At 34.9% G+C, this 72,089-nt stretch overlaps 4 protein-coding genes and 1 long non-coding RNA gene across 6 annotated transcripts; 1 reads left to right on the top strand and 4 right to left on the bottom strand.

The window, feature by feature from the left end:
* Positions 1 to 2,553: 2,553 nt before the first annotated feature.
* On the bottom strand, positions 2,554 to 4,478 carry LOC140893268 (uncharacterized). 2 transcript variants are annotated; one of them, XR_012153080.1, is made up of 4 exons: positions 4,279 to 4,478; positions 3,953 to 4,188; positions 3,297 to 3,371; positions 2,554 to 2,858 (listed from the first exon to the last, which is right to left on the bottom strand). It is a non-coding gene; the product is annotated as an uncharacterized lncRNA (long non-coding RNA). The 2 variants fall into 2 exon arrangements; XR_012153079.1 differs by having other exon boundaries at positions 2,555 to 2,858; positions 3,302 to 3,371.
* Positions 4,479 to 22,252: 17,774 nt separating this feature from the next.
* Positions 22,253 to 22,822, bottom strand: LOC140889642 (uncharacterized). Its single transcript, XM_073297361.1, has one exon. It carries the CDS (start codon positions 22,820 to 22,822, stop codon positions 22,253 to 22,255), a length of 570 nt encoding a protein of 189 aa, XP_073153462.1.
* Positions 22,823 to 22,840: 18 nt separating this feature from the next.
* LOC140889641 (uncharacterized) lies at positions 22,841 to 30,934 on the bottom strand. The gene is made up of 2 exons (XM_073297360.1): positions 30,596 to 30,934; positions 22,841 to 23,224 (listed from the first exon to the last, which is right to left on the bottom strand). The coding sequence occupies exons 1-2, from the start codon at positions 30,932 to 30,934 to the stop codon at positions 22,841 to 22,843; spliced, it is 723 nt and encodes a 240-aa protein (XP_073153461.1).
* Positions 30,935 to 32,358: 1,424 nt separating this feature from the next.
* Positions 32,359 to 33,876, bottom strand: LOC140889640 (uncharacterized). The gene has a single exon (XM_073297359.1). The coding sequence runs from the start codon at positions 33,874 to 33,876 to the stop codon at positions 32,359 to 32,361; it is 1,518 nt and encodes a 505-aa protein (XP_073153460.1).
* A 15,779-nt stretch (positions 33,877 to 49,655) lies between these two features.
* On the top strand, positions 49,656 to 53,518 carry LOC140891228 (protein SMAX1-LIKE 4-like). The gene is made up of 3 exons (XM_073299610.1): positions 49,656 to 50,936; positions 51,613 to 51,847; positions 51,933 to 53,518. Exons 1-3 carry the CDS (start codon positions 49,660 to 49,662, stop codon positions 53,457 to 53,459), a joined length of 3,039 nt encoding a protein of 1,012 aa, XP_073155711.1. The 5' UTR covers positions 49,656 to 49,659; the 3' UTR covers positions 53,460 to 53,518.
* Positions 53,519 to 72,089: the final 18,571 nt, after the last annotated feature.

Below are 72,089 nucleotides of genomic sequence, written 5' to 3'. Positions count from 1 at the left end.
ATGTGTTGTAATTGAACAATATATAATTTGTGAATTAATAATTATGACAGTTTTACATAGAGTACGATATTTATTTATTATATTGTAATTTTAATCGCATAAAATAATCTTAAAAAATAAAACATGTATATAACTGAACTTAATAAACAAAATTAGACTCAAAAACAATTTAGATTAGGATTAAAAGTGATTTTTTAATTGGATCATGTACCAAAATATTTTTTAATTATTTTTTTAAATAATTTGTTGGATACTCATTATTGTTAATTAAGCATACTAAGTAGTATTCGAAATTGCTTCTAATAAACGTTTGTGAAGAAAAAAATTTAAAAGAGCTTCCTAAAAATAATTTTCAACACTACCTAAATCAAATTCATATTAAGTAATTATGTCATTTGGAAAATATAATTTTATAACTCGAAAAAAATAGTTTCTTTAGTGAATATGCAAAATATATGTGTGTGTGCGCGTAGGTATACCACACGATCTTGTAAGCATGAGATAAAATCGTAAATTTCATCTTATTAAATCTCACGTGACATTAACTCAATCCGTTGAAAAATTATAATTTAATGTTGATCGATTGTAAATTCCATTTTGGTGACGTCAATAATCAAATTATTATTCCCACTTCTTGATTACATAAGGTGGTGTCGTAATACATGATGACGTCAAAATGCAATCAAACGATTAATAGTTGAATTAATCACGTTTTAATTAATATTCGTATTTATATTTATCTATTATATATTACTATTATTATGAGGGTCTCTTAAGGGTCTCTTGCAATGCCAAAATATTAAAATATATTTAAAAAACACACACACACGCACTAATACTGCTTCTCTCCACTATTTTCATTTCATTTCATTTTTTTTCTATTTAATTATTTCTATTTAATATATAATACAATCATTTTATTTATCTATTTTCAAATTCCAAATTATTTGAAAAAAACTAATGAAATAGGAAATACATGATAGAAAAGATGGTGTTTTAACTACTTAGGATGAGTAACATTCTTAAAAAAATTTATTTTTATTGTTATAAATTTATTAAATTTTTTTATTGAAATTAAATATAAAAAAAAATTTCATTACACACACCGTGTGTGTAAATATGCTAGTATTTATATATGTATTTATTGCGGCTGGACTTCTAGTCCACCCGTTTACACATTAAATCGTTTGTTATGTGCTTTTTGACTAATTAAAGTAAATTGTTGCCCATCGACAAACCATAATGTTGGGATTGCTTTATAAATTGAAATTCACACGCTAGTTCTCTGAAAATTACAAACGAGAAGAAAAATTATTCTTTGACGTGCCATTTCACGCGTAGAATGAATAATATTGGACCCAAAAATGTCGTCACATTTAAACAAAATGAGTATTGAGTACATCATGTTTATTTATTTATAAACGAACTACAGCTGTGGCTCGTGAAACACATATCATCAATAAGAAAACAAGGTTTCAAAGATGGATCATCTTTCCCTTTTTACAGAAGTTATTCTTTGAAATGGGAAAAATTTCACCACAAAAATCCGTTTTTGAATGCTTCATCCGACCATCCCGTCCTTATTTTGAGACAAAAACGTCCCATTTATGATTTTGGAGACGTATTATAAATACTAGCAACCGTGGCACACGCGTTGCGTGTGTAACAAAAAAAATGTGAAAAACACGTTTGTGTATAACTTAACACATTTTTCCAAAATAAATTTAATTTAATACAGTAAAATAAGATAATTAAAATATTATCTAGCCAATTTGCGTGTGTAACTTAATATATTGATATCGTGTGTTGCAAACTTGCATATATATAATCTATTTTTATTTTTAAGTCTATATGTTTTTTTAAAAATATATATACAAAATGAATGAAAATTTAATTTAGTGATCTGGTTTATAAAAATTATGAAACACTTGTTCTATAAAGTACAATTTTTTCTATCGGAAAGAAAATATGAAATCACATGCAAGTATTTTATCATCACATCACTTGAAAAAGATAGCCGAAAATTTATGTAGAGAACATTACATTAATAATAACTAGCAACCGTGGCACACGCGTTGCGTGTGTAACAAAAAAATGTGAAAAACACGTTCGTGTATAACTTAACACATGTTTCCAAAATAAATTTAATTTAATACAGTAAAATAAGATAATTAAAATATTATCTAGCCAATTTGCGTGTGTAGTTATAATATATTGATATCGTGTGTTGCAAACTTGCATATGTATAATCTATTTTTATTTTTAAGTCTATATGTTTTTTTAAAAATATATATACAAAATGAATGAAAATTTAATTTAGTGATCTGGTTTATAAAAATTATGAAACACTTGTTCTATAAAGTACAATTTTTTCTATCGGGAAGAAAATATGAAATCACATGCAAGTATTTTATCATCACATCACTTGAAAAAGATAGCCGAAAATTTATGTAGAGAACATTACATTAATAATAATAATAATAAAATGTAATGACAATTCATTTACAGGTTTCTACAATTTGACTGGTGACTAAAAATTTAAAGACTAAATATGAAGAAATGGAACATTCCCATGAATCCATGAATAAGAAAACAAAAAAAAAAACAGTCAAATATCATACGAAAACTAAATTGATAAACTATGAACCTAGACTATGAGCAATGGAATATTGTTTTAAGAGATGTCATTTGAATAATTTATGCTTGATTACAATTTACGGTAACCTCTTACTCACACAAAATCTTAAATTAACAATAAAAACATAGCAATTGGAAATTGAATCAAGTAAGAGAGTAAAATAAAATAAGTAAACCTTGAGATTTGGTGAGGGTGGATTTGAGGTTCATCTTGTAATAATCTGCAAGAAATTATAAGAAAAATCAATACACATATTGCTTGCTATGCAGACCGAAGAGAGAAAACATATAAACGACCGAGGTAAAAATTGATTTACATATTCCAACATAAAAAAACACAATAGATTTGCATGCATATGAACCACATATTCATTTATTGCACGTGATTTATTAAATAACCCGATGATATATAATAATACGAATTATTTCAAAAAAATGGAAATACAAATTACCGTAGGGCTCTTTAATCTTTGTATTGAATCTATTAAGAAATAAGAAGGATAACCAAAACTAACCAATATGTATATGGATTTAAACTAAAAATTGAATACCAAAAAAATAAGCAAAGACCAAAGATAAACATATGTTTAATGTGCATTGGCCTATCCTAGGAATGGGAACACGTTTCATCCATGGAGTCTCGGAGCATGGGAGAATACCTGACCTCCAATCCTGTTCTCAGTCTCTCGGCCTCATTATTTTATGCAGTTCTATATCCTATCCTCTTTTGGTATCTACACACAAAAAAAAAAGAAAAAGAAAAAAAATCAAAATGAAGCCAATTAAACACATGGAAAATTGCATATAGATCGACTTAATTTATTTCTAGCAATAAGAAAATTCACTCGAATTCCAACACTCATAGACGAAAATTACTACAAAACAGAAAATATGTACTTCAAAATTTAGAAACACACCGAGAGAGTAAAAAAAATTGAACTTTTTGAAAATTGTCTCCACATACTCTTTTTTCTTTCTCTCCCCTTCCATGATTGCTTGTTTTTATCCTTCAGTTTTTCCCCTGCTGCACTTGTGAACAGAAAAGATATTTTGGTTCAAACAGAGTTTATTAAATAAGTTATCACCTCAGATTACCAATTGATACCCGAGCAAGTTTGGTCACGTGAAGTGGACGAAAGCTAGATATTATCCGACATGCTAACCAACCAAAAACTACGTTTGCAAAATGGTGTTAATTCTCTGTTTATACAGAACATTAACTAAGCTCCCAAACAAAGAAAAACCCATAAATAATCGACACAGATTGATTACTAAAAAGTGTGAGAAGTAAGCACGTCATATTAACAATTGATACCTGAGGAAGTTCGGTCACGTCGACGGGACGAAAGCTAGATGTTCTCCGACATGCTAACCAAACTAAAACGACGTTTGAGAGAATTTAAAATGTGGGGTATTGGCTCAAGTATTCAAGCAAAAGGGATAAGGGGCAGAAAGTGATACGAAATTTATCTCTGGCAATTCGTCGAGCAGGTAGCGTTCTTCATCCAAATAAACATTTGCTTGATGTGCAGAAACGGTTTAGAAAACCAACTGAAATAAAAAGCAGGGAGGTAAGGAAAATAGAAACTGAACACAAATCCTAGGATCAAACAACAAACATATTATCAGAGAAAACAATACATGAAGTTGACCACATGCGTAATGTTTTTTCGGAGCAGAAGAAGCAACAGCCACCATGCTTGCTTTGCGAGCTTTCTGTTTCAAAGAATATGATTCTGTTCGATTTTGCGGGCGTTCGATTTTAGAGAAACGATGTTTTGACGTGGGAAGATGAGAAGAAGAGAAGAACAACGTGGGATGAATTCAAAATTAAAATGGGTGTAGGGGTATTTTGGGATAATGATAAAACAGACCAAGACATCACGGTTTTTATAAGGGGCTTAGACTTAATAAATAGTAAAAGATATGCTTTTAATTTAATCAGGTGAAGCTGGTTTCAAATTCAAATTAATTATGTGTTTGATTTTGTTTCAAATCTGACATTATTCACTCTCAAATCACATGTCAAATAAAAATTGAGAAAATTGATTTAAATACCCAAACTCAAATTCAAATTTTTATTCAATATCCGTTAGGAAAAAAAAGCGTTTGTACTTCTTGATCCACAAAAAAATATTTGTTGAAGAATTTTGAAAATTTAGAAAGGATTTAATGATGAACTCCAAGACACGTTTTAAACGCTATCTTTTAAGAGATGTTTTTAAGATCTCTCTCAGGATACAATGGAGATAATAAACTAATTCAAGACTTTTGAATCTAATGATGCACCTCTATTTATAGAGAATGAAAAGACGTATCTGAACGGGTGTGACTCTTAGTCAAACAATGCATCCATTCATGAACCAAAACATCCACTCGCGAACAGTCGTGATGTTTTCGAAGAGCTTATCGACCTGACCAGGCAGGCCGATCCCTGTAATTTTCGCAGCGGAAATCTTTATTCGTCATCGGCAACAAAATTTCTGAAAATATTCTAACAATATTTATACACTCTCGGGACCCACATATTTTTTCACGAGTGAAAATCGGTACAAAATATTAAAAATATGATAATAATATATGATATTTGTGTACTAACTAGTTTATATCTGTTATAAAAGATAAAATTTTGGGTACAAAATCTGAACGATTTTATTTATATCAACACTTCCAGTACATTTTTATACTAATAATAATATATTAGTTCCAGATCTAAAATAAATAATACTCCAATACCATATATTAGTACCATGTTTCCAATGTTTTGGATCGTTGTTCATTCAAAAAAAAGACAAATATGTAACTAATACCAAAATTTGTGTGAATATTTGAGTACTCAAAAGTCATATATTGATACCAAATTTGAAAACATGTGGGCTCAGCAAGTACATAAACATTTTGATATGAATTAGAGAATTCAAAAATACATTTTTTGTGACATGAACTGAATGCAAAATCATGTTTGAGCTTGGAGATATAAAGCAAATTTTCCCATAAAAATGCTACTCCGTTCAAATTCCGTACCAAATTTTGTCTCAAATCATTCACCAATCGGTCTCAAATACATACCGAAATGTTATTTTACTCGATCGATTTACATATCCGTTTATAATTTGGTGTACAAAACCAGTGTTTTCAAAATCGGACCGAACCTAACCGACCGGTTCTATCGAGAACCGGTCACTGGTCCTGTAGTGACCCGCACTGTGATCACCTACTAATTAAAAACTTAAGCATGAAATAATTCCTAAACAAACATAATCAGATAAATAACAGCGAAAACTAAATTAAAGTTATACAGCCCAATAAAAAGATCTGAAATCTTAATACAACCACATCGAATACAATATTCCCAAAAACCAACACCTCTGAAAACAAACACGGTGATGGAAGACTCCTCACGGTCACAATAACCACCTCGGTATCTAGGATCTCCTAGAATCTCCTGCGTTATCCAACCTGAGGCATGCCCCGTCGGATATGGTGTCCAAATTAGGGGTGCAAACGAACCGAACCTGTTCGTGAGCTTTACGAGCCCGCTCGATAAATATTTGATTCGTATTCGAGCTTATCGAACTCGAGCCAAATTCGAACATGTTCGAACTTTTTTTCGAGCCGAGCTCGAGCCGAAATTACTCTGTTCGATAGTTCGCGAATAGTTCGCGAGCCTTAATATTTAATTAATATAATATAATTATATAATAATATATATACATTTCGAGCTTTCGAACCATAATATCCGAATAGTTCACGAATAGGTTCGAATATTTCGAACCGAACTCGAACTCGAACTTCATTTCGAGCCGAACTCGAGCCAAAATATTTGAAATTATCGAACTTCGAATCGAGCTCGAACTCGAATATACTCTTATCAAGCCGAATTCAAACCTTAAAATTTTACCATTATTCGGCTCGATTCGGTTCGTTTGCACCCCTAGTCCAAATAACACAGAAATAAAAGACGTGAGTGAACTACGTTCAATACGAGAGTATGAGTATACACACACTATTGAAAGAGTGGGTGCCCGGTTAGCCAACTTGTGGCTAAGGGCTTTTATGACTCTATGTAAAACAATCTTTTGTTTAATATAATTTACACTTTTATAATGGCATTGACTTTATCTTTCTTCATATTGTTATATTATGATATACTATTGTTGTTTTGATAAAGATCTTGAATATACTATAGTGTATGTAAGATGTGGTAGCACATGGGGATGACTATCATGAAACACATCTTATAGTCACTGTATATTCTAAACAGTTCCTAGTCAATTGAGTCGTCCGCAAATAAGGATAAGGATCGCTCGAGATTGAGACTAGCATTTGCGATGCCGAGTACCACGTTTCATTGGTATGGAACATAGAGATGTTCAAAGCATGCAAATGGATATTCATATGATGAATGATCGAACTACCCTATTCAGAATTTCCAAGTGGTTATCACTTATCGAGTGGATAAAGTCCGCGGTTTTGGTTGTACACCATTAGTCCTTATTACTTGAAACATCATTGAGACTCTATATGCTAGTACTGTACTTTGACTCGTTTACCGACTCTATTGGGGTCATCAGGTGTCGGGATTGGGTACAGTTACGACACATATAGGAGTCGATGCTTTGTTGTCAAGGATTCACCATATACTTGCGAGTGTGGATATCCTATGCGATCTGAGGAGATATTAGTGTGACGAATCTCTGGCCAGAGTACATGATGTGTTTTAGGTTAATGGGTTATCCTAGTAACACATGCGATGTCACTATTTGATCTCCAAGATGTTATGCATAGTTATCGAATCTCGAACGACTCTCGATGCACCAATAGTTGTTGATTCGATCGGGATATATGGTTGAAGGGACCATACTGTACGCTAACCAAAATCTACTGGTTCTTGCAGGCACTATCAGTAATACCTAGGGAATCATGGGGCGATGTTGCTAGGCGCTCTTACCATGATTCGATGGGTAAGTCGGAAATTGTTGTTCCGAGTCACAAGGAGTTGTGAGCCCACGGCTAGCTGTATTCCTGAACCATTGAGGGTTACACAAGTAATGGATTACTAAAACCCCGTAGAGATAGTTAAATTTAAAGAGTTAAATTTAATGAAAGAGAAGTTGGACTTCTTAACTAAAGGGAGTGGGATTTCCTAAAATGACATAGGGATGGGCATTTTTGGAAATCACTGAATTCGGATTCGGAAAAATTATCTTGACTTTAAAAGATGCAGAAATAGTTTCTGTGCACATTGATAAAATCAGTTTATCAATCGGAGTCACGATGAATTTTATATTAATTTTTAGAACAACGGGTTTGGCTTGTTGGGCTTAAGTTATGGATTATGGGCCCTAAGGAGTTAGAGTCCAAATATAATTATAACTTAATCCAGTCTAGAAATTATCTATAAATAGGACTGTAGTGTTCGAAAATCATATAGCATTCAGTCTTGAATTTTCGAAATTTCAGTCTATATTATTAAAGAGGATTTTCGAATTCTCTGTCCCTTTCGGAGAAAATTCGGTCTTGTGATTTTTGTGAAAAATTACAATCTGGATTAACAGATCATATCTGTTTATTCTCTACGCAAACTTCTGATTGATTTCTAGTGCAGTCAATCAGAGGGTTTTGTTTTCTATTCGTGAACCTGATTGAAGAAACGTTCGTTCATCAGTTCCGGGGATATACAACAAGAGCAGATTAAATTCTGTTGGTGTCCATAATCTCGCTTCGAGATTTTAAGGTAAAATATTTAATTGTGATTATTTATTTTACTTACACAAATTTAATCGTAAAAGTTTTGATACCCAGATATGGAATCGTTCCATATTAATAAAATAAAATTTTTAAACTTCCGCTGCACCGGGTATCAATTTTAATTGATCTGAACACCGTTTTTCAACAACTATATAAGCATGAATGCAAGTGTACGGGTTACCAAGACTCGAGGTCAAGAATATCTGATCAAGAACATACTAGGGCACTAGATATGTAACACTCTGCGTCGTTGCATCAGGAGGTGGCTCACATATTCGAAAGTGGATATATGTGACCTGATCACGAATCTACGTGTCCAACCATCCACTAACAGGATAGGGTAAGAACCCTACTATATGATATTACAAATTTACAATGGTAAAATCACAAAATGATCATGCATGAAGCATAATACGTGACATAATATATGCAGATAAAATCATGTCATCATATAAATAATACAACACATAATACATGCATATTCAGTCAAGGTATCTCGAACAGTACTTTCGTATCTTAATAATACTAGGCAAGTTACACCAGCTCTACTGTCCAAGCCTATAATCACAAGATTACTATATCACTAAATAACATCTAAAAGTCTTAACTAAGCTAATAGATACTCTCAAACTATTTATAGGATCTCGAGTATACCTCCGTCCGTCGTCAGCCCTTCGTTGTCGAATGCCCCAGAACTTTGGCACAACTTCGCTACGACTTTTGGACGCCTCGCCAAGGCCCCGCCCCTTGCCAAAGATGGATGGAAAGCCTTAGAATAACCCAAGAACCAAGAGAGAGAAGTGTGAATTAGCAAACAAAATGGGCTCGAGAATGCCCTATATATAGACAGAGTTCGGAAGCTCCGATCTCCTGCGTGTCTGAGCGAGTTGTCACGTCGATAATGTGCATGGCCTAACTGAGACCGGAATCTTCGATCGTACTTCGGAAGGTCCGAACACACCGTAGCTTCCGAACTCCTTCATTTCTTCCGAACTCTTCGGATCCTCCGATCTCTACAGGTCTTGGGTTTGGACCTTCCGAACCATCCGGATCAAAATAAGCCCATTTACCACTTTTGGTGGTTCCGATTTCTTGGTCCGTTTGACATAATTAGAATCCCTGAATTATGTTTTACTTGTTCCAAACATATTTAATCAAATTAATCTTGTAAAAGGGAACTAGGCTACTACAGGTCCGGTCTGGAACACTCCCAAAAATTGTTTTAACGGTTGAACTGCTCAGAAGCGATCAAGAACCAGTCATAACCGGGTCACCCGGTCAAGAATCGGTAAAAAACCGATCCCAAAAACCGGTTCAATCGGTATTCCGAATTTTTTTATTTTTATTTTTGAAAAATTAGTTTTTCTTAAAATATTAAAACCTTAATTTAATATTATGTTATATATATATATATATATATATATATCATTATTTGGAATTTGTATATCGTTAAAAATATTATTTTAGAACTATTAGTGTTTTTTAATTAATTAATTTATTTTTAAAAAATATATAACTATAATTAATATTTTGAATATATTCATATCGTTATTTATTTTTCAAACTATGATAAATATATTTTTTGTCTATTTATATACATCTTTTAGGTTTTTTAAAATTTAAAATATATTATTAATTATATTATATAAACGGTTTTTTGGTCCGACCGTCTGGTTAAAACGGTCTGATCGGTTGAACCGTTTTTTCAAAGTAGACCAGTTCGATCACTGATTCGGTTATGAAAATATTGTAAAAAACCTTATAAAATCCTGTCACGATTGCCAAGGAGCTTTCTTGTCCTTTGATAAACGTTTTATATTCTCTTGTTTTTCAACTCATAATCTGATGAGATAATTTTTGGGAGAATTTCTATGTGACATTTCTCAACTTTTTATTTACAAAATTTTGAAATTTTGGGAAAGAAAAATTAGAAGTGATTCATATATAGAATTTCTCCCAAACACGATCTGAGTCTTAGACTTCAGATTCTCTCGCTACTTCACTTGGGTATGATGAATTCTACGCGTCTCGTGAAGTTTTCTGACACGGTTAATATTATTATAAATAAATATTCACATCATTCAACTAAACTTAAATATTAATCAAGCCTGATCATAGCAATAAACTTTCAAATCTCACAAATAAAATACCGTCTTTTATATCATTTATCACAACGCTCACGAGTATCTAGCTGATCCTTTTTAAAACTAAAAATTCGTATATCTCACATCTTGAATCATCGTCATCTTTCATATTTTCTTTTATCCGCCTACGTTCCTAGATAAGCTTAAAATATATGTGATAAATTCCAACTTCTTTCGACTTCGATAATTTTACTCCGTCATTTTGTATCAATTTGTCCGCATGTCTTAAATCAATCTCTATCAACGGTTCTAATTTGTTTTTCTTGTTGGTGTCAGCTTAATTCCATTCTTCCAAAAATTTTCGATGGACGACCCACCACATAACCCTATAATTTGAGACCAATTAAATATTGTAGGAAGAGTAGATTGATTTATTATCATTTTGTTTCACTTTATATTTTTCTTATCCATATGTAACAATGGCTTTTATTTGTCCACTATGAATACAAACCAGCATAATGGGGTGTTTCTTCGGAATCTGTGAATACCATGTGTATATTATCTTCGGAATCAAATTCCAAAAAGTCGCACTTGACTCATGATTGGCTCCCCGCTCCTAGTGTGTATATTATCTTCACGTATTTACCACCATTACATCAAAGTTGATTCATGGACCATTATGATCTTAATTTTATCTTATATACGACTATACCCACTTCTCTTATTTTATGTTTACAAAGTATCATGCATCCTCACACGCATTGTGTGTAATAAAATATATATATGTATGTATATATGTATCTATGTATGTATGTGTGTGTACGTGTAAATTATTATCAAAAAATTTTTTCAAGATTTTAATTTTAATATAGTCTATAAAATTTTTACATAGAAATTATTTCAAATAGAAAATTTTAATATATATACACGCATGGTGTACATAGCTAGAGACGCTAGTATAAAAGAAAAATAAACCCTTAATTATTATTGAAAATCGGTTTTTAAGAAAAAAAAATACCTAATTAATATATTTTTAAAATTAGATTCTAGAAGTTCTTGAAATTATTAATATTTTTTTTTCAAAAAATTAAGAATCCTTCATTCTAATTCTTGTATACCGTAGGGCATTATTTCATAAAATCTTGGAATGCTTTAATTTTCTCAATACATGAAACCATTTTAAAATTTGTTATTATTAATTATCATGAAAATTATTAAAATTTGACTTTGATGTATAGTATTTGAGTAAGGTATGTTATGAAAGATAAGATGCATACAAGTAATTCATATGTTTTGTGATTATAATTCATGACTGCTTGAGAAATTAAGATGATTGATAGTATCATAATATTTATAAGTTTAGTATCATATTTCTCGAGTTTTCATCTTTTCAATATGATTAATTGATAGATTTTTATGTTATTTTATAGTTGGAGGGAATTTGTTGATCTTGGATTTGGGCTAAAAAGTTGATTTCTATCACATTTTAAGTTGCCAAGATGAAGTTTTGGAAGAAGAAGAAAACCAGAAGAGGTCTTGAAGCACGGCGTGGGCACGCCCAGTGACTACTTTGCTGCTGCTTTAGACTACATGGAGGAGCTCGAAAATTTGGAAATAAATATCATATTTTAGGAGTCCTAAATTACGGTATTTAATATATGTAAGACTTTTGGAGATTAGAAGTTTTTGGATAAAAAGATTATGTAGAGATTTTTTATTCTATAAAAAATCTCTAGTTTACTTTGTAGATAACGTTATAATTTTCTAGACTTTTTAGTTTTATACTTCCCCTAGTTTTACACGTTAATTTAGAGATTTCAGTTTTGTGAGATTTCTGAATCTTTCTGGACGCTCTAAACGGCTAGAGACAGAAGACGTTTTCTTTTCTAGGTTGGATCTTTTCTATTTTTTTGGAATTATGAAGCCAACTATGCGGCTAAGTTTTTATTTCTGATTCAAGGGATGTTTTCTTGTATTTTAATTTATTACTGTGAGTTTTTGAGATTTAATTGATGTTCTTGTTTGTTTTCAGTATTTGTTGATTTATGATTTATTCCATGAAAGTTGTAGGTCGATTAATCTGACAAATTAATTAATTTTACGTCTTTGAAATGCTATCCATGAATTCAGTGATCCAAATCAATGAAACTAGATTTAACAATTGCAGCTATTTCGATTGTTAGATTTTAGGATTAACTGTTTTCACAAATCGAAAAGTTATTTTTAATCAATATGGAGCGATATCATGTCCAGTTGGTTATTGATAAATTTTAACTGGATGCTGGGTTTGGTCAATTAAAGTAGGAAAACACAAAAATCTTAGGATCCCTATGATTTTAAGGTTAATTGCTAGAAATTACATGAATAAATTATTTGTTAGCCGATGACCAGTGATATAATTGAAATACAGAAACCCCTTGAATCAGAGTTTGTTAAATTATTGAATTTTATTTTTATTTAATTGTTCATCTCATTTATTTAATTCTCGCTATTTTTTATTTTTACTTTTACAGCAAACCAAAAACACATTTTTAACTGTTTTCATTTGAAAGAGATAAATCTCCGTTCCCTGTGGATTCGACCCTGCTCACCATTACACTCATTTTATTCGGGAGTAAAATTTAAATTTGGTGGCTCGACGACAGACCTATCAATAATTATTTGATAGCTTGAGATATGATAATGATGCTCAATTGATGATCACAAGCTACTTTTTCAGTTTTTTGTTTAAAAAAAGAAAAATAGCTCTCTCCTAGAAGATGAGAAGACTATTCCAAAAACAAAAAACACTGCGAGTCTATTTACAATAATTTTCTCGTAAAATATACTTGTAATAGATTTTGACATTTCGTAAAACGTTTTGTCTTACACCGAGATGTTCATCTTAATGTAATTGTATACAATATGATAAATCCCGATGTAGCATAGATAAAGCCTTTTGGGATCAATTACTCCAAATCATGAACAAAATGGACCGCAAGTAGCTAGCTATTCAATCTTGTAAAAAATCTCTCTTATTTGGGCTTTTGTTGGTTGAATAGGCTGCCGGCCCATTGTTTTGTACTGTTTGCAGGCCTTATCCGAACCTGGTAACCTCATATGGGCTGACCCAACAACAAATAGCCCAAATAGTACTAACTGCTCCCAAATGTATAATTTGATTTGGCCATCATTTGGTGTATGAATTCCATCAAGGTTTGTTTTTAAATTGTACTTAATTACTATTAAAAAAATACCCTGAAAAAAAAATTAAAACAAAATCACACAGAAGCCAAGAAAAATTCTTCATCCCTACCAAGAATTATTAAATATCATAAGCCAGAAACCTAATCCTACATGACTACACATATATCTATACATCTAATCCGCACCCAAATCTCCTGCAATGATGATACTTAAAGACAACATCGTGATTGTAGAGTATCATCTTTCAATTGAAACTTTAGATTGAGTTAAATTATGAATTGCCGATAGAAAATTAAGAAAGTATTTGCAACCTCTAATTAAGTGATTATGGATTATTTTTTCATTATATATATATATATATATATATATTTGTAAACATGACTTTACACAATTAATGGACTCATGATGCATGCATGGTAATATATATGTACTCACGTTCTGGAATCTTAGAGAGTGTTTACAACCTCTAAAAATATTACCATCACGAGTCTATTAATTGTATAAAGTCATGTTTACCAATATTTGCAAAAAAAATTAACGTCGAAAAAAAGTTTGTTACAATCGAATTTCAAACTCGAAATTATATTTTGCATTTGAGACTTTGATATCGGATAGGTTGGGTGTTGGAGTCCAAGGAAAGTTGTTTAATATAGAGAGAGGGCAGAATTTGGTACGTACGTAGAGTATGTTTTTTGAGAAGAGAGAAGGGTATTTGGATTGGGAGAAAAGAGAATCCATGTTTAATATGGTGCTTGAAAAGGCGAGCCATGTGAAGAATGGATGTCAGCATGCATGTAGGCATGCGTTATTCTTGAATCTTACATAGTAGATTTAGACCATATGGGGTATGTTTTTGTATATTATTTCATCAGAATTTCTCAGAATCCAAGAGATTTTTTTGGTAATTGGATTCTTTTACGTTTTGGCATTTTCCCATATTTCCATTGCTTTTTTTTTTTTTGGGGGAAAAAGTAATAATTGTCCTTTCTCTTTTCTTTTTTTCCCTATGATGTGTTATTTGTCCGATATATGGAGATAAAAAAAATGTGGTATTTTGATTTTTATATATATATATATATATATATATATATATATATAATTTAAAATATTTAAGTGGTTCTATTTTGGAAATGGACTCTCTAATCCAACTCCAACTGTACTACGGTAGCAAAGCTATTCTTCGAAAAATTAAGTAGTTCTGTTTTGGAAATGGACTCTCTAATCCAACTCCAACGGTACTACGGTAGCAAAGCTATTCTTCAAAAAAAATAATAATAATAATAATTATAGTTGTGACGCTCTTGATTTAAAAGAGGTTGGGAAGTGATCACTGGTATCAATAATTTGCATGAATAAGGAGCTACATTTGGCAAACTTCTAGTCGAAGGAGAATACGAATAAACCAATCAATATATCGGAATGTAAGAGATTTCAAAATTGTGTAGATCTCATTTTTGAGAAATTAAATGTGCTTGGTTTGGAACAATTCTGAGATTGGTGACATTTGGGAAGTTTCTCATGAAGCATGCCATTGAAGACATAAACACATTGAAAATACTTGTTAATATCTTGGATAGATTTGGAGAAAGTCGTCCAATTAATTTGGACCGTCACAATAGCAACTGTATCTTCTTTTTAAATTTGTTTTGTTTTATTTTAAAATAATCATTAATGAATGATACAAGTATGTCAATGATAAACTAGTTAATAACTTGATTTATAATGTATATATATATATATATATATATAGATGATAATACGTAATGGATTAAAAGATAATATCTTTATTAAATTAATTTAAATAAAACTTCTTCAATGGAGGTTTAAAGATGAAATATAATTATAAATAAAACAATAAAGAATATTCTCATAACACTCTATTCGAAGAAAATTCGAACTAAATAGTTGAAAATAGTGTTTTATCATTTTATGTTTGGTACATATATTACATTATTTTAAAGTGAGAGTTACTGTAAAACAGTTTAATATATTTGAGATTATATGAAGTCGCCTGTGCGCCACAACAAATATTGAACGGAGCTAAGATATGATTTTCTAAATCTCTGGGTTACATATATTTTTCAGATAATATTTAAATTGATGGCAAAGATATGATTTTCTAAAATGGAGCTACGAATTTTATTGAAAAATGTAAGTCAAATTTTTTTCTTTTATTTTTATTTAAAAAATAATGTGACTCGTTTAAAAGAAATGGAAAAAAAAAAAGGAAAATAGAGTAGAGAGAGTAAGCCTTCGGTGCTAAAATTTAAATAATTTAATTCTTTGAGTGTCAGATTTTTGTATTTGAGTAGTAGGCAAGAATAAACTCTCAAATCAAGAATAATATGGTATTGATATTCTTCTTTCTTACGTAGATTAGATTAGGTCGTGTTCTTTGGTACATAGGATGAGCCAGTAAATGAATAACATGTGAAAATAATAGTTGGAATGCAACTAAAGTTTTACGTAGAAAGATCAAAAGAAAGATCGTGGATTAATGACTTGAAATAAATATACATTGCTATAAGATTTTTTGGGCTAAGTTTAAAAAACAAATCATGAGGTTTTATGTTTAGAGTGAACAATATCATACATACAATTGTGAAATTTTTGAGTTTTATTGTATTATAAGTGGTATCAGAGTCATGATCTTGTTTGAACAAGCATAAATGCATGATATAATTATGAATAGGATTGATTAGGTATATATATTAAGTATTTTTCGAATTCCAATTTTTTAGACCAATCGAATTGGAAAAATATAATATTTAGACTCGACTTGTAGTTGAGACTCGAGCTCTTTTCTTTTTATTTGATTTTAGTTATTTAGTTATATTAAGTAGACTGAAGTACAAGAATGTAATATATATATATATATATATATATATATATAATGTTTATATTGAACTTCTTTGTTGTACACTTTAGGGACGTATATATAGAAACATTTAATGTCCCATATATTTTTGAGTGTAAATATAACATGCATATTCAAAAACTAAAAAAGACACAAAATATAAAATAAAAAATAAAGATGTAAAGTTGATAAGAACTTTTGACTGCAATAGTGGTTCTGTACACATTTTAAGGGACTTTTCACTCTTATTGGAATGTGCCTTCCAAAGCTTTTTGCATGCATCAAAGTTACTGCCTCCATTCTCAATGGACACGTCACTAATACAGTGGTTCTTTAATCCACAATTTTTAAATTATTATTTTCTACGAAAATTAAATGTATTTTTAATCGATCTTAATGCACATAAATGAAATTAATTAGTGAACCCCGTACGTAAAGAATACAATTAATTATATATATAGATCATGTTTTTAGTTGTGGAAACTAATTTTTCCTAGAGCATATTCGATAAATTAATGGGAACAAAAAAAAAATTAACAGGTTTCCGATCGGTCTTCTACGTTCATTTTAAGTTACGGATATTTATGAAATGCATATTATAATCTGTATGGTATAATATATTTGATCACGGATATTTATCTATTCTATCCTCATTTTGCGATTTTGGTTTTCTATGTTCATTTTAAGTTACGATCCGTATCTTTTTTTTTTTCTGGGTGCCAAAAATATGAGACTGAGATTGAACTTTGATTGATGGCAAGAATCAGAAAGAGATAAATATAAGAATTTTTTTTAAAAAAATGCAATTTTTCCTAAAATTTATATTTTAATTTTTTTTGGGTTTTAGAAAAACAGAAAATATTAAACCGTATAAATTCCTGGTATTCTAACATGCCTGTCTGAGCGCATAGACTGGATTCTTAAAATAGTGGAAGCAAAATGGAGTACTTTTTCAGTAGTATACAATTTTATATGATGTTCAATAAAATTGTTTGATTGAGCAAATCGACCAATGACAGAACTGCGAATGCTTTATTTTGTCCATATTGTTTTTGTTTTTTTGTTCAATTATTGTAATTATTTTGGATTCATCACAGACAATGCAGGAATTAGGACACACGTCTATTCCAATCCCAACACATCCATCCATTATATTCCTCCATTCAGACACTATTACACACGGAACACAGGTTACGTTATCATTATTTCAATTAAATTTTTCCTGAATTAATATATATTTTGTAATACTGCAAAAAGTGGATTTTAAATAGGGAAAAAAGTTCACAAAAGAAGTCATGTGTATATATGCATATACTGGTTTGACCAAAAGTCTTGATCCGAATAGTCCATATATATGTTTGAATTTAGGAACTTGTAATTGTCAAAATTTTCAACTTAGGAAACAGACACAACGTAAGACCAATTTATTATAAATTAACACACAAACTTTTAAAACAGATCAGTCTATTTAGTTAGGTTGTTGTTTGAGACAATTTATAGGAAATACTTTTCAGTTTTTTTTTTTCACAAACTTTTTAAATTTAGTGAAAATTTTACGAAAAAAAGTTGTTAAATGCTTTCTATAAGCTCTCTCAAACCCTATTGTAATATTAGTCGTAGACACTCAACCCACGATTGACCCTCATCAAGCTCGATCGTATTTTTCTCGCGATCGAGACTGTGTAAATTTAGAAAGTTAAAAAAATCAAAATAACTAACTCATAAAAGATAAAAACAGGTCTTTTAAATAATTAATATGTTGATCATGCTCGAACTAAAATAGTAAATGCCGTCATGTGTCCGATGTTACCCACATTTCCTCAAACTTTACTTAATGTAAAAATTTGTTCATAAACAATATTTTTTTTGTTACGTAACTTGCACATTTTTTTTCATTTATAATTTATAATTATATTATAGTTCAATCCATAGTTTTAATCAACTAATTTGTACCTCTTCTTCTCCCCTTCAATTTAGACTCTTTCACCGGAAATTTACAAGTGTGACATTGGGAACATAAACAATGTACACTATAAATATTTTTCAGTGTCACAAAAACAATTTAATAAGAAATGATTAAAATAAAAAAATGAAATTAATTAACGAAGAACTAATTAAAAACCAAAAATAACAAATGTACACGATAAATATCCCACCCACTTAAAATACTAGTTAGTCATAAATGGGAGAGTGAGACTTGACTGGATTGCATGGCATGCCACTTCTTCATTAATGCAAGGACATGCATGCATATATGTCCTCTTTTTTTCTTTTATATGTATATATATATGTCCTTTCCAATAATATAATATTTCAATAATATATATGTTGGAGATTTGGATTTATAATTCCCACAAAGTGAATGGGGTCCAAAAGATGGGAATTAAATTCAAAAAGCTGGCATGTATGGTGGTAGACTAGAGAGAATGAAATACAATAAAAGATTGGGGGAGAATGATTTCATGTATATTTATTGGGATCCGAGCCCTCCAAAAAACATAAAGATTAGGGGGCAGCAATGATGATGGGTGTCATCGATTTGCATGCAAAATTACATACCATACAATGTGAATCGGAGAAATAATAGCAATATATTTATAAAGTAATAAAAGAACATACTTTATTTCCCCCTTTTTCCTAATTATCTCTCACTTTCTTTGCTTTACGGGTCACCCCCCCGACCTTTAATCACTACCCTCTTAGATTTCAGTGGCAAAAAGAGCATCCCACATATCTTTTCTTTTTAATTTCTACCCTTTTTTAAAAAAACTTTTAATAATTACCCATTCATTAACCGCCGGTAGAATTAGAAAAATTTTGATCATGAGATCATTATATTACGTATATATATATTTTAAATTATATGTGAATACATGCTTGAGATTGTAATTAGGTCATATATATTAGTAGTGTTTGATATATAAGAACAATGTTAACCATATGCCAACGTGAAAAATCGCAATTATGTTTATGTGTGTTTGTTTCATAATTGGGATTTTAGTCCTTAGTGTTAAATTTCAGTTTTAAATTTTAATTAATTTTTTTTTCCATTTAGAGGGCCGATGTGACCTTGTTCACATTTACATTATGTCAAGCCGCATTAGGATTACGTGGAGAAAAAGACACCGGTCTAATTGCTCAGACATCGTGATATAACATTTTATTTTCGATAGTTAAATGGCGTGTAATGTATAAAAAATGTGTGATGTTTAAGTGATATTTGTAATTTCAGTTGCTGATTTCTATTATATATATATATATAGTCTATAGAGGGGGTCAGGCAACAAAAATTAAATGGAAAAAAGAAAAGAAATGGAAATGGAATAATATGGAGTCAAGGACTTTGAATGAATATGAATCCCGAAAGCCGAGAAATGAAGATAGGAATGTTTGAGAGTACGTAAATGATAAAGTGAGCGACGAAAAACAAAAGAAAGCAAAAGCAAAAGATGATTGCAGGGAAACAAACCCTTTCATTTTTATAAGATTTTTGGTTGCCCAAAGCACGCTTGTTTCTTATCCTCACCTATAAGTATATCGTCATTTTACGTTTTGGGATAAGATCAAATATAACATTTATATAATTTTCTACCTACCTACATATATATATATATAACATGTTAAAAATAATAGTGAAAAGTAAATTCTCGGATTAATTAAATAAAAGGTTAGAACGTTCTCACAATATATGATAATATTACAAATATCAAGTAGTCAAAAGATCAAAACTGAAATGCTATTTGAAGTGATGAGATACTCGACGTGTCAAAGACAATTCAAAGCACATCATCTGAAACAATCCGATTTGAGTTAAAATTAAAAAAAATGCAGCTTTGAGCAAAAACGGATGTTATCTAGATCAAACTGACGTCGCAACACCAAACTGAATTGCATCAGTCGAGCAAGAACACATCATCAGTTTACCTTGGACAGTTCTAGTATTTTGGTTATATCTTTTAGCTCGATTATCCAAATGGAACGATTCAGCATACGTTGAAAAGCTAACAAATGATATTCACAAGTCGAAATTTGAATCTTAGCATAAGAAGCTGCTACACTGCATTGAATTTACTAGTTTGGAACTGAAATTCTACATAACAGAATTTCTAGCATAGTCTAGTATTTCGAGCATATCTCCCTCATATAAACTCGAAATGGAGTGATTCTTGATTCCGTGGAAATCTAAGAGAAAGGAATATAACTTTCATGTTTATCACTTTACCCAAAAATCAACGAATCGAGCGATATAATACTCAACTTACCATATACACTCAACTGCTTTTGTGCTCAACTGTTTTTGAGCAGCTATGATATTTTGAGCATATTTCGCATATGAAATTCAAATTGAGTGATATTTTATGGCGTTGGAAAGCTAAGATCAAGGGCTACAACTTTTGTATTCATCACTTTGCCCGAATTGTCACGCCCCGAGATCGGAACGCAGCATCGGCGTTGTTAACAATTTTAAATCATAAAACAACAAGCCATGTAGTGTATAAATAGCCTTCAACCAGTCTTTTACAAATTCAGAAATGTCTTTACAATATCAAAACATGACAATAGCGGAAGAGAAACGTAAAAGATAATAAAACTAATAAGACTGCTAGCATTTCCATAATTTTAGACTTGATCACCAACCCCTGAATGCGTGTTGCTCATCGTCATCCAAATGCTCTTCGGTATCTGGGAAGGGAAGTAAGGGGGATGAGTGTTTTGGAAAACAATCAGCAAGAGGGGGCCAATCGTACATGCAAATGTTGAATATACAGATACATAGGAGTTCAAAGGGAGCATGTTCCAACACATGTCGCAACATAAATAAAGACAAGGCAAAACTTGAAACTGAGCATGAACATATATCATGAATGAAACATAAACTTAGACATAGCACTGTTATTCATCTTGTTAATCATGGCTACTGATCAATCCCTAATTGTTACTCCTCTAAGAGGACGAGGCCTTAAACGGTTATTATAACCCACCGCATCAGGGCCATATCATATCTTATCATATTTTTGGAATTCCTTATCCACTTCTTAAGTCGAATTCTAACAGTGCATAACAAGGAGTTTCATGGAATAAACATGTACGAAATTCAAAGAAATATGAACCAGACGATGTACGATTGAGTTTTCACAAACAAGATCATGAACGTTTTTTTAAAAACATACGTAAATATAAGCCCTCTTACCTTAAGTGATTTGTAAGAAAATCGTGCAGAAACTGATGTTGATGGTAAGCCTCAAACGTGAGCAAAAAACTTCTTCAACAATAGAACAGAGTGCTTGCTTTGAAACTGGGACAAAAACCTTGCTCAAACTTTGGATAGGAATCTGCTCGAACTGCTGCTATCAAACTGGTGCTGCTTCTGCTATGCTTCGAAAGTGGCAGAAGGTTGGAACTCAAAAATGTGCAGTGTTTCACTCAGTTTTTGTACTCGAAAATGGTGTGATTTCCCTTCTGAATCTGCCACTATTTATAGGTGTAATAAGCAGCTGAAGGGCCTCCCATTCATGGCCAATAACTAATATTAACAGCCATCATTTTCCATTATTGTGGCTGTTACATTTTTTACTATTACATGCAGCATGAATTTCGAAATTGACAGCATAATCCATCAGTTTCAACAGTCACTACTCTCCATCATTGTGACTGTTACCATTCCTTATGTTCAGTTGGTTCTTGCCCCTTTTTATTTTGAAATTCAATATCATTATACCATCAGTTACATTTTCTTTTATATGACTGATAGAGTTACAACTTTTGCCTTCAAGTACATGCATATAACCGTGGCTTCACATTCCTCCCACCTTGGGGAAGTTTCGTCCTTGAAACTTGGATTGGCTTGTTCTGCAAAGAGAAATGGATACAGGTTGCGCATCTTCTCTTCCAATTTCCAAGTGGCCTCCCTCTCCGTGTGATTAGACCATTGGACCTTTACATATGGAATGGTCATTCGCCTCAAAATTTGATCCTTGGTATCAACTATTCGAATTGGAAACTCTTCATACTTGAGCCCCTTATTCAGATTTCCTTCTATTATAAGAGGTTCAATTTCAAGGACATGACTGGGATCTGGGATGTACTTTCTTAATTGAGAAACATGAAAAACATTGTGAATCCTTGACATATCTGGTGGTAAGGACAGTCTATACGCCAAGGTTCCTACTTTGTCCAGAATCTCGAATGGTCCGACATATCTGGGATTCAATTTTCCAGTTTTGCCAAATCGAACTACTCCTTTCATGGGTGAGATTTTTACATATGCCTTTTCACCTACTTTGAATTCCAACGGTCGTCTCTTCATATCAGCCCAACTCTTTTGTCAATCTTGAGCAGATTTGAGTCTTTCCTTGATGATGGTTACTTTTTCTATCGTTTCTTGAACCAGTTCAGGTCCAGTGATGGCTTTCTCTCCTACTTCATCCCAGTATAAAGGTGAGCGACACTTTCTCCCATATAAGGCTTCGTATGGTGCCATTCCAATACTGCTGTGGTAACTATTGTTGTAAGCAAACTCGATTAAAGGCAAGTGTTCACTCCAGTTACCACTAAAGTCTAGAGCACAAGCCCTCAGCATGTCCTCCAATGTTTGGATCGTTCTCTCTGTTTGGCCATCAGTTGAGGGTGATAGGCTGTACTGAGAGTGACCTTGGTTCCCATGACATCCTGAAAGCTTTTCCAAAATCTGGACGCAAACCTCGGGTCCCTATCTGACAAAATACTAGCAGGTATGCCATGTAACCTTACGATATTGTCCATGTACAGGGTAGCTAGTTTATCCAGGTTGTAGTTCATGCGGACCGGTAGGAAATGCGTTGTCTTTGTAAGTGTAGAGACTCTACCCGGATCCGCTACCTAATCAGAGTTAAGAGCATAATTTAAACATGCATTAAATAAATTGCTGCGGAAGACTTAAATAAAAACAGACCGGCAGAATACAACCGGTTAAACCAATTCGATTTATACAACCAAATCGAATAAATAGCCTAAAGGCAAAACCTACAGCTAATCCTGTTGTCTTCACTGGTCACTGGCTACTCCAAGCTCCTGGTGCTCAATCCTGCACCTACACCTGCCCCGTCGAATGGGGTGTCCAGATACACAGAAAAACTGGACGTGAGCTCTAAGATCAATACGAAAGCACTGGGTAAAACATACAAATATGATGCATGCAAATGATAGAGTATCCATATCTGGGATAACTGTATACAACTGCTCAGTAATGGCGCCTAGGACATGAGTGGTACCACCCGGGGAGCAAACCCTGTGTACACTGCTCATTCCTATAGGACGTGGACCGTGTCCCCCAGATGCTAATCACCCATGACCCGTCAGTCACTGGGCACTAGACATCACCCATCCAGACAGGGCTGAGCGGCCCTACATGACTCATCTCAAAAGATGGACATACACAATATGATATGCACATGCTGCATAATAATATGACACACAAATCAACATATAAGCATGCAAAACCCGTTGGCTATCTCAGTCTGTACTTACGTACCTTACTACAGGCAGTCCTAGCAGTCCCACTCTAGGTTCCCAGCCTATCATCAACTCTACAATGCAAATATCCATGCATCATTATTTAAGCTCTAAAAGCCTTAACTAAGCTATTGCATACTCCTAAATAATTTAAGGAGGCCATAGCTATACCTACGTCCGTCGTCAGCCTGTTGATGACAATTGCCTCAAAACTTAGGCACATCTTCGCCTCGATGTCGGGATCGCTATGCCACTTTTGGATTCCCAATAGGATGCTTAGAACTCCCTAGATCTGAGTTAGAAGGCCTAGGAATTGAGAGAGGAAAAGGAGATGTGCGAGTTGAAAATGAAATTTCGGACCTCTATTTATAGGCGAAGTTAGGGCCGTCCGAACTCGACTTCGGATCCTCCGAACTGGTTCGGATCCCCCGTTCCTGACTTCGGAGCCTCCGTTCCTGTTCGGAGCCTTCGATCGTGACTTCGGATCCTCCGAAGTCCCATCAATGATGTCACCCATGACGCATTATCTTCGGAGCCTCCGATCCGAGCTCGGATCCTCCGAACCCCTTCGGATCCTCCGATCTTTGGTTCAGATCCTCCGATCCAGTTCGGAGCCTCCTAACCCGGTTCGGAGCCTCCAAACCATCCAAACCCTCGGAACCTTCCCGACCATTTTCGATTTTCCTGAATCCATTTCTGGACTCCGTTAACCCATTTGGAATTTCCTTAATCATGTTTTACTTAATCTAAACATGATTACACGATTAATTATTCATTAATCGTTAATTCTGGATACGGGTCACTACATTCTCCCCCCCTTAGAAGATTTCATCCTCGAAATCTAGGTTAAAACCTTGAGAACGTACAAGAAACCCTTGCTCGAGTGTCTGGTCGAAATATCCTCCGACACATTCAGACTCCCGTCGAATTCTCTGCAAGCTTCATTAATGCTGAACCGCATTAACATTTTCCCAGCTGAAAATTACTGCGCTACTGGTCGACAATCGAACTCCTCTAGCACTCGCATATCACAACATTGATACGTCTTCCAAACTGACCCCGATCTCTCTGGTCACGAAAGATACCAACACCCACTTGATCGAGCTTATCGTCTCAAAGGAAATCTTATACTGACGAAGACCAAGTCATAACCTAACTGGTTTTACTGCATTCGTCGAATTACTTATCGAATCTAACCATCTAATGGTTTCAAAATTTCTCGGTGTTCAACACCTCTAGTCAGGAAAACACTAATCCCAACATTGTGCTGACACATTCTAACATGAATCTCGCTTTAAGATAATCCAGTTGACTCAAGTCTATACTCCAACATAACTGCTCACAATGTTCCCTAGACTGGTTACCCTCCCCACTCTCCCTGAAGCACAACCGGCTTCCCAAGAAATACTGGGAACTTAAACCATCATGTCTAGTAAATTCTGCTGTCCACGTTTCTTAGTATAACCTCAACACTGTGCCCTGATGATAACTATCATCACTTGCAATTTATGACGCTACGTCATCTCCTAGCCATTGGCCTGCGAAATCACGCATACATTGCAATGGAAGTCATCACGCCTCTAATGATCTACACCATCTCGATCATAGGTTATTCACCTCATGAATCTGATCGATAAACATCCTCCTGATAGTTATACATAATCGCAACCACTATACACACATCAAGACTAAGGCAAGCTTCCACCAATATGCTCGACTGAGACATTCCACAGTGCACAGACATATGGAAATGCTTCCTATTCCGTCTCGAAACTCGACAGTCATTGCGCCTGGTATAACTCAACTCAGAGTCTCTGATAATACCATCAGCTCATACCAACCTCCCAAGGTTGAACATACTGATCCTGGAACTAAATCCCAACAAATTCTCAATAGTCAAATCGCTCCCTTGCCGAACGCATCAGTCTCAGCACTGAACGATCTAATTCGTCAATTCCCTAGTCAATCCTGGGAAATACTTGTGCTCGAAGTAACTTGCCACCCGACGCACATCCAAATATTGATCATTGCTAACGCGCAATATTCTTGACAAAACAATCCGCATAGATGTGACTCACTGACTCGAAAGAACAATTTCGATCCGTCACGATCTTGCGAAATCTTCGATCCCAAAGGAAAACCTTGTTGGCTACTAAGTCGACCTACGACTGCCTTGATTATTCCGATGATCTTAAGCACCACACGATGAAAATTTGTGACACACCCTGCCGGATCTCGAGAACTAGGTCTCAGCAAATGTCACACCTCACAATCAAACAACTGATGTCCATACAAGTACACATTCCTCGTTGGATCTCAACTAAACGGTATACTAAGACATCATCACAAAAGCACTATCCTGGGAGTTACCAATTCCTTCGCTTGTTCCTCCTGTCAAGTTAACATCTAACTCGACCATACAATTCAATCATAATCTTTCGGTAGATTAGTCCCTGGCAACTTAGAGACCCTAAATCATCCGAATTGTCAAATGCTCTGAGATGGTATCCAGTACTCATCCCATAAGCACTACTCGAAAAATACTACTCCAAGTATTTCTTAATTGCTACATCCTGATCAACCCTGATTGGCTCAACCAATTGAACTCGTTGATCTACTTAAGCTCGCACTTATTAGATCAGACCACCACTGATCATCCAACCTACATGGCTCGGTCAATAACCATGACTCAGCTGCCACAAAGAACCATTTCCAAACGCTTGGAATACCAAAATCTCTTTGGTTTCAACACACTCATGATTGATAACCAGTAAATAGCTATTAGTAGTCTATCGACACAATCTCGTGTCTCACTACTGACAGCTACCTCGTATGCTGAACTTAATCAACCTAACTCTGACAGAGTTAGCCAATTGACACTAGTAGTCATTAGCACAGATTCCGTGCCACATCAGCACTACTAATCGATGTCTTGTTCGCCCAAGGCAAACATCAAGATGAACTAAGAGCATTTCCATCCCATGAAAAATCCTACGCTCAATAACTGAAAATATCAGGCAGTACTTAGCGCAAACACTGCACTAACTATCCTTGCTTCGTTCATTCAGAATGAACACCACGGCTTGTCAAGTCCAAGAAGAATAACTAAAGAATCTCAGAGATTTCCACAATCTTCGGACACAATCTTGATTATATCCCTCGCTAAGATTGTTCAACAAATTAAGATCGAGGTAGCTTACCATGTTAACCCACCTGGACAACCACCAAGGCTTCACGGGTATAGGCCACACTTCCCTCATATCTCAGATAGCTCTTGTACAATCCCTAGCGTCTGACATAATCTATCACAGATGAAGTCAATCATCATGGTGTAGTCCTCGTATTCGAGTCAAAGTCTCGTAACAACATCACATCCAAGTTCTTGGATGACTCCTATCATAGGAAATCTCTAACCACAATTCTGATGACAACCCCTAGTCATCGCTGGTAGAAATCCGCCCGCCTACTAGATCCACACGTCTAGCAGTAACCCATAGGTCAAAACCTATCTGGTCAGAGTACACACTCGTCAAGGAATTCCCTCCAAGACTGGCACACCAGATGATATCAAACCATCGATATCAAACCTGATATCTAATCCAAGGTCATACATCTTCATGACTGTCACCAAATCCCTAGACTTAGTAGCCTTCCCACCGCCATCTCCTGAAGCACGAAGGCTCCTAGATAACCTTTGAAGTACAAGGACTCCCAGAGTAACACTGGCATAGGGTCGCGCCCCATCACGTCTAGTCATGGTCATAGTCCACAACTCTCGGCATATACTGAACCTGATATCCCTAAAGAAAAACCCATCATCACAAGTCTACACCTACCAAAGGTCAGGCAGCCTACTATTCTAAGGAGACAACTTAGAATAAAGCCCAATGTTCTAAACCGAACAATACCCTTAATGTCTCTAGATGAGTCCACTCATCGCTGGCACTAACATAGTCCACTGACTAACTAGGTCAATCCTAGGAAAACGCCTAGACTAACAACAAGTCAAACAGTCACAGTCGGCCCACTCAAATCCCATGAGCTGCAATAGTTGAACGCTAATAAACTAAACCCAATCCAAACTTTCGCACAATCATGCAATCAACCACGAATTGCTGGATAAATAAAACATGTATCACTTATTTCAAGTTATGTACAATTATCTTTATTACAATCTCATGTAATACATACAGCATTCAAAATACAATGAAATGTACAATCAAACTTGAAATGATACAACCAAAGTATGATGATTCATTACAACTGAAATACTGTTTACAACTACATCAATACAGTATTTAAATCATCGTACTAGTCTTCGTTTCTTGAGTATGAAGCTTTTAATCGGCACACGCATCGATACAAGCATACTCCCGACCAAGTCTCTCTACATGTCCTCCTACGAAGAACTCCGGAGATATGGCACGTGATAGCTAACTAGCTATGCTCTGCGTCAGTGCATGTCAGTCGACCCCTTCTGCTCACGATCTACCGTCAGCTTTCTTCTTGTAACCAATTCATGCTTTTGAACATGAAGTTTTCCGTGTGCCTACCGAACTCATCGGTACAAGCATACCGGCAAAACTATGTTCTTCATGAGTTTAATGACAATCTCTCCAACTACTAGTGGAGAATCTTCAGAGTAGTGTCATCATGGTACGGACGATACAGATGCAAACATCAAGTGCGTCCCGTCCAATGCTCTGCCACTGCCTCTGGCATCCGATACTCGATCCAAAGCTAGGATCAACATGAGTAAAAGTCTTGAAAACTCGGACACGATCTATCACTCATGTCCGCACTTGCTGGTATCCCATAAGCCAAATCTTCAGAAATCCTGCCGATGATGAAAGTCTCTGGGCAAACTAATCATCGCATCATCACCTCTTCCAAGGTCTAATCAATCCTATAAGGATAACCCAAAGTTTTATTACTATATCCCAAGTCTCTTTACATGCCGCTCTGATACCAAAAAATGTAGCGACCCTACCCGGATCCGCTACCTAATCAGAGTTAAGAGCATAATTTAAACATGCATTAAATAAATCGCTGCGGAAGACTTAAATAAAAACAGACCGGCAGAATACAACCGGTTAAACCAATTCGATTTATACAACCAAATCGAATAAATAGCCTAAAGGCAAAACCTACAGCTAATCCTGCTGTCTTCACTGGTCACTGGCTACTCCAAACTCCTGGTGCTCAATCCTGCACCTACACCTGCCCCGTCGAATGGGGTGCCCAGATACACAAGAAAGACTGGACGTGAGCTCTAAGCTCAATACGAAAGCACTGGGTAAAACATACAAATATGATGCATGCAAATGATAGGGTATCCATATCTAGGATAACTGTATACAACTGCTCAGTAATGGTGCCTAGGACATGAGTGGTACAACCCGGGGAGCAAACCCTGTGTAAACTGCTCATTCCTATAGGACATGGACCGTGTCCCCCAGATGCTAATCACCCATGACCCTTCAGTCACTGGGCACTAGACATCACCCGTCCAGACAGGGCTGAGCGGCCCTACATGACTCATCTCAAAAGATGGACAGACACAATATGATATGCACATGCTGCATAATAATATGACACACAAATGCAACATATAAACATGCAAAACCCGCTGGCTATCTCAGTCTATACTTACGTACCTTACTACAGGCAGTCCTAGCAGTCCCACTCTAGGTTCCCAGCCTATCATCAACTCTACAATGCGAATATCCATGCATCATTATTTAAGCTCTAAAAGCCTTAACTAAGCTATTGCATACTCCTAAATAATTTAAGGAGGCCATAGTTATACCTGCGTCCGTCGTCAGCCCGCTGATGACAATTGTCTCAAAACTTAGGCACATCTTCGCCTCGACGTCGGGATCGCTATGCCAATTCCGGATTCCCAATAGGATGCCTAGAACTCCCTAGATCTGAGTTAGAAAGCCTAGGAATTGAGAGAGGAAAAGGAGAGGTGCGAGTTGAAAATGAAATTTCGGACCTCTATTTATAGGCGAAGTTCGGGCCGTCCGAACTCGACTTCGGGTCCTCCGAACTGGTTCGGATCCCCCGTTCCTGACTTCGGAGCCTCCGTTCCTGTTCGGAGCCTTCGATCCTGACTTTGGATCCTTCAAAGTCCCATCAATGATGTCACCCATGATGCATTATCTTCGGAGCCTCCGAACCCGTTTGGATCCTCCGATCTTTGGTTCGGATCCTCCGATCCAGTTTGGAGCCTCCTAACCCGGTTCGGAGCCTCCGAACCATCCGAACCCTCGAAACCTTCCCGACCATTTTCGATTGTCCTGAATCCATTTCTGGACTCCGTTAACCCATTTGGAATTTCCTTAATCATGTTTTACTTAATCTAAACATGATTACACGATTAATTATTCATTAATCGTTAATTCTGGATACGGGTCACTACAGTAAGTCTATCTACAATTACCCATATTCCGTCATGATTCTGCCTTGACTTGGGTAAGCCGACAACAAAATCCATAGAAATGTGTTCCCACTTCCATTCTGGAATTTACAAAGGTTTAAGTAATCCTCCACGTCGTTGATGTTCAGCTATGACTTTCTGACAGACCTGACATCGAGACACAAACTCAGCAACATCCTTCTTCATCCCATTCCACCAAAAATTTCCTTTTAAATCTCGATACATCTTGGTGCTGCCGGGATGAATTGAAAATTTTGATTTGTGTGCTTCAGACATCACTTTATGACGAAGATTATCGATGTCGGGTACACATAATCGTCCTTTCATCCACAAAACTCCATTTTGATCTATTTGGAGATTAGGCGTCTTTCCTTCCTTGAATTGGTCCTTGAGTTTTATTAAAGAAGGATCTTGATTCTGTTTCAACTTGACTATTTTTCGAAGACATGGTTGTGCTGAGAGTGAAGCTTGAATTACTTTACCCATATTCTTCGACTTAACGCATCAGCGACCTTGTTTGCTTTTCCAGGGTGATAGCTTATCGTCAAGTCATAATATTTCAGTAGCTCAATCCACCTTCTCTGTCTCATATTCAACTCTTTTTGAGTAAACAAGTACTTGAGACTTTGGTGATCAGTAAATATTTCACACTTTGCACCGTAGAGATAGTGCCTCCAAATTTTTAGTGCAAAGACTACTGCTGCTAATTCAAGATCTTGTGTGGGGTAGTTTTGCTCATACGGCTTCAGTTGTCTTGATGCATAAGCAGTTACCCTTCCTTCTTGCATGAGTACGCATCCAAACCCTCCTTTTGACACATCACTGTATATGGTAAAATCTTTACCTTAAGTTGGTAGAATCAACACTGGAGTGGATGCCAACTTTTCTTTCAAGGTTTGGAAGCTCTTCTCACACAATTCATCCCAGTTGAATTTAGAGTTCTTTTGTGTGATTTTGGTGAGAGGTATAGCTATTGAGGAAAATCCTTCCACAAACTTTCGATAATAGCCAGCCAGGCCTAGAAAACTCTGAACTTCAGTTACCGTTTTTGGTCTAGGCCAATCCATGACGGCTTCCACTTTCTTGGAATCCACTGACACTCCGTCTTTGGAAATTGTATGACCTAGAAAAGTTACGCACTTTAGCCAGAATTCACACTTCTTAAATTTGGCGTAAAGTTTGTTTTCTCTCAATATCTGAAGTGTGAGCCGGAGATGGTCTTTATGGTCCTCGTCACTTGGTGAATATACGAGAATGTCGTCAATAAACACCACTACAAATTTGTCAAGGAACGGCTTGAATACTCTGTTCATGAGGTTCATGAATGCTGCCGGTGCATTGGTTAATCCGAAAGGCATCACCATGAACTCGTAATGTCCATACCTTGTTCGGAAAGCTGTTTTCGGAACATCTTCTGTCTTGACTTTCAATTGGTAATAGCCTGACCTTAGATCGAGCTTGGAAAAGACTGTTGCTCCTTTGAGTTGGTCAAACAAATCATCAATTCTTGGAAGAGGATACTTGTTCTTGATTGTGATTTTATTGAGTTCTCGGTAGTCAATACACAATCTCATACTCCCATACTTCTTCTTTACAAACAGGACCGGGGCTCCCCAAGGAGATGCACTTGGTCGTATCTGCTTTTTATCCAACAATTCTTGGAGTTGCTCTTTTAATTCTTTCAACTCTGCTGGAGCCATTCGGTATGGTGCTTTCGAGATAGGTGCAGCACCAAGTACCAGATTAATTTCAAATTCCACTTCGCAGTCGGGAATTACCCCAGGAAGTTCTTCAGGGAACACATCCGGAAATTCTTGAACTATCGGAATATCTTCTAATGAAAGTGTAACTTCTTCTTTTACCTCGCCTACCACTGCTAGGTATACTTCTTCTCCACTTTTCATAGCTTTTCAAGTTTGAGAAGCAGATAAAAGAGACTTCTGCTCCTTGACTTTGCCATGATAAATGACTTCGTCGAGATTTGCAGCTCTCAATTTGACATTCTTCATGCAACAATCTACTAAAGCATGGTCATTTGCTAGCCAATCCATTCCTAAAATGGCATCAAATTCTTCCATGTTTAGTTGAATGAGTTCAGCTTGAAATACGTGTTCACTGATGTTAATTACGCAATCTCGATGAAACCTATGGGTTTCAATTGTTTTGCTAGTGGGAGTTGCTACTCTAAAAGGTTCCACAAGTATCTCAGGAGTAAGTCCTAACTTCTTAGCAAACCTCTTAGATATAAACGAATGCGTACCACCACAATCAAAGAACACATAAGCAGAAGTTTTGTTGATTAGAATGGTACCTGCTACAACGTCATTTGCATTCTCGACCTCCTCTTGGGTTATGGCAAAAACTCGGGCATTCGGCTTGTTATCCTTTGGTTTATTCGGAGTAGAACTTCCTTTTGCCTCAGTTTCTTTGCCCTTGTTTTCTGGACAATCTGCAATGCGGTGCCCAGTCTTCTCACATCCAAAAAAGGTGCCACTTGCTCTGCGGCATTCTCCGAAGTGTTTAAATCCACAGGTACTACATGGTTTGATTTCTTGATTGCTTGGTTTTGAAGGAGCGCTCTTGTTTGTTCCAGTAATCTGATATGGTTTCTTGAATGGCTGTTTTCCTATTGAAGATTGCCCCACAAGAGGTATCTTGTTTGTGTTCTCGTCTTCCCTTCGTTTGATATCGGTTTCAGCTCGAATTGCAGCTCCCATTAAATCAGCGAAACTTGTGGCATGGTATACTGCTAAAGCTGTCTGAATACGACTGCTCAAACCTCTTTTGAAACGGTGCATCTTCAAGACATCATCAGCCATGATAGTAGGAGCATACGTTCCGAGTGAATTGAATTTTGAAGTGTATTCAACCACTGACATATCCTGAGTCTGAGTGAAACTTTTGAACTCACTTAATTTTTGCAATCTGACTTTCGCAGGATAATATTGCTTCAGGAACACATCCTTAAATTGTCGCCACATGATTGAACCGGCTGCAATCATAGGTGGTGAAACTGCCTCCCACCACTTGGATGTTTTTTCTTCCAAAAATGGTGTAACGACATCTACTTTAAACTCGTCAGGAATCTCGAGTAGGCGAAGTTGAGTCTCGATATTCTTGAGCCAATTTTGGCCAACCTCAGGATCTGGATCTCCTTTAAAGGTTTGGGCTCGATTCTTTCTCAGTGACCCATAATGATACTTCACCCCTTGCACCTGTTGTACTGCCTGTGGTGGTGGATTTCCATTGGCAGGCGGGTTTCCCAACCCTTGAATGATGGTAGCCACAATGGTTGCTATGGCCATCAAATCTGCTTGATTCAAGCCTAACCCTGGTGGTGGTGGTGGTGGAGGATTCCCTTCATTGTTGTTGTTGTTGCGGTTTCTATAGCGTGGGTTACGATTGTTGCGTACCGGCCTCTCGTTCATGCCCTACAATCGCGTAAAGTTTCTAAGATTTTGATAGATTTATGTATTAGAAGCATAACTGGACAAGTTGGACACATAGATAATCAAAAGATCATTCATTGAATCTCAAAATAACACTGAATCAAAATAACAACTGATAGTTTTTGTTGGAATTTAAAACAACAACAGAATTGGAAATAAGTGACAAAGAAACACAGCTGAATAGTGACTAAAGCATCCATATTAATTTAAGTCTATAACTTCTCTATCTCCCACGGCTTCGACAGGCTCTTCCTCAACCTCTATCTCTTCCGGATCCTCCTCCGGATCTTCCTCGGGTTCTTTTTCGGAATCCTCTTCTTGCAGCTGATTTACAGCCTGGAGTAGAATAGCATTATGATTATTCAAATTTGCCACTGTACCCTGCAATTGCTGGACTTGAGCTACCAGGTGCTGGATACGATCTCGCATCTGTTGACGATGCTGCCCATGTTCTGCGCAGGACTGCTGCCCCAACTGCTTCTCATGCTCCACTTGTTTAGTCAAGTGGCTAACAACACCACAGCTCTGCTATGGTGTCCTGTGCTGTCCCCAATCTGTCTTTCGTCTGCTTATGCTCTATCTCAGCTGCCTCCATTTTTCCTTTTGTTTTGTTATGCTCTTCTTCAGACTTAATCACTTGGTTGCGCAGAGCTTCTTCACGGAAGTGATTAAGGTCCATGTCATCACGGAGATATATGTTATCCCCCCCTCACTTGTTCTAACTCATAGAAGTACTTGTTGGTCCTCTTCTCCCATTCTCGCTGCTCACGCCTAGCAAGAACAACCTTAGCACAGAGTCGAGTAATCTTATGCTTCTGGTTATCAATAACCAGTTGCTTCATGCGAAAGATGGAATGGGCACAGGTACGAGGAAAACTTGGCGCCATTTCCTGAAAGAAAACAAATGGAAAGGCAAGGCTTAGAACAAAATATCAGAAATCAGCAATTACACAACACATGAACAGTTTGCAATAATTACAAACGAAACGGGACTCTTCGGAAAAATTTCCAAAAATGGAAAATTTTGAGATTTTTAATTGAGCTGACAATATGTGAGGATCGTGACACAATCGACGGAATTGGATTTCGAGTTTTTTTATAAAAAGTTATAAGCATTCTAAATCTTTTCTAAAACGGAAAAAACGCGATTTCGGAGGCCTAAACGAATGAATTCGGCCAAAATAAGAGTTTCCTCATGGAAAAATTACCCATGACTTTGATTTGTGAGATCGTTTCGGAGGGGACTATATTGGCCTTTTGGCCTAGTATGAGAAACTGCCAAAAATTTTCTAAAGAATTCCCACCCGGATTATGAACCTGGCAGTCTCTGATACCACAAAAATATCACGCCCCGAGATCGGAACGCAACATCGGCGTTGTTAACAATTTTAAATCGTAAAACAACAAGCCACGTAGTGTATAAATAACCTTCAACCAATCTTTTACAAATCCAGAAATATCTTTACAATATCAAAACATGACAATAGCGGAAGCGAAACGTAAAAGATAATAAAACTAATAAGACTGCTAGCATTTCCATAATTTTAGACTTGATCACCAACCCCAGAATGCGTGTTGCTCATCGTCATCCAACTGCTCTTCGGTATCTGGGAAGGGAAGTAAGGGGGATGAGTGTTTTGGAAAACACTCAGCAAGAGGTGGCCAATCGTACATGCAAATGTCGAATATACAGATACATAGGAGTTCAAAGGGAGCATGTTCCAACACATGTCGCAACATAAATCAAGAAAAGGCAAAACTAGAAACTGAGCATGAACACATATCATGAATTAAACATAAACTTAGACATAGCACTGTTATTCATCTCGTTAATCATGGCTACTGATCAGTCCCTAATTGTTACTCCTCTAAGGGGACGAGGCCTTAAACGATTATTATAACCCACCGCATCAGGGCCATATCATATCTTATCATATTTTCGGAATTCCTTATCCACTTCTTAAGTCGAATTCTAACAGTGCATAACAAGGAGTTTCATGGAATAAACATGTACGAAATTCAAAGAAATATGAACCAGACGATGTACGATTGAGTTTTAACAAACAAGATCATGAACGTTTTTTTAAAAACATACATAAATATAAGCCCTCTTACCTTAAGTGATTTGTAAGAAAATCGTGCAGAAACTGATGTTTATGGTAAGCCTCAAACGTGAGCAGAAAACTTCTTCAACAATAGAACAGAGTGCTTGCTTGGAAACTGGGACAGAAACCTTGCTCAAACTTTGGGCAGGAATCTGCTCGAACTGCTGCTATCAAACTGGTGCTGCTTCTGCTATGCTTCGAAAGTGGCAGAAGGTTGGAACTCGAAAATGTGCAGTGTTTTACTCAGTTTTTGTACTCGAAAATGGTGTGATTTCCCTTCTGAATCTGCCACTATTTATAGGTGTAATAAGCAGCTGAAGGGCCTCCCATTCATGGCCAATAACTCATTTTAACAGCCATCATTTTCCATTATTGTGGCTGTTACATTTCTGACTATTACATGCAGCATGAATTTCGAAATTGACAACATAATCCATCAGTTTCAGCAGCCACTACTCTCCATCATTGTGACTGTTACCATTTCTTATGTTCAGTTGGTTCTTGCCCCTTTGTATTTCGAAATTCAATATTATACCTTCAGTTACATTTGCGTTTACATGACTGATAGAGTTACAGCTTTTGCCTTCAAGTACATGCATATAACCGTGGCTTCACATGAATATCAACGGATCATGCAAAACGACATCCAGTTTAGCAATCCAGTTTACCTCGCTAAACTGCTATGAAACTAAAACTTGCCCAATTGCTACGAAACTGAGTTTGCTCAACTGTTACAACATCGAAACTGCTTCAAGCTCTGTTTCGCACCAACATTCAGTTTAGAAAGATCAGTTTCACTCCAAGATCAGTTTAGTGAAATTCAGTTTAGAAGTCTAGAAACAGTACAAAAATCTTTAACAACTCTATTTATGTGTCTAACAGCTATATCACTCTTGAAGCCTATAAATAAAATATAATATAAGCTTTTGAAGAGGATTCAAAGCATGGGCTGCCTACTTAAAGAAATTAGCTAGAATGGGAGCAAAAACCAAGGTGTGAAGAACAAGAAGAAAGATGAGCATTCACCGCCAAGTTCTTTACACCAAACCAAGTTTATATAACACCCTTCCTTGTCCAAAATCTTTGTATATCAATTGAAGAGAGCTCACTCACACACATATGAGAGATGTTCTTTGAAAGATTATTTGAGTGAAAGTCTTAACACAAAGACGTTAAAGATTGTGTTTGTATTCTTGGCATAAAAGACGTTAAACATTATGCGGATTATGAAGTTGCGGCCTACAATCGAGTGAGCTGGAAGTTGTAAGATAGACAGTGGGCAAGTCCTAGTCTTGGAGTACGGGTTTGTACAAATGAGTTGTATAAATCAAAGTTTTCTAGTGATATCCTTCCGAGGAGAAAGAAAGAGTGACGTAGGAGTCGTTGAAATCTCCGAACATGCATAAAAAAATATGTGTCTATATATCGCATTTACTTTACTCTCGCTACTGATTTTTAAGATGCATTATTGAAGCAATTTATGTGTTCTTCATATCATACAAAGTGTTTGATAAAATATTTCAGCCAAAATATTTTCATTATTTCAACTTGCATTGTTTTAAAATGGCTTACAAAATGTTTAATCGATTTCTATGAAGGATTATTTCAAGTGTCTTCCGATTGGTTTGAAAATCAAACTCGATTTAATTCATCGGTGCTCAATATTTCAAGAACCGAACTATTGTAGTTTAAAATATTTTTAAGTGTGTATTCACCCACTCTCTACACACCGTTTTCGATCTTATCAAATGTAATGCTTTGTTGTTTTTCTGAAAATTAGGGGATATTTTTAAACTGCATTTTCTATTGCTAATGATTAAGTTATCTGAAACTTATGATGATTTTGTACTAAAATATGTACGGACATAAGATAGCAATTTTCAAACTGGTAAATGATGATTGCCAGATTGGGCGATCGACCAGTGTATGATAGGATAGGATTAAATTCAAAGCATACTACCTAGACTATACAAAATTAATATTCCCCTCTAGGTTGCTCGTCTTTTGAACAATATGGATGAGTCTATGTTACATATATCAGAAGTATTTATCGAAATGCTAAGATTTGACCATATCACAGGACATAGATCGGAAGAAATACTTTGTGTATCATATAATAATTTTGTGAGCTCAAAATCAAGATCCATAATTAAATAATTTCGATTAATTGAGTTCTCGTATTAATTTTTTTTTTTCAAGTTGAACTCAAAACTCGACTAAGGTGTAATACATCCTAATTGTCTCTATATCTGTAAAAATGTTCAATTTTTCCTATGATCATTTATTACTATTAATATGACTGCTCCAGTTCCTGCTGGAAAGCATAGGTTGTCGTCTGATTTAAATGCTTAATTAAGCCCAGTTATTATTTTCGAAAATAACAGCTCTAATTATGTTATCTCAAAGAAACTACTGCCGCCTATCTAATTAAAAGCACTTGAAAGGTGAAATATTATTACACCAATGGAACCCGATTTTCATCAATTTCATAACCTCCTATTGTTTTGGAATCCTCTCTTTTTTTTAAAAAAAAAAGAAAAGAAAAGAAAACATTTACTAGTTTACCCATGTACAAAACATATACTTTCTAGGTATTTTATTTATATATAGAACTTAAAGGCACGATATTGCCAATACAACAACGATTGTTTTCTTGTTTGTTTTTTCGTTTTTGTTACTTTATCGGGATGGCCCAAAATGTTTCGTTTCTTCATGGTTTGTGAATTTTTACGAACGAAGCTTTGTTGAATATTTGTCAGGAAACATGCAAACCAAATCATTTGACTCCTACAAATTTTTTTTTAAAAAAATTCAATCAAAGGGGAAAAAAAAAGAAAAGAAAAGAAATCGAAAGAGGGTACTTTTCTTGTAATAAGCGCAACCAATTATTCGTTTTGTCATCTTTATATAAACTCTTTCTAACCGCAATAATATTTTTTTTATACAAAAAAATTATTTTTATATGGGTTGAGTGAAAAAAAGATCTGTTACACAAAGTTAACTAATAAGATGGTTTCACGAAAGTTTTTATTTGTGCCTAATTATTTTTTATGTAGTACGAGATGAAATATTAAGTACTTATAATGATTTGAAAATACCTGTTTCTCACTTATTGAATTATAATGATTATATTTCTTAAGGGGAAATCCGAATTACGAAGGGATCTTTGATTTTGTACCACTAATTAAAAATTAGTCATATATCACGCTTAACCCTTCTTGTGCTCTTTTGAAATCTTTGATTGTGTAATTCAAATGCTAATGATCGTTAAGAGACAATTTATCCAATCGTACAAACATTGGATGATATAATCTACATGCTATATTTGACTTTATAATATATATATATATATATATATATATATATATATATATAGAATTTCTTTCAAGTGTCCATCTACCATGCCCACCACCATGACCATCAATGATGTAACACTATTCTATTGGACTTACAATTTATCACATTTTCATCACATCCAATAGAATAGTGTCATATCATTGGTGGGCATGGTGGTGGGCATGGTAGGTGGACACTTGAAAGAAACTATATATATATTCAACTATACAGACATAAATGTGATTTTTTTTTTTGTGGAGATATAATAGTGAGATTTAAATATATAGTTGTACCAAAAGATTAATAAAAAAACTTATGAGACAAAATGTAGACAATCGATTATTAAAATGTGGAAATAACAACTAATAGGTTACATTGCATATTTCAGCATCAAGCCGTTTAAATTAGTGTACATTTTGGTTTATATTTTTTCTTTATTAATTACAAAATTTCATTGGTTAATAAAATATTTATTTCTTATCATGGGTAGTTTTGTATTTAATAATTTTTTTCTATTATATTAAACTTGAGAGTGTGATAATAATTGTATTTGGTATGTTGATGTGTTACATTTCAAATTTAAAAACGGTCAATTTCTGTTTCCCTCTTTGGAAAACGTGGATAATATTATATCATTAATTTTACTATTATGTTTATAAGTATAACAAAATAGTATTATTATGAAAAAAACGTATAATTTATTTATGTACACGCATCGCGTGTGCTACCACGACTAGTTAATAAGAAAATTAGTGTAAGCAATACGTACACTACAAAATGTAAATTTAGCATTTTTCTTAAAAAAAACTATCCAAACACTAATTATATTTTTTTCCCCTAAATAGACTCAATATTTACGTGCAACAACGATAACACCCACATACAAAATATTTTTCAAACCCTTCATTTCAAATTTGATGCTATCCATGCGTGATCTCGATTCCATTCATGCAAGATTTGATTGCTAATAAATTATCTCGAATCAATAAATAAAAGTTAATATATATAGTAAGCATTAATTTAACTAATTGGATGGTTAAAAAGGTAACTAATAAAGGAAATTAGTTTATGAGCGAGAGTGACAAAAGTTGGCATGCATTACTTCACTATTCCAGAGATCGTAGCTATCTTTTTCTTGATTTACCAAAAAGTGTCATATATATATATATGTATAAAAGATCTGTGAGACGGTATCCGAGTGAAAATCATTTTGACAAAAAAATAATATTTTCTCATTAATTATGTCATGTTGAGATTTGTCTCACAAAATCAACCTTTAAAACGATCTCATATGCATTTTTGTGTGTCTATACGTATACCATATATACACACACAAATATATATATATAAAACGTATGAAAGACAGAGAGTTGCTTTTTGGGTACTTGGGGGAATAATAAATTAAAACACCGATTAATAGCGTCAGACAATGCCATTATCTTTTTCTCTTCCAATAAAGAGACGAAAATTAATAGCTAAATAAATAATTAATGAAGATAGCTAAAATAGTTTGTTGTGCTTACATAGTTACATTGCTGCTCATTTTCAATTATTAACCAAAACAATCCTCCTACCTATTGAAATTGCAATATCTGTAGATCCACTGAGCCCTATTTACAAACTTATACCTTTTTTATATATAAAATAGTTTTTAAAAATTTAAAGATTAAATTAAATTTGAGAAAAGATTGTGTAACATAATTACTTAATTTTGTATGTGTGTATATATATATATATAGAGTAATTTTCAGCTGTCCAAGCATTCCTGTCCAACTCGTCCCCGACCACTAAAATTCGCTACCGGGTTTTAGTTGTTTTTTTTAAAATATTTCGTATTACTAAAACCTACTACCGGGTTTTAGTTGTCGGAATGAGTTGGACATCATTGGTTGGGCAGCTGAAAATTTATATATATATATATATATATATATATATATGTGTGTGTGTGTGTATATATATATATATATATATATATATGTGTGTGTGTGTGTGTGTGAAGAACTCATTAAATGGTGAGAACTGTTGTGAAAAAGTAAAAATTTACGGTAAAAAGTAAAAACTCAAAAACTCAAAATTTATCAAATTCTACACTTTATAAAATTTTTCTCTCTTCACAATTGTGTTTTTCTACACAAATGGAGAGACTTATTTATAGATCTCAATTGGAGATTAGTCAAAAATTAATACATCATTAATTACATCATTACACACTAATTTTCAATATTTTACAACTCAATTTTCAACTTTCAACCTTCAACATTCAACAATAAATAATAATATATATTTATATATATTTTCAACACTCCCCCTTGTGATGATGATCATGATAGAATGACTATCTCCATTACGTGTTGTATACTGCCTCGTTAAAAACCTTACTAGGAAAAACCCATTGGGACAAAAACCATAGTAAGGAAAAAAGAGTGCAGCCACGTAAACTCCCCCTGATGTCAACATGAATGATTCTTCACATATTTCGTAGATTGCGCATCCCAATATTATAAATGTGTTTTCTGAATATCGCCGTGGAAAGTGCCTTTGTGAAGAGATCGGATGAGTTCTCACTTGATTGAATGTAACAGATATCAATATCTTTATTCTTCTCCAGCTCTTGAGTGTATGCAAAGAATTTAGGAGGAATATGTTTAGTTCTGTCACTTTTGATGTATCCTTCTTTCATTTGGGCAACACATGCGGCATTATCTTCATACAGTGTGATTGGATTCTTGTCCACTGATAATCCGCAAGAAGTTTGGATATGCCGAGTCATTGATTTAAGCCAGACACATTCACGGCTTGCTTCATGTAGTGCAATAATCTCGGCATGATTTGATGAAGTTGTAACAAGTGTTTGTTTCTGTGATCGACAAGAGATTGCAGTGCCTCCACGAGTAAATACATATCCGGTTTGGGAACGTGCCTTATGTGGATCAGATAAGTATCCAGCATCAGCATAACCAATTATTCTCTGATTTGTATCTTTTGGATACAAAAGTCCCAAATCCGTCGTTCCTCGTAAATAACGGAATATATGTTTAATTCAGTTCCAGTGCCTCTTCGTTGGACATGAACTGAATCTTGCCAATAAATTTACTGCAAAAGATATGTCTGGTCTAGTGCAATTTGCAAGATACATAAGGGCACCAATGGCACTTAGATATGGTACTTCAGGACCAAGAACAACTTCATCATCTTCACATGGACGAAATGGATCCTTTTCTATATTCAATGATCTGACAACCATTGGAGTACTTAAAGGATTTGATTGATCCATATTGAAACGTTTAAGGACCTTCTCTGTATAATTAGACTGGTGAACAAAAATTCCACATTCTTTTTGTTCAATTTGTAAACCAAGACAATACTTGGTTTTTCCAAGGTCTTTCATTTCAAATTCTTCCTTCAAGTATAACATCACTTCTTGAATTTCTTTATTCGTTCCAATGATGTTTAAATCATCAACATATACAGCAATAATCACGCATCCCGATGTTGTTTTCTTGATGAAAACACAAGGGCATATTGGATCATTTACATATCCCTTTTTCATCAAGTGTTCACTTAGCCGATTATATCACATTCGGCCGGATTTCTTTAACCCATACAATGATCTTTGTAATTTCACAGAATAAAATTCTCTGGGTTCTGAACTTTGTGCTTCTAGCATCTTAAATCCTTCAGGGATTTTCATGTATATATCACTATCAAGTGATCCGTATAAATAAGCTGTAACAACATCCATTAGACGCATGTCCAAGTTTTCAGACACTGCTAAACTGATCAAATACCGAAACGTAATTGCATCCATAACAGGAGAATATGTTTCTTCATAATCAATTCCAGGTCTTTGAGAAAAACCTTGTGCAACAAGTCGAGCTTTATATCTCACTATTTCATTTTTCTCATTTCTCTTTCGAATAAAAACCCATTTGTACCCAACAGGTTTAACACCTTTAGGTGTAAGGACTATAGGTCCAAAAACACTACGTTTATTTAGCGAATTTAATTCAACCTGGATGACATCTTTCCATTTTGACCAATCCTTTCGAGTTTTGCATTCACCAAAAGATTTTGGTTCATTATCTTCATTTACGATGTCACATGCCACATTGTACGAAAATATCTCATCAATATCTTGTACATTCTTTCGGTTCCATATTTTTCCAGTATTAATATAATTGATAGAGATTTCATGATTCTCGTCAGTTTGTGGTTCTGACAGAATATTTTCATCATCGTGTGTTTCTTCTGGAACACCATTTTCTATTTTCTGATCATCATTTTTCTCTATGTATTTTCTTTTCCGAGGATTTTTATCCTTTGAACCGATTGGCCTTCCACGCTTCAGGCGTTTTATGACATCATGAATGTCTTCATTTTGTTTCTTTGGAATTTCAACTCGAGCAGGGGCATTTACAGCAGGTATATATGATTTTGTTACCCCTTTTGTGTCTACAAATGCATCTGGCATTTGATTTGCTATTCTTTGCAAATGCACAATTTGCTGTACATCTTTATCACATTGTTTAGTTCTAGGATCCAAATGTAATAATGATGGTACATACCATGTGATTTTTTTTCGATGTGTTTCTTTTCTCCCCCTAACATTGGGAAGTTATTTTCATCAAAATGACAATCAGCAAACCGTGCTGTAAACACATCGCCTGTCTGAGCCTCAAGATATCTAATGATTGATGGACTATCATAGCCGATATAAATACCATTCTTTCTTTGAGGTCCCATTTTTGTTCTTTGAGGTGGTGCAATAGGCACATACACCATACATCCAAAAATTCTCAAATGAGAAATATCTGGTTCTTTGCCAAATACAAGCTGCAATGGGGAGTGTTTATGATATGCACTTGGCCTGATGCGAATCAATGCAGCAGCATGTAAAATTGCATGTCCCCATATAGAAATAGGGAGTTTCGTTCTCATAATCATTGGTCTAGCAATCAACTGCAGACGTTTAATCAATGATTCAGCTAATCCATTTTGTGTATGAACATGAGCTACAGGATGTTCAACAGTAATTCCCATCGACATACAATAGTCGTTAAAAGTCTGGGAAGTAAATTCTCCAGCATTATCAAGTCTTATTTTCTTGATCGTATATTTGGGAAATTGATTCCGCAATTTTATTATTTGAGCCATCAATTTTGCAAATGCCACATTCCGAGTGGACAATAAACATACATGTGACCATCTGCTAGAGGCATCGATCAATACCATAAAGTATCGAAATGGTCCACATGGTGGATGAATTGGCCCACAAATATCACCTTGAATACGTTCAAGAAATATGGGTGATTCCTTTTGGATTTTAGCTGGTGATGGTCTTATAATAAGTTTTCCCAGAGAACATGCCTTACACTGAAACTTATTATTCTGAAAGATCTTCTGGTCTTTCAGTGGATGACCACTTGTATTTTCTATAATCCTTCGCATCATTATTGAACCAGGATGTCCCAATCGATCATGCCAATTTGTTAGTATTGAAGAATTTCCAATAACCATATTTGATTCGATTGGACTTATATGTGCATAATGCAATCCAGTAGGGAGCATTGATAATTTCTCAACTACATATTTCTTTCCTGATTTATATGTAGTAAGACACATATATTTCTCATTTCCTTCGGTTATTGTTTCCGTATCATAATCATGAGAATATATATCATTAAAACTCAACAAATTTCTTTGTGATCGTGGTGAATATAAAGCACTATTTATCAAAAATTTTGTACCATTAGGTAACAAAAATTGTGCTTTGCCACATCCTTCAATCAAGTCTACAGGACCTGATATTGTATTCACCATTGTTTTTGTTGGTTTTAATTCCAAGAAATATTTTTCATTTCTGAGGATAGTGTGCGTTGTACCACTATCTGGTATGCAAACTTCCAGTGCATTATTTCCATCTTTGATCATAGCATTTTCCATAATGATCTTCAAAAACAATATGCAATAAAATGAATTAAGAAAGATACATGCAAACAATACATGAAAAATATAATATGTTTTATAAAATAAAAATTACATTGTTACATTCTTTTCCCACCAGTATATTTAATCAATATCTTCGAAATCATTCAAAAAGTAGGCAGCATCTAAATTCATTGAACCACTTGCATGGTCAATGTTTTCAGTAAAATTGGTCTCTTTTTCTTTCCCCTTTATTGAATCTTTATAGAGCTTACACAGATGCTCAGGGGCTCGACAAGTTCTTGACCAATGTCCTGGAGTGCCACATCTATAACAAACACTCTCAGTTCTTTTTGGATGATTTTCATTTTCACCCGTATTATCATGCTGCCTCTTTTGTGGGTGGTTCGTGACGTTCCTTTGAGATGAGTTATTGAAATAACTATATCTTTTATTTTCAAATCCACGGCCTCGACCACGACCGCGATCATTTCTACGCCCACGTCCACGCCCACGTCCTCGTCCACGACCTCGACCAAAATCTTGTCTATATCTTTGATTTTGGTTTTCATTTTTACTTACGACATTTGCTTCAGGAAATGCCGTTGAACCAGTAGGTCTGGACTGATGATTTCTCATGAGCAATTCATTATTCTTTTCCGCCACGAGTAAACATGCGATGAGTTCTGAGTATCTTGAAAATCCACGCACTCTATATTGCTGTTGTAGAGTTATATTTGATGCGTGGAATGTGAAAAATGTCTTTTCAAGCATTTCCATCTCAGTAATATTATGCCCACAAAATTTCAGCTGTGAGACAATTCGATACATCGCAGAATTATAATCACTCACATTTTTAAAATCTTGGAATCTTAAAGTATTCCATTCATCTCGTGCGGTCGGAAGTATAACTTCCCGTATATGCTCAAAACGTTCTTTTAACCCTTTCCACAAAATCATTGGGTCTTTTTCGGTCAAATATTCACATTTCAACCCCTCATCAAGATGTCTGCGTAAAAATATCATCGCTTTTGCTTTATCTTGTGAGGATGATATGTTATTTTCTTTGATAGTTTCGTTAAGACCCAATGACTCGAGATGCATTTCTACATCGAGGGTCCATGGCATATAATTCTTTTCGGTTATATCAAGTGCAATGAATTCGAGTTTCGCCAAGTTCGACATGGTGATACTAGAAAATAACAATGCATTTTATTAGTTAATTTCCATAAATATGACAATACAAAATAATGGAAGAACGTAAATTACAAGTGCGTATACAAATAGAGAAAAAATATGTGTTGGAAAATCGCTGGTGAGTAAAAGACTCGTGAGCATGATGATCATAGTCGTTATGAAAAATATCCTTATAAATGTCATCATCTCCATCTTCGAAAAAACCGAGGATAAAATATTTTGAGAGAAAGAATGAATTTGGTGTGATTGAAAATGAGTTTGAGTGAACATATTTATAGGGCAAAAACTAGCCGTTTTGTTACCGTTTGTGACCGTTGGGGGTAAAGAAAAAATTGAGTATGTGTTGAATAAAAATTCGTGATAATCATGTAATGCATATAATGATAATCATAATTAAATAATTATGTATATCATATCACATTATTATAAGGTCAGTGTCGTAGACAGCTTTTTATATAATGTTGTGAAATTATACCAATATAGTTAGTATAAAGTCAGGTATAGTATATCATATCACATTATTATAAGATCGGTGTCGTAGACAACCTTTTATATAATAACATGAGATTATACAAATATGGTTAGTATATAAATACACAATAATATATATCATATCACGTTATTATAAGGTCAGTGTCATAGACAACCTTTTATATAATAACATGAAATTATATATTAATATAGTTAATATATATATACATAATAAATATATATCACGTTATTGTTTAAAAACCTTAGAGGCTTTTATACTTGTCGTATCCCTTACCGGGAGTGTGGGATGTCGTCTTAACATCCTCCCAGGATTTATAACAAGTTTTGAAAAAAACTTATTTTTTCATAACATGATATTATATATTAATATATACACAATAAAAATATATAAACAGTAAAATAAAAATTCTTACTTGTTGAATATTTTTTACTTCTTCTTGTATTTTGGAGCGTCGGAAAATATAGAGAACCTTCGAGCGATCGTGCTGATAACGTGTTGTGAAAAAGTAAAAATTTACGGTAAAAAGTAAAAACTCAAAAACTCAAAATTTATCAAATTCTACACTTTATAAAATTTTTCTCTCTTCACAATTGTGTTTTTCTACACAAATGGAGAGACCTATTTATAGATCTCAATTGGAGATTAGTCAAAAATTAATACATCATTAATTACATCATTACACACTAATTTTCAATATTTTACAACTCAATTTTCAACTTTCAACCTTCAACATTCAACAATAAATAATAATATATATTTATATATATTTTCAACAAGAACAAATTAAATGATTAAACATGAAAAGGCAGACATGTCGCTTTTTCTTCTTTTATCTCTTTTCACAAACTCTCTGCCTCCTTTCCACCTTTTTCTTTTTACCACTTTATTTGAATTTCTGTTGGTTCACTCTTTTATTCAAAGAGGTGATGTGGATAAATAAAAGTTTTAAAAAATAAAAAAATGCATAATTAATAATTAAAAGTGGGGTCAAATTGTATAAATTTTTAGGAGATGTAGTCCTCTTTTACTTTAAAGAATATTAATTTGCAAGAAATACCAAAAACACTAGTGAAGGAAGGTATTTAGGAAAAAAATTACTAAAGATAACCTAGTTATATGTTTGGTGAGCTGGTCTTTAGTGATTCGAGTCAATTTTATTTATATTTACAATAAAAAATATGTTTTTTTTTCATAAGATGATCCAAATATAAAATATATCTCACGAGAGTTTTTGTAATGTTGGGTTTTGTCTTAAAGAATAAAAGAACACAAAACTTTTGTCAAATTGACTCAGAATTAATTATATAAAACGGCTTCATGTCTCTAGTAGTATATTATTTTTACATAAAAAAAATACGTTAAAAATATTAATTAATAAATCAAGCATGAGCTATATTTATAGGTTAAACTCAACCCAAATTTGTCCGCAAATTTTTAATATCAATACAATACAACCAATTTTTTATCTTATCATAAATGGTTTATCGATCATTCATGCAAAACAAATTTTTGCAATACATATACAATGGTTAGTTTAGATATAAAAGTTTGTTTGCAATATATAAGCTATTTTTTGAAAAAATAATTAACTGAGTTGAGGTTTTCAAATTTTTACGAGAAACATAGGTTCAATATATTAATATTTTATATATATGAATCAAAAATAGTTTTTTTTTAAAAAATACAGAACCAGTAGTAAACAACATTTTTCAGCGTCCGGATTTTGATTTTCTGGTTACGTGAACTAAAAATAAAATTATTAATTAGTGCTTTATATAGTTTATTTAGAAACAAATAGATGCAATTTTATTTTCTAAAAAAAAAAAGATGCATTTTTATTTTTAAATATATAATAGTAAAAACGTTATGATTCTTATTTTCAAAATAAAGGGATTTTCAAGTCTCTAAACACTTTACATGTGTGGATAAATCAGTAAAAATTAGCACTTTATTTACAAGGAGAAGTTGCGAATTGCGACAGAAGTTCAAAAACCACATTTCTTGATTTTTTTCTAAAAAAAAAAAAATAAGAACCCTTTTTTATTTTCCTAAAACAAAAATAATTTTTTTCCCCAAAAATATTGTTTATTAAAAATTACTCTTGAAATAATAGCGCCTCTATATCCAAACATTTTTAGCAATATTTACAATATACAATGTTAAAAGAAGGGAGAACCCAACTCTTTTGAATTTGAATTCTCTCTCTTTTTCTCTCTCTCTCTCTCTCTCTCTATTTAAAAAAAGAAAAATTTGAATTTTTTCTCCCTTCTCGATTTGTTGATAAAAAGTACAACTATTATATGTCCAATAATAAAAATAAAAATAAAAAATCCCAAAATTAGTGTCTAAAACTCTGTGTCTCCATTACTGTAAAACCTCAAGCCTAATATATGACCTCCCCTTTTGTCAAATAGACCTATCTATCTATTAATAATATTCTCCCAACAACACATCACCTATTTATTCCCTTTGCACCAAATATCACTACACCATTAATTTCAAACACAACGTCCCATTTTTCTCATATCCCAATCCCACACAAGATCCCGCGCAGACACACAGACACACAAAGTGTTTGTGGGGGGGAAGGGATCATTCATCATAGTTTGAGAAGAAACAAGAATCAGGTTTCCGAGTTTTCACGGCGAGGAAAGAGAGATTTTTCTTCCGGGGGTGGGGGGTGTTTGGGGGGTGGTGTTCTAAGTTATGCGTGCAGGAGTTTGCGCAGCTCAACAGACCCTCTCCTCGGAGGCTGCTTCCGTGTTGAAGCATTCTCTCAGCCTGGCACGGCGGCGCGGCCACGCTCAGGTCACTCCACTGCATGTCGCCGCCACTTTGCTGAGCTCTAGAGCCAGTCCTCTCAGAAGGGCTTGCCTTAAATCTCACCCTAACCAACCTTCGCATCCGCTTCAATGCAGAGCTCTAGAGCTCTGCTTCAATGTCGCCCTGAATCGTCTTCCTGCCACCCCTACTCCTCTTCTTCACTCCCAGCCTTCCTTGTCTAATGCCCTTGTTGCTGCTCTGAAAAGGGCTCAAGCTCACCAGAGGAGAGGCTGTATTGAGCAGTCGCCGCCGCCTTTGATCGGTGTCAAAGTTGAGCTGGAACAGCTTATTTTGTCGATCTTGGATGACCCTAGTGTGAGTAGGGTTATGAGGGAGGCTGGTTTCTCAAGTACTGCAGTGAAAAATAACATGGAGGAGTCTAGTACTAATTCCGTTTCTTCTGTTTTTCAGTGTTACAACACTTCTGGTGGGATTTACTCCACTCCGAGTTCACCTCCGAATAATAACGATCAAAACCCTAATAGTTTCTGGCATTCCAATGTGATGTCTTATGTTTCTGAGCAAAACCCATTGATCTTTTCACCTCAGAAGAGTTTTTTAAGTAAACCCATCTCAAACAGTACTTCCTATCTGAAGGAAGATATCAAGTTGGTTTTGGAGGTTTTGCTCAGAAAGAAGAGACGAAACACTGTGATAGTTGGTGACTCTTTCTCCATGAATGAAGCTCTTGTTGCGGAGTTAATGAATAAAGTAAAGAGAGGAGATGTGCCTGAGGAGTTAAAATCCGTGTACTTTGTTAAGTTTCATTTCTCATCAGTGCCACTCCAGCTCATGAAAAGAGAAGAAGTGGACATGCATATTGGTGATCTGAAAAGAAAGGTCGAATCTTTTGCGTCAAATGGTAGAGTTATAATCTACACTGGTGACTTGAAATGGACAGTGGAAGAAGTGTTTTGTGCTGGTAAGGAATCCACGGTTTATAGCCCTATCGATCACTTAGTTTCTGAGATTGCAAAGTTGCTTTCTTGGTATAATAATGACGGTTTAAACACAAGAGTTTGGTTAATGGCTACTGCGAGTTACCAGACTTATATGAAGTGCCAAATGAAGCAGCCACCTTTGGATGTTCAGTGGAGTTTGCAAGCTGTGTCTGTTCCTTCTGGTGGACTGGGGTTGAGTCTCAATGCTACTGCTGCCGTGTGAGTTCTCAAATTTCTTGATTTTCATGTTTTTTTTCAAGAAATAATGAAAAAACAATCTTTTAATTAATTTTCTTTCCGGATATTTGTTTTGAGTTTAAAGTTTTAACCAAAGATGAAAGAGTATAGATTATGAGAATGAGTTTCTGCTTTTGTTTACTGTGATAGGAATTGTTCTTAGAAACCAAAACAAATAACAGACAAAGACTCTTGAATTATGCTTGTTTGTAGAGTCAATTGACTATTTTTGGCTGGTTTTAAAGCGCTTTTTGTTTTAAGCATTTGCCCTTTTCTTGTAAAGATTTATTCATTGTCTGGATATAATGAAATGCTGGCACATAGCAGAGTGGAAAAGTTCTGCTATGAAGACGTACTATTTACTTTCTAACTTTGTTTGTCTGCATATGTTGATAAGTACTTCGGTCGCAAGTTCATGAATTCAAATGATTTTATGGGTATTTTTTCAAAAGTACTATATATGAATGTTTTGGCTCCAAAAAGGTGTCAAAGTGTTGTCTGTTTGAATAAGAGTACTCATTTCCTTGCTGTAAGCTTAATTTTAGTTAATTTTTTAATACAATTCAGATCTTCATGGCACAAAGAAAAGCAAATTTACATGGAAGTATATTTTTTCAAATTTATCTTAAGACTCATGTCCCTAATTTTCGTAATGCAGTGGCCTGGATTCAAGAATCACCTTTAATGAAAATCCACCAAATGTAATGCACAAAAGGCCATTTTTCGGCAAGGAAGAAGATCAAGATGTTCTGAATTGCTGTCCAGAATGCATTTCCAGCTATGAAAAAGAAGCTAGCCAGCGCGATTCGCTTTCGTTGAACAAGAAAACAGAGAACGGTTCTGTCCAATTACCATATTGGCTCAAGCCACAAGGCATTGATTCACCTGAGAAGGTACAAATTGCATATATGTTTTTTTCTAGCAAATGCTGAAATTTTTATTTTTACTCATGGTTCATTTTCTTTTGGATTTCATCAGGAAGATTTGATTCAGCTCAGGAGAAAATATAACAGACACTGCCAGAATCAGCATGGTGGAAGCCGAAATCCAAATAATTCGAGTGCAAACATTGCGAACCAGAGCTATCTTGGTAGAAATCACTTCAATACTTCATCATATCCATGTTGGCCAAATATGAACATGTATGGTGATTCAGATACAATTTCGTTTGGTTATTCTTCTGTCAAGCCTAATCAAATCGCCACTGCTCTGCCTCGATTCAGGAGGCAGCAGTCCTGCCATATCGAGTTTAGTTTTGAGAATGGAAATTCTAAATACCAGTCGACGAATCCGAACTTGGATTCACTCAAGAGCATGGATGATAAGGAAGTGAAGATCACTCTTGCTCTGGGGAATTCCATGTTTGCTGCTGCACCAAACACTGAGATGGTTAAATGGAATGCTGAAATGTGTAAAACATTACAAGAAAACTTTCCATGGCAAAAGGAAAGTATTCCTTCCATTCTACAGGCACTGATGGATCCTAATGGATTGGACCAAGACAAATGGTTGCTAATTCAAGGAGACGATTTTATTGGAAAGAGACGACTGGCTATCGGCATAGCGAAATCCATGTTGGGTTCTTCAGATTTGGTGTTCTGCATGGATATGAGGGAAAATACAAGAACATTGACTCAGAACTGTGAGATGCTCCACAAGGCACTGAAAGTTCATGAAAAGATGGTAGTTCTTGTTGAAGATGTAGATTGTGCTGATCCTGAGTTTGTTAAGTTTCTTGATGATGGATTTGAGAGCGGAGACGTGGGAAAATTGGTGAAAAGAGAACGACGATCGGGAAACAATATAATGATCTTAACAACTAATGATTCCTTGAGTTTTAGCAAAAAAAGGGATGTCACAAATTCTGTCATTCAGATGAAAATAGGTGTCAGTGAATCCAAACTGGATTCAGGGGTGGTATCTGTTCTTGATCATAAGCGTAAATCGGATTGGGATTCACCGATCAAGAACAAGAGCCGAAGGAGCAGCGAAATAGAAGAGGTTTTATCAAACGAGCTCGACCTCAATGTAAAAGTTGATGAGGATGAGCAAGGAGAAGGCAGAGACTTGAGCCCCATCTCAAGTGATTTAACTCGTGAGATCACGACGGATCAACGGAATACACCAGCATTGCTTGGAAAGATAAAGAACCGCTTCGTTTTCAATCGGAGCACGGATCAAGAAAACCAAGCAAAGGACATGTTCTTGTCCATGTTCAAGAGATCTTTTCAAGAGGCTTGTGGGGGTTGTAGAAACATAAGCAGTTTCAGCGTCGACGAGACGGTGTTGGAAGAAGTTTTTCGAGGGTCTGGTTTTTATCTTAACAACTTGTTCGAGCAATGGTTAAACGACGTTTTTCAAAGAAGTTTACACATGGTTGATACTGGGGAGAGGGGAAATATTAGTGTTAGGCTGTGTTTAGGAGGAAAAGGGGGATATTGTTCAGACAATGGATTCATGGGCACAAGCCTTCCCAATGGAATCCAAGTTTCTTTCATAGTTTAAAATTAAGAGCATGTGAGATGTTCATGTTCTTAGGTTTGTAATTACTGATCTTCTAATACAATGCATGGTTTGTTTTTAACAGCACAGTTTCTATAACTTGATATTGCCTTCTTTAAAACAAAGGATTTTTGTGACTTCGTCGTTTGTGTCGGAGCTTGCATCGCTTCGACGTCCGTCGTCGGACCGAACAAGCCGGAAGGTGCAAGAGGATGAACAAGCTAAAAGTTCCTTGAAAGTGTATACATATTTAATATCCATCGAAAAGGCAAAAAATAGTGCTACTAAAAAACTACCATTTTTTGATCTTACCAAGAACAACACTAAAACATCAATTGGTGCCTTGAAACCGGGACCTAAGTAGGTTTCTCATGATGAGATATGCACGTATAAATATCGTGCGTTAGAAAAGCAGATTTGAGATTAAGGAGGATGTGGAAGTCACTAGCCACAATTGAATTATCCCTTTTTGTAAACAATATATTATCCGCACTATGTTAACAAGAAGTGTCTGTGTTGATCGATTATGTAAATTTTTTTTCATAAATGATCAGGTATTCGATTGAATCAACACTTTCTTAGAGGAACTAGTCAACTTACTCAGTACGATTGACCTGATCATTGAGTTAATTCAAAAATTAACACAATTGCACCCAAAATATATAGTAACAGTAATTTTCCACGTCATAAATAATATATATATATATATATATATATAGATATAGATATAGTATATTATCCACGCATTAGATCCAAAAATAAGAAATCATCATGTGTGCACTTTTGACTTCCATAAGTTACCATTCATATGTTACAAATCATAAAGAAAAATAATAATCATACACTCCATCACTACATGACAAAGGGACTTTCTACTTGAAATTATTGCATCTATTTACTATCATTTTGTTTGACCGATAAATGGGGTAATCAAGATTAAATATAGGGCATGATTACACCAAGCGGCGGGACGTGGGGCGTGTCTCCATTTGATAGAGAAATTTCATGATTTTAAAACTTGACAATAATACTTTGCATAATGATGGATTTCTGCAAAAAAGTGCTTTTGATACTTTGAGAAAAATTTCTAGTATGATAAGGAAATCATTGTCACGCTGGTTTCCCCTCTTTGCAAAGTGATTTGACCCATTCCTAAACATAATGCGTGCTATCGATTTTGCATATGATCTTTTGATTAATATTCATTGATGTTAATCATGTGTAGTAAATTCATAAAAATTTATGGTACATTTCACATTGGTCGTCTTCATAACATTTTTGAAGCTACCGTTATAAATAAGATTGAGATTGAGTCTTATCCAAAAGATTTCTCTTTCGGTTTCAAACTTTATTTTGATAATTTGGGGCACAATATTGATCTCTAGGTTAATATTTTATAACCAGATAAGTGATTGAATCGGTTAAATTTTCAATTATTGGACGGTCAGCCTAGAACACTGTTATATTTGGTATAACTAGTGTAAAATTCTCAAATTCATTTTAAACGGTGTAATATATATACATAGTACAAAGTGGAGAGAATTTCATTTCAAACTATCAGCAAGTGGTAAAGCTTGAAATTATCATATTGTATACAAGGACAAACAAATCTTACTCATACAAGTTCAATGCAAATTGTCTGATTAGCACGATTTACATATTATTTTTTTAACTTGGAGGTTTATCAAATACACACCAAAATATAGCGATGGTAGCTTTCTTAGGTCGTAAAAAAAATTAAATAATAAAATAATTGGAACGAAGCCAAAGCTAAAACAACTGCCTTTTAGTTCCTTCACTCATTTCTCAATGCTCAGTTGTATCACGGATAGCAAAGCAGAAATGAACGAGGACCAAGCCCAGTAGCCAAAATAAATTGTCCAGGCCCAAAATCAATCGAAGAGGTTGTGGCTCATTTAAAAATTAAATTTTATTCGTAAGTTTTTTCGAAACAATCGAATAATTCAATATAACCAATTTTTTAAATATATATTTCTATTTTTAAATATATATTTCTATTTTTAGAATAAAATCAATTTAGGCCAATAACTTTTGATGATGTGGAGAGTGTTATTAGTGTTATTAACAGGATGGGTCGTGGATGGCCTAAGAGTACTTTTGCCTTTTGGTTAGACAAATCAATGATGGAAAACAAATTTTTTTTAAAATGTTTTTTCTTAAAAAAAATAACTTTTTTTTAAATTACAAACGCTCTTTTAGAAAAAATACTTAAAAATTTTCATAGGAGTTTTTTTTTAAAGAATTATAGATATGACAAATGTGCTTAAAATTAAGGCTGACAAAAATTCTCAAAATCCTGATCCTTCTTGAATTTCATTTCATTTTTGTCTCGAAAAAATCTCAATTAGACATTTTCTCGGCTCGAATTTTCAAGATTTTTTTTCGTCCCGAATAATATCGAAAAAGAGATCGAGAATAAAACCTTATCTCGACGGAATTCCCGACTTATTTCGAAATAATATTATAATATATTTTATTAATAGATTGAGCTAAATATTATTAAGTTTTGACTCATATAACAATTAATTGTATATTAAATTCATATAATTGTTTATTGTTGGAACGATCTAATAGTATAATCACGAAATAATATTTTATTTTTGTGTATTTTTTTTACAAAAATAAATTAATAATTCAATTAATTCATATTTATAATTATTTAATTAGAACAAATATTTAGAATAAGATTTGCAATTTGACAATATATTTAATGAAATTTATCTAGTAATTTTTATCCGAAAATTTTATTAATAATTATTCGAAGCACATTATGATGTTCTTATCTTGAGAAAACTTTGAAACATTATGTGGAATATTTTAATATTATATGTTTTATGTTGAAAATTTATTTTCTTCAGAAATATAAGTTTTTTAAATAGTATTTTTAAACAAATAATAACATTTTTTATGAACAAAATAAATTTTGAACATGAAATTTTTTTTTTTCAGGATTTTCTCTCCTTATTCGACGGGATCCGAAATGTTCGGATCTTGAAATGTGTCGGGTAAAAGATCAGGAGAAAAAAAGTTTCTCGATTTTTTTCGGGACGAAAATTGGATAAGAGGTTACGAGACGGATCCCGACCCTATCTCATCCTTACTTAAATAATTGACACTTGAATTCAAGTTTCAACATTTAACAACCGATAGGCCGTGAAAAGCACACATAGTCAAACATTTCCACTCCAAAAACATTCCAAATTCATTGGTAGGAAGCATGTAAAATAATTCTATAACCAATATAATAGAAATTTTCTTCAGAAATATAAGTTTTTAAATAGTATTTTTAAACAAATAATAGCATTTTTTATGAACGAAATAAATTTTGAACATGAAAAAAAATTCAGGATTTCCTCTCCTTATCCGACGGGATCCGAAATGTTCGGATCTCGAAATGTGTAGGGTAAAAGATTAGAAGAAAAAAGTTTTTCGATTTTTTTCGGGACGAAAATTGGATAGGAAGTTATCCCGACCCTATCTCATCCTTACTTAAATAATTGACACTTGAATTCAAGTTTCAACATTTAACAACCGATAGGCCGTGAAAAGCACACATAGTCAAACATTTCCACTCCAAAAAAATGTCCAAATTCATTGGTAGGAAGGATGTAAAATAATTCTATAACAAATATAAAAGAATTCACATATAATTTTCTATATAAAACCTGACAATTTATATTTGATATATGAGTTTTTGATAAATAATTTTTTTCCTTATTATAATTAATGACTCTGATTAAAATTATAATTTATTACTCTATTCTACGTTTATGTTTACAAATACGCTCATAATAGATTTTCACAAAAAAAAGTAAAAAAAAAAAATAGATGATTCAATTATTGATTTGATAAGCAGTCAGCATTCAAATGGTCTAGACCATCGTGATATAAATTTTTCTGGAAACAAATGCAAGCGAGAATTATAAATTAAAACTTTTTGTCCGATTTCAAAAGATTTTTTCATAATATTTTTATCATGAAAGACTTTTGTTTTATCTTTATAAATCTTTGCATTTTCATATGCATCATTTCTTAATTCTTTTAGTTCATTTAATTACGATTTTCTTAATTTATATGCATCATCTAAATTAGTATTAAATTTTTAATTGCCCAATAAGCTTTATGTTCAATTTCAATAGGTAGATGACAATGCTTACCAAAAACTAATCTATATGGTGACATCCTCAATGATGTTTTAAATGTACTTTTATATGCCCATAATGCATCACTTAATCTTAAAGACCAATCTTTTCGATTTGGATTGACCGTTTTTTTCAAAATTTGTTTTATTTCTTTACTTGTAAGTTCAACCTGACCATTCGTTTGAGGGTGATATTGTAACACCTGGTATTTTAATACGTAAATTCGCATGCATAATTAGGAAATTTATTTATTTAAAATTTTAGATTTATGGGTTAAATTATGATGTGAATTATTTGTGCATGTTTTAAGATTTATTTTCAAGCATTTAACCCATAATTTGAGATTTTTATGATTTTTTAGTATTTAAATTATTTTATCGCGTAGACGGGACCGTTGACGGACAAGATGACAACTTTATATCCAATTTATTTCATGAGCATTTTTAGAGCCCAAAAATATTATTTTGAGTTTTATTTTCTCAAAATTATCAGTATTTAATTTTATATATTTTTAGGAGTCCGTTTTTATTCAAAATAAGCCAAAATAATGACTTTTTACTATCTTTAAAATTCCCTTAATTATATATTTCGGAATTTTATTAAAGTTATCAGATTTCAATTATTATTTAGATCTTTTAAGTTATATATTTCATATTTAAAATTTCTTATTAATATTTTTAATTATTTCAAACTTTATTTTAATTAAAATTTCACCCTAATCTACCCAACCCTCACGCCTCCAAGCATCAGCCGCCACCCTAGTCCTTGTTCTTCATCTTCTTCATCGGCTAGCATCTCTAAGGACTCCATAGCCACGATTTTGAAGCTTCCAAGTTGAGTCATCGTCGTCCCGTCGTCCCGAAATCGTCACCTTCGCCTTTTTCTCTTCAAACATCGGTGAAAGGCATGTTTTTCTTCCAAATTTTCGTACCTATCAGATATTATAGAGTGTGTATTGTATATGCATCGAATTTTTTAAAGTTTTCAGAAAAGGGTTCGTTTCTTTTGTTGAAGACGCACGGTTTTGGTTTTTTTGCTTGATCATGCTCACGTTTTCTTCATCCATGGTGCGTCCAGCTGCTGGTCAAGGGTCCCTAAGTCGTGTGAGAGTGGTCTGGACTCAAGTGGCTCGAGTGGTTCGAGCCAAACGAGCCCAGGTAGGTGCTGGTGCAGGATCGGGCTTGGGGGCGCAGGTCTAGGGTTTGATGGAAGGGGGCTCGGCTGCTGCGTGTGGGTTAGCATGGGGTCAGGGCTAGGGGCTGGTTCAGACCGCCCAGACGTGGGCTACGTCTGGGCGGCGGCGCTCCGGCCAGGGGCGGCCGGAGCAGGCCGGCAGCAGCCAAGGAGTGGCTGCTGCTCACGGCCGCAGCAGAAATGAGAATAGGGGGGCGATCGGGTTAGGGTTCCAGGTGGAGTTCCGGGTCGGGTTGGTGGTCCGGGTCAAGTCAGTGGGTCATGGGTTATGTTAGTTGGGTCCGGGTCCGGGTTAAGTTAGTTGGGCTCGGGTATTTTTATTTTTAAGTTAATTAATAAGTTTAAATGTTTAATTGGGCTAATTAGTTTAATTAAATTAATAGGCTATATTTAATTTTCTTAGTGGGCTTAAATAATTAATTTAAGTTAGTCCACTAATTTTTATGGGCTTTAGAGCCCATGGAAATTATTGGGCCAGTTTTTGGGCTTTTGGGCCCATTGAGCCGGAATAGAGTGTTATTGGGCCAGGATTGTTTTAATGGGCTTTAATTAATTATTTGGGCTTAGAATAATTATTATTGGGCATAAGTATGTTTATGGGCCAGTCTCAGTGTTAATGGGCCAGCAGTTCAGTACAACCCATGAGAAATTGCATGTGTCCCGAATATATATTTAATTATTTTTATGCATGGAAGTTATTTTTAATATTTATATGTTAGTATGAAATTAAATTAAATATATATGAAGGACACACATTTTATTTAAGTACATGCATTCATGAAATAATTTTTATGCATGATTTAATGTTTAAGGTTGAGCAAAAGAAAATAATTTTATGTTGGAAGTTGAAGTAGTGTGACAATTTAAGGGGGATTCGTCCCCATATGTGAACTATTGAAGGGCAGTTTACTGCCAATTTAAGAGATGATTCGTCACCGCCACGTACGTTATTTTACCACGCTGATCAGTATTTAATGTATGTATGATTACACTATGGAGACGACCTTTCGATGTTAGAAAATACTTTGCTCAACAATGTTTATGTATTATTATGATATTCAAGTTTAATTTAAGTTTATGTTATGTTCATGATATTTTTAAGCATGCTCATTCATGTATATGTTATGTATTAGTATTAAAGTGATTTAAATTATTTTAAACCCTTGTTATGTTAGCATGTTGGGCCTCTAGGCTCACTACACTGATATGGTACAGGTGAGTACGTAGAGGAGGACGTAGTACCCACCGGCGGCGAGGACCTATGAGCGGACATGCAGTAACCCCGTGACCGTTGTCTGAGTCTACGTCATGTTTTGAATATTTTTATCATGTCATACATTTTATTTATTTTCAGTGGTGGATATTATTACTCATTTTATTTAAATATTTTCAGTGCATGCAAATTTTATTTATTTTGCTTATGTCAGTATTTTATTAAATGTTTGACTCAGATATTTAATTTATTAAAGGTTGCATTTTTATTTAAGTTATTTATTTTTAAATCTATTTATTCTGTGCATATATTTATGGGCATGTATGTACATATTTTTACTTAGTAAGTGTAAAAAAAAAAAAAATTTCCGCATATTTATTTATATTTAGAGAGTTAGGGTCGTTTCAGTTGGTATCAGAGCACGGTCCTTGGAGGGGTCATTACTGCTATGCGAGCTCAGAAATCCACGCTACCGGTCTGTAAGTTTTAAGTGTTTATAGCATGATTTACTTTTAAGAATTTAAGTTAGCATTAATGTTAAAACACTTAGTTATGCATGGCGATTTACGTAGAGATATATGTGGTGGTGCAGATTGCCTCCGAGACCTGAGAACAGACGTGGGGGATCTCCACCTCCACCCCAGGATCCACTTGCAGCATTGGAGCAGGCCAATGCTAATATGATGGCAGGGATTACTGCTCTAATGGAGCAGCAGGCTGCACGTCCTAGACTGTCCCACGAGGAGGACGTAGCTGAGCGGTTCCAGAAGAAGGGACCGAAGGAGTTCACTGGTACCACCGATCCATTGGTGGCTGAGGGGTGGATTCGCTCTTTGGAGTCCATCTTTTCATACATGGGGATTACTGACGCTGACAGGGTGAACTGTGCGACTTATATGATGAAGGGAGATGCAGCTCTTTGGTGGGAGGGTGCTGCCAGGGGAGTACATCTTCCTACATTGACTTGGGCGGAGTTTAGGCGTATCTTCTACGCCAAGTATTTCACGGAGGATGTGCGCAGTCGCATGATCCGGGAGTTTATGAGTCTCCGACAGGGGGACAGGTCAGTGGTTGAGTATGTGAGACAGTTCGAGATGGGCTGTCATTTTGTGCCTCTGATTTCAGACAGTCCACCGGAGAAGATGAGGCAGTTTGTGGAGGGACTGAAGGCGGATATCAAGCATGACGTACGTATGATAGACGTCGCTACTTATGAGGCGATAGTTAGTAGAGCACTGAGGTCAGAGGAGGGTAGGAGAGAGATACATCGAGAGCAGCAGGGGAAGAGACAGATTCAGTCTGGATTTCAGCGACCATCTTCGCAGCCTCCTGCGAAGAAGCAGTATACTGGGCCGTCTAAGGGCCCGAACCAGCAGCAGAGGCCACAGCAGCCGAGGGACGGGGCCCCTAATACTGGAGGTTTTCCTACTTGCCCGAAGTGTCAAAAGATGCATTCGGGACCTTGTCTTCTGGGAGCAGGAGTTTGTTTCCACTGTAGAGAGCTAGGGCACCAGATAGCTAATTGCCCGAGGAAGAAGAACACTGCTGGTAGAGTGTTCGTTATGCAGGCAGAGGAGGCAGACCCAGATACCTCCTTGATCACCGGTATATCTTACCTCTAGTATTTTATAATTTCTTCCTTTGGTTAAGAATTTCGATTTTTTTCTTTGTGGAATAATTTGTTATTTGGGTTACCTATCTGCATGTTAGAATAAGAAGCATGTTTTACTTGTGATTAGAATTAAGGGTTATTAGTTCATCTTTGGGGGAAAGTTTGGTAGTGATATGAAATTGTTGGGATTCTTCTGCGTGCAGGGAGAATTCTAGTTAGAGGCAACTCCACGTTTGCGTTGCTAGATTCAGGGGCTACACATTCATTTATCTCTCTGGAGTTTATCAGACGGATAGGCATCACACCTGAGATTGTTGATAGTGGTTATGATGTCACTATGCCGTCAGGACAGATTATTTCTACCTCTAGTGTCATTCGAGAACTGGAGTTGGAGCTTCAGGGGCACTCCATTCGCGCAGATGTGGTGGTTTTTCCGTTGAGTGGATTTGATTTGATATTGGGTATGGACTGGTTGACAGTCAATGGAGCTTCGATTGACTTTCGTCGGAGATCAGTGTCAGTGAAACCATCAGAAGGCGACCCGTTTACCTTCCTTGCATCTCAGAGCAGTGATATTCCTCAGGTGATATCTCTTATTCAGGCGAGGAAGCTGTTGAAATGGGGTTGCCGAGGTTTTCTAGCGAGTATTGTCACGGCCTCAGAACCATCTAGCAGATCATTATCAGAGATAGATGTGGTTCGTGACTTTCCGGACGTCTTTTCGGAGGATGTTGCAGGAATTCCACCAGTGAGAGATGTGGAGTTCAGCATCGACTTAGTGCCAGACACCGTGCCTATCTCTAAGGCACCATACAGACTTGCTCCTACCGAGATGAAAGAGTTGAAGGAGCAGATACAGGAGTTATTAGAGAAAGGCTTTGTTCGTCCTAGCTTTTCTCCATGGGGAGCTCCAGTATTATTTGTGAAGAAGAAGGATGGCAGTATGAGATTGTGCATCGATTATCGAGAGCTCAACAGGGTCACAGTGAAGAATAAGTACCCACTGCCGAGAATAGAGGACTTATTTGATCAGTTGCAGGGAGCTTCAGTATTCTCCAAGATCGACCTGCGATCTGGTTATCATCAGCTGCGAGTTAGAGATGCAGATGTGTCCAAGACTGCTTTCCGGACACGTTATGGGCATTACGAGTCTTAGTGATGCCATTTGGGATGACCAATGCTCCAGCGGTTTTCATGGATCTCATGAACCGGGTTTTTCAGCCGTATCTTGATCAGCTCATCATAGTCTTCATTGATGATATCTTGATCTACTCTAGGAGCATTGAGGAGCATAGGCAGCATCTACAGACAGCCTTGCAGACTTTGAGGGAGCATCGTTTGTATGCCAAGTTCAGCAAGTGCGAGTTTTGGCTCGAGCAGGTGGCATTTCTTGGCCACATTATTTCGAGAGATGGGATTGCAGTGGATCAGTCGAAGGTTGAGGCAGTGCAAAAATGGGGTATTCCGAGGAATGCTTCGGAGATTCGCAGTTTCTTGGGTTTGGCAGGATATTATAGGAAGTTCATCAAGGGTTTTTCCTCTATTGCAGTACCCTTGACTTCCTTAACCAAGAAGAACGCGAAGTTTATTTGGAGTTCAGACTGTCAGAGGAGCTTCGATCAGCTGAAGGAAGCACTCACTACTGCACCGGTTTTAGCGATGACAGTACCACATGAGGAGTTAGTGGTGTACACCGACGCATCTAAGCTAGGTTTAGGCGCAGTACTTATGCAGTGTGGTAAGGTTATTGCTTATGCGTCGAGGCAGTTGAAGATTCATGAGCAGAACTACCCGACACATGACTTGGAGTTAGCAGCAGTGGTCTTCGCTTTGAAAATCTGGAGGCACTATCTATATGGAGAGAAGTGCAATATTTTCACTGATCACAAGAGCCTCAAGTACTTCTTCACTCAGAAGGAGTTGAACATGAGGCAACGGAGATGGTTGGAGTTGGTGAAGGATTACGACTGTGACATTAGCTACCATCCAGGTAAAGCTAATGTAGTGGCCGATGCTTTGAGTCGGAAGTCGTCAGTGTATCGTGTTTGTCAGTGCAGTTACCACTGCAGAGTGAGATTCAGAGGTTTGATTTGGAGTTTTACTCGAGTGGTCATGCACCGAGCTTGTTAGTATTGACGGTGCAGCCAGTTCTGCGAGATCGGATCAGGGATGGACAGCCTACAGATGGGGAGTTGCAGCATTGGAGACAGAGAGATGAGGCCAAGGGTGGTCTTCTGTATACAGTTGTGGATGGCATTGTTCAATACCGTGGTAGGATGTGGGTACCAAACGTCGATCAGTTGAGAGCTGAGATTCTAGCAGAGGCTCACACATCTCCGTACTCCATTCACCCCGGAAGTACGAAGATGGCATTGTTCAATACCGTGGTAGGATTTGGGTACCGAACGTCGATCAGTTGAAAGCTGAGATTCTAGCAGAGGTTCACACATCTCCGTACTCCATTCACCCCGGAAGTACGAAGATGTACCGAGATTTGCAGCTATTGTATTGGTGGCCTGGGATGAAGAGAGATATCGGGAGAGTTGTGTCAGAGTGCTTGATTTGTCAGCAGGTCAAGGCTGAGCATCAGCGTCCAGTAGGACTTCTTAGACCTCTTCCTATTCCGGAATGGAAATGGGAGAATATTACGATGGACTTTGTAGTTGGTTTACCGAGGAGTGCCAGAGGTTGCACAACTATTTGTGTGATCGTGGATAGACTCACCAAGTCAGCTCATTTCTTGCCGGTGAGGACTACTTACTCGTTGACACAGTATGCAGAGCTTTACATCAAGGAGATTGTTAGACTGCATGGCATACCAGTGTCGATAGTATCAGACAGAGATCCGAGATTTATGTCTGCATTTTGGAAGAGTTTGCACACTGCATTGGGGACTAGACTTTTGTTCAGTACAGCGTTCCATCCCCAGACAGATGGTCAGTCTGAGAGAGTGATCCAGTTCTCGAGGATCTACTGAGAGCTTGTGTCATCGACTTTCAGGGCTCGTGGGAGACTAGACTGCCATTAGCGGAGTTTACCTATAACAACAGTTTTCAGTCATCTATAGGTATGGCTCCTTATGCAGCATTGTACGAGAGGTGATGCAGATCTCCTGTGCATTGGGATGAGGTTGGTGAGAGGATTTTACTTGGTCCTGAGATCGTGCAGCAGACAGCTGACATTGTGACTCAGATTCGGGATCGAATGAGGACTGCTCAGAGTCGTCAGAAGAGTTACGCAGATACTCGACGACGAGATTTGGAGTTCGCAGTAGGTGATCACGTGTTTCTGAGAGTGTCACCTATGAAGGGAGTGGTACGATTTGGCCGGAGAGGGAAGCTTAATCCAAGGTATATAGGGTCATTCAAAATCTTGGAGAGAGTTGGCACGTTGGCCTACCGTTTAGCTCTACCGCCAGGGCTTGCAGCAGTGCACAACGTCCTCCATGTATCCATGCTTCGGAGATATGTCTCTAACCCGTCGCATGTGTAGGATTTCGAGCCCTTGCAGTTGCCACCTGATCTAGTTTATGAGGAGAGGCCAGTACAGATCTTGGCTAGGGAGGAGCGGAGACTTAGGACGCGAGTCATACCGATGGTCAGAGTCCAGTGGCTGAATCACTCGGAGGAGGAAGCTACTTGGGAGACCGATGCAGACATGAGGACTCGCTACCCGGAGTTGTTCGGGTAAGTACTTTAATTTTGAGGACGAAATCCAATTTAGGGGGGGGGGGGGGGAGAATTGTAACACCCGATATTTTAATACGTAAATTCGCATGCATAATTAGGAAATTTATTTATTTAAAATTTTAGATTTATGGGTTAATTTATGATGTGAATTATTTGTGCATGTTTTAAGATTTATTTTCAAGCATTTAACCCATAATTTGAGATTTTTATGATTTTTTAGTATTTAAATTATTTTATCGCGTAGACGGGACCGTGGACGGACGAGATGACAACTTTCTATCCAATTTATTTCATGAGCATTTTTAAAGCCCAAAAATATTATTTTGAGTTTTATTTCCTCAAAATTATCAGTATTTAATTTTATATATTTTTAGGAGTCCGTTTTTATTCAAAATAAGCCAAAATAATGACTTTTTACTATCTTTAAAATTTCCTTAATTATATATTTCGGAATTTTATTAAAGTTATCAGATTTCAATTATTATTTAGAGCTTTTAAGTTATATATTTCATATTTAAAATTTCTTATTAATATTTTTAATTATTCCAAAACTTTATTTTAATTAAAATTTCACCCTAATCTACCCAACCCTCACGCCTCCAAGCATCAGCCGCCACCCCAGTCCTTGTTCTTCATCTTCTTCATCGGCTAGCATCTCTAAGGACTCCATAGCCACGATTTTGAAGTTTCCAAGTTGAGTCATCGTCGTCCCGAAATCGTCACCTTCGCCTTTTTCTCTTCAAACATCGGTGAAAGGCATGTTTTTCTTCCAAATTTTCGTACCTATCAGATATTATAGAGTGTGTATTGTGTATGCATCGAATTTTTTAAAGTTTTCAGAAAAGGGTTCGTTTCTTTTGTTGAAGACGCACGGTTTTGGTTGTTTTGCTTGATCATGCTCACGTTTTCTTCATCCATGGTGCGTCCAGCTGCTGGTCAAGGGTCCCTAAGTCGTGTGAGAGTGGTCTGGACTCGAGTGGCTCGAGTGGTTTGAGCCAAACGAGCCCAGGTAGGTGCTGGTGCAGGATCGGACTTGGGGGCGCAGGTCTAGGGTTTGATGGAAGGGGGCTCGGCTGCTGCGTGTGGGTTAGCATGGGGTCAGGGCTAGGGGCTGGTTCAGACCGCCCAGACGTGGGCTACATCTGGACGGCGGTGCTCCGGCTAGGGGCGGCCGGAGCAGGCCGGCAGCAGCCAAGGAGTGGCTGCTGCTCATGGCCGCAGCAGAAACGAGAATAGGGGGGCGATCGGGTTAGGGTTCCAGGTGGAGTTCCGGGTCGGGTTGGTGGTCCGGGTCAAGTCAGTGGGTCATGGGTTATGTTAGTTGGGTCCGGGTCCGGGTTAAGTTAGTTGGGCTCGGGTATTTTTATTTTTAAGTTAATTAATAAGTTTAAATGTTTAATTGGGCTAATTAGTTTAATTAAATTAATAGGCTATATTTAATTTTCTTAGTGGGCTTAAATAATTAATTTAAGTTAGTTCACTAATTTTTATGGGCTTTAGAGCCCATGGAAATTATTGGGACAGTTTTTGGGCTTTTGGGCCCATTGAGCCGGAATAGAGTGTTATTGGGCCAGGATTGTTTTAATGGGCTTTAATTAATTATTTGTGCTTATAATAATTATTATTGGGCATAAGTATGTTAATGGGCCAGTCTCAGTGTTAATGGGCCAGCAGTTCAGTACAACCCATGAGAAATTGCATGTGTCCTGAATATATATTTAATTATTTTTATGCATGAAAGTTATTTTTAATATTTATATGTTAGTATGAAATTAAATTAAATATATATGAAGGACACACATTTTATTTAAGTACATGCATTCATGAAATAATTTTTATGCATGATTTAATGTTTAAGGTTGAGTAAAAGAAAATAATTTTATGTTGGAAGTTGAAGTAGTGTGACAATTTAAGGGGGATTCGTCCCCATATGTGAACTATTGAAGGGCAGTTTACTTCCAATTTAAGAGGTGATTCGTCACCGCCACGTACATTGGTTTACCATGCTGATCAGTATTTAATGTATGTATGATTACACTATGGAGACGACCTTTCGATGTTAGAAAATACTTTGCTCAACAATGTTTATGTATTATTATGATATTCAAGTTTAATTTAAGTTTATGTTATGTTCATGATATTTTTAAGCATGCTCATTCATGTATATGTTATGTATTAGTATTAAAGTGATTTAAATTATTTTAAACTCTTGTTATGTTAGCATGTTGGGCATCTAGGCTCACTACACTGATATGGTGCAGGTGAGTACGTAGAGGAGGACGTAGTACCCACCGGCGGCGAGGACCTATGAGCGGACATGCAGTAACCCCGTGACCGTTGTCTGAGTCTACGTCATGTTTTGAATATTTTTATCATGTCATACATTTTATTTATTTTCAGTGGTGGATATTATTACTCATTTTATTTAAATATTTTCAGTGCATGCAAATTTTATTTATTTTGCTTATGTCAGTATTTTATTAAATGTTTGACTCAGATATTTAATTTATTAAAGGTTGCATTTTTATTTAAGTTATTTATTTTTAAATCTATTTTTTCTGTGCACATATGTATGGGCATGTATGTACATATTTTTACTTAGTAAGTGTAAAAAAAAAAAAAATTCCGCATATTTATTTATATTTAGAGAGTTAGGGTCGTTTCAGATATGGAGTAGAAAGTTTATGTGTAATATCATATTTTCTTAACAACAAAGAAAATAATTTATTTATAAAATGACTTCCCTCATCACTGATTATAGCTCTAAGTATTCCAAATTGACTAAAAATATTTTCTTTCAAAATTTTATCACAACTTTATGATTATTAGTTCTACATGCAATTGCTTCAATCCATTTTGAAACATAATCGACAGCCACTAAAATATAAGTGAATCCAAAAGATAATGAAAATGGACCCTTAAAATCTATTCCCCAACTGTTAAATATTTCAATAATCATGATTGAATTTAAAGGCATTATGTTTCGTTTTGAAATTGAACCCATTTTCTGACAATTTTCACAAGATTTGCAAAATGAATGTGTATCTTTGAATAAAGAAGGCCAATAAAATCCACATTGAAAGATTTTTGCAGCTGTTTTCTTTGACGAAAAATGACCTCCACATGCCTCAGAATGACAAAATTTAATGACACTACTTACCTCATTGTCGGGTATACATCGTCGAAAAATTTGATCAAGACAATACTTAAACAAATAAGGATCATCCCAATAAATTTTTTTTTACCTCTTTCAAGAATTTATTTTTTTCTTGTGAACTCCAATGAGAAGGCATTTTATTTGTCATAAGAAAATTTACAATATTAGCAAACCAAGGCATAGTAGTAGCATAAAATAGTTGATCATCCGGAAAATTTTCATTTATTGGTATTTCATTTTGAGATGATTCAAAAATTATTCTTGATAAATGATCGGCTAATACATTTTCTTTTCCTTTTTTATCTTTTATTATAAGATCAAATTCTTGTAATAACAAAATCCATCGTATTAATCTCGGCTTAGCATCTTGTTTATTTGATAAATATTATATGTCGGAATGATCAGTATAAACAATAGTAGTAGAACCAATTAAATAGGATCGAAATTTATCTAATGCAAACACTACTGAAAGTAATTCTTTTTCAGTTGTTGAATAATTGATTTGAGCACTATTTAAGGTTCTACTTGCATAGTAGATCACATAAGGTTTACCTTTTTTTTTCTTTGTCCTAACACGGCTCCTACAACATAATCACTTGCATCACACATTAATTCAAATGGTTAAGACCAATCAGGAGGTTGTAAAATAGGTGATGTAGTTAAAAGATTAATTATCATTTTAAAAGTAGTTTCACATTGTTGAGTCCATTCAAATTGTGCATCTTTTGTTAAAAGATTTGAAATTGGTTTCGATATTATGCTAAATTTTTTTATAAATCTTCTATAGAATCCCGCATGACCAAAAAATGATCGAATTTCTTTGATCGTGTTTGGTGATGGTAAATTAGCAATAACATCAACCTTAGCTTTATCAACGTCAATTCCTTTTTCAGATATGACATGCCCTAACACAATTCCGGATTTAACCATGTATTGACATTTTTCTCAATTTAAAACAAGATTTTTTTCTTCACATCTTTTTAAAACTTCTTCCAAATTTTTAAGACAGTTTTCAAATGAGTTTCCAAAAACAGTTATATCATCCATAAAAACTTCCACAAATTCTTCAATCATGTCACTAAAAATACTTAGCATGCATCTTCGAAAATTAGCTGGAGCATTACATAAACCAAATGACATTCTTTTAAATGCAAAAGTTCCAAAAATACAAGTGAAATTAGTTTTTTCTTGATCTTCTAATGATATTGGTATTTGATAATATCCCAAATACCCATCAAGAAAACAATAATAAGAATTACCTGCCACTTTTTCTAAAATTTGATCTAAAAATGGTAACAAAAAGTGATCTTTTCGAGTTGCATCACTTAATTTTCTATAATCAATGCACATACGCCAACTAGATGGAATCCTAGCTTGTAATAATTCCCCCTTTTTATTTTTTATAACAATGACGCCTGATTTTTTCGGTACTATTTGTGTTGGACTTACCCATTTACTATCCGAGATTGGATAAATAATTCCGGCATATAATAGTTTTAAAACTTCCTTTTTAAAAACTTCTTTCATGTGTGGATTTAATCTTCTTTGAGATTGTTGATATGTTTTAGCATTTTCTTTCAAGTGAATTCTATGTGTGCAGATTAAAGGATTTATACCTTTTATATCTTGCAAAGTCCATCCAATTGCATTTTTGTGTTTTTTAAGTAATATTATTAAATCTTCTTCTTGTTTTGGTAAGAGGATAGAAGCTATTACAATAGGATATGTTTGATTTTCACCAAAAAAAACATATTTTAGTTCTATTGGTAAATGCTTTAATTCAAGTTTTGGATGATCATCTTCTTTTACTTTTTCAAGTTCATTAATTTCTTCAAATAAATTTGATTTAAAAACATTTTTTGAATCAAAACTTTTCACTAAACAAACTTCAGATTGTTGATTTAAGTTTTCTTGGTGTATATTTTCTTCCACGATTGTTTCTATTGCATTATCATCTTCATCTTCATTAATACTTGGTTGTTTACATAAATTGAACACATTAAGTTCTAAAGTCATATTTTCAAAAGACAATTTCATTATTCCATTTCGACAATTAATTAAAGCATTTGAAGTTGCTAGAAATGGACATCCCAATATTATCGGAATTTCATTATGTACTTCTATTGGTTATGTATCCAAGACAATAAAATCCACAGGATATATGAATAATATATCGACTTGAACTAACACATGATCTACAATATCTCTAGGTATTTTGATTGACCTATCGGCTAATAAAAGAGTAACAGATGTAGGTTTTAAATCTCCCAACTTAAGTTTTTCATAAACTGAATAAGGAAGTAAATTCACGCTTGCTCCCAAATCTAACAAAGATTTTTTAATTTTATTTTTTTCAATAATACATGAAATTGTTGGACAACCAGGATCTTTATATTTCAAAGTAGAATTATTTTGAATAATAAAACTTACTTGTTCAATTAAGAATACTTTTTTCTTTACATGCAATTGTCTTTTTACAGTACATAAATCTTTTAAAATTTTTGCATAATATGACACTTGTGTAATAACATCTAATAATGGAATATTTATTTTTACTTGTTTAAAAACTGCATAAATATCAGAATCATTTTTTTTGTTTTTTATTATTTACTAATGCATGTGGAAAAGGAAGAGGTTTATTTGACTTGCTCATTATTTCTGATAATTTATCATCAACTTCCTTATTTTTAGGACTCAAAGTATCATCTTTCTCAAAATTATCAGGATTTGAATCCTTACTTTTTGAGTTTAACTGATCTTTGTTTTCATCACTATATGGATCATTAATTATTTTACCACTTCTAAGAGTAATAACAGATTTTACTTGATCAAATTTATCTTGATTTTGATTTTTAGGATTAGGTTGTAGTTGACATGAAAATTTTCTTTTTTCATGAATATTAAGTGCAGATGCAAATTTTGCAAGATTTTCTTTCAAATCATTCATAGATTGAATGTTTTGAATATTGATAGACTCTTGCTTTTGAATGTATGCATGAATTTCATCTTCAAAATGTTTTCTTGGAGGTGGGATATAAGGAGCATAACCTTGGTGATTTTGGTTATTTGAAAAGGTTGTTGTGAAGGTTGTGCATTATTATCGTTCCTCCAACTAAAATTAGGATGATTTCTCCAACCAGGATTATATGTTTGTGAAAAAGGATCTAATGTTGGTTTTTTAAAATTGTTAACATAATTGGCTTGTTCATAGAGACATTATTTAAATGAAGGCAAAGTCGGACAATTTTTTGTAAGATGATCATGTGTGTCACATATATGACAAACAATTTCTTGAACACTTTTTAATTGATCACTTTTTTTCATTTATAATGACTCGATTTTTCTTGCTAAAGATGCAAGTTTAGTATCTACATCATCTTTAAGATGATAAATACCAACCCCATTTGTTGAATTATTGGTTTTACTTGGTGGTTCAATTGAGCCTATATTATCCCAATTTTGAGCATTTTATGCTAATGACTCCAAATATTACATAGCTTTATTTGGGTTTTTATCTTCAAAATTAAAGTTCCATTACACATGAATTCTATCATTTGTCTATCTCTAGGTATTAAACCTTCATAAAAGTTAGAAACTATCCTCCA

The sequence above is a fragment of the Henckelia pumila genome, chromosome 3 (assembly GCF_033568475.1).
Source record: "Henckelia pumila isolate YLH828 chromosome 3, ASM3356847v2, whole genome shotgun sequence".
NCBI classification, from domain to species: domain Eukaryota; kingdom Viridiplantae; phylum Streptophyta; class Magnoliopsida; order Lamiales; family Gesneriaceae; genus Henckelia; species Henckelia pumila.
Note: the sequence above shows the minus strand (reverse complement) of the source record. Positions and strands in the feature narration are given on the sequence as shown.

Bases quoted from the DNA above. Each gene is read 5' to 3' on its own strand.
- LOC140889642 (XM_073297361.1), bottom strand. From the start codon at position 22,822: ATGAAGAGACGACCGTTGGAATTCAAAGTAGGTGAAAAGGCATATGTA.
- LOC140889641 (XM_073297360.1), bottom strand. From the start codon at position 30,934: ATGGGTAAAGTAATTCAAGCTTCACTCTCAGCACAACCATGTCTTCGA. The intron at 23,225-30,595 runs GTCTGTCAGAAA...TTTGTCAGATAG, and splicing joins AGTTTGTGTCTCGATGTCAG to GGACCCGAGGTTTGCGTCCA.
- LOC140889640 (XM_073297359.1), bottom strand. From the start codon at position 33,876: ATGAACGAGAGGCCGGTACGCAACAATCGTAACCCACGCTATAGAAAC.
- LOC140891228 (XM_073299610.1), top strand. From the start codon at position 49,660: ATGCGTGCAGGAGTTTGCGCAGCTCAACAGACCCTCTCCTCGGAGGCT. The intron at 50,937-51,612 runs GTGAGTTCTCAA...TTCGTAATGCAG, and splicing joins CTCAATGCTACTGCTGCCGT to TGGCCTGGATTCAAGAATCA. The intron at 51,848-51,932 runs GTACAAATTGCA...GGATTTCATCAG, and splicing joins GCATTGATTCACCTGAGAAG to GAAGATTTGATTCAGCTCAG.